Source organism: Panthera tigris, chromosome A1, assembly GCF_018350195.1.
Source record: "Panthera tigris isolate Pti1 chromosome A1, P.tigris_Pti1_mat1.1, whole genome shotgun sequence".
In the NCBI taxonomy this organism is placed as follows: domain Eukaryota; kingdom Metazoa; phylum Chordata; class Mammalia; order Carnivora; family Felidae; genus Panthera; species Panthera tigris.
This window is the reverse complement of record NC_056660.1, coordinates 135,801,045-135,873,133: the sequence shown is the minus strand read 5'-3', so window position 1 is coordinate 135,873,133 and position 72,089 is coordinate 135,801,045. Positions and strand designations below refer to the sequence as shown.

The 72,089-nt window shown below is 40.3% G+C and overlaps 1 protein-coding gene, 1 long non-coding RNA gene and 3 pseudogenes across 2 annotated transcripts; 2 read left to right on the top strand and 3 right to left on the bottom strand.

Annotated features, from left to right (window-relative positions):
• Positions 1 to 10,700: 10,700 nt before the first annotated feature.
• LOC102970315 lies at positions 10,701 to 10,921 on the bottom strand (annotated as a pseudogene).
• A 10,759-nt stretch (positions 10,922 to 21,680) lies between these two features.
• On the bottom strand, positions 21,681 to 33,482 carry LOC122239370. The gene is made up of 3 exons (XR_006218372.1): positions 33,309 to 33,482; positions 22,945 to 23,040; positions 21,681 to 21,807 (listed from the first exon to the last, which is right to left on the bottom strand). It is a non-coding gene; the product is annotated as an uncharacterized LOC122239370 (long non-coding RNA).
• LOC102970597 lies at positions 26,900 to 27,625 on the top strand (annotated as a pseudogene).
• Positions 33,483 to 52,082: 18,600 nt separating the features above from the next.
• Positions 52,083 to 53,883, top strand: LOC102970887 (annotated as a pseudogene).
• Positions 53,884 to 68,750: 14,867 nt separating this feature from the next.
• CARTPT (CART prepropeptide) lies at positions 68,751 to 70,638 on the bottom strand. Its single transcript, XM_007079861.3, has 3 exons — positions 70,480 to 70,638; positions 69,949 to 70,032; positions 68,751 to 68,858 (listed from the first exon to the last, which is right to left on the bottom strand). The coding sequence occupies exons 1-3, from the start codon at positions 70,636 to 70,638 to the stop codon at positions 68,751 to 68,753; spliced, it is 351 nt and encodes a 116-aa protein (XP_007079923.1).
• Positions 70,639 to 72,089: the final 1,451 nt, after the last annotated feature.

The window sequence follows — 72,089 nt, the reverse complement described above, 5'->3', positions numbered from 1 at the left end:
TATTATTCAACCTACTGATGAGGAAACTGAGGCAGAAAAGAGCGAGATAATTTAGCCAAGGTCACACAGCCAGTGGGTATCAGAGTCAGGATGTAAACCCAGGCAGCTAAGCCCCAGGTCTATGTTTTTTAACCACTATTTTAAATATGGCTTCCCTGACTGTTGCCAGGGATTGAGCATCAAATGTTTCATGCCAGCCTGGACTTTCCAATGGTACTGGGAGCTTGCTGCTGGGTGACACCACGACTCCCATGACCTATCCCATCACTATCACATCCTCCCACCATATTCAATTAATAAATATTTATTAGTCACCTCCTCTGTGTTGGGAGTGTTCTAGGTTCTAGGAATACAGCAGTGAACCAGACTGTCAGGATCCCTATCTCATAGAGCTTACATTCTAATGAGAGAGAAAACATAATATCCAGGTAAACAAACCAGCTAATGAATTGAGAACACAGAGATCATCACAAGGGCAAGGAAGAGGATGAAAGAGAGTGATAGGATAAGAAAGACCTGAGGAGCCTTATCAGATCATGTGGCAAGAAAGCGCTGTCTAAGGAGGTCATATCTACACTGGACCCTGAGAAAAAACAGCCAGCCCTGTGAGGATTTGAGGGAAGAGAACTCCAGGCAGAAGATCAGCAGGTGCAAAGGCCCTGAGGTAGAAATGGGCTTAGCAAATTATGGAAAAAGAAAAGTACCTGAAGAGTGGCAATCAAGCAGGAGAGGGGAGGGAAGCAGAGCTCAGATTGTGCAGGTCTCAGAAGCTTGAATCCTGTGTCCCCGGATGCGAGAAACCATGTGATGTGACTCAGTGCTGACTCCCACACCTCTATACCTGTGTGCTGTCAGCCCACTGAGCTCCCTGGAACCACTGAGCACTCCCTCCAGGGTGCCCAGTTATCCCCCACAGTCTCTGCCTCAGTGGGCACAGTGGTCCAACATGAGGACGTGGAATCATATTTCTGGATTTCAACCTCTGCTCTGCTGCTCACTAGTTGAGTGACTTTGGGCAGATTATAGAACCTAAGCTCCAATTTTCTGGCCTGAAGAATGTGATGATAAAGTATGTATTCCAGAAGATTATCACAAGGATTAAATGATACGATGAGTGCTTCGTGCTCAGCACCAGCAGTGGCATGCAGGAAGCAAGCCCATAAAGCAGTTTTTATGTTGTGGTGGTTATTTTTATTAATCTTGGTAGGAAATCAGCCCTGAAGTATAAACACTGCCTGGTAGAAAGTGCTGGAATCTCTTGCATCAGCTATATTGGCTTCTGAGCTAACTGCAGCAGATTTAGTGAAAAGGATCTAAAAAGGAAAAAAAAAAAAAAAGGTATACTCCAAAACACCTACTCTTTTCCAAATAACACGATCTCTAGTATTTTTTTCATGCAACCTACTGGAAAGTTCTAATCTTATTCATTTAAAATCCCCAAGCTTGATTCTGTTTTTCGTTAGCAAATATTCCGAGACAACACCAGAAGCAGCAAGATCCAATGATGGAGATTCTCTAACTGAAAATGTAGGGCACCATGACAAGAAACTCAATTCTTTGCCAAATGAAAAGAGATGAGCATTTAACCCGAGGAATGCCAAGGCCAGGGTTTCTGTTCAGATTTCCTGAGAAAGAAAGGTTTTGTCAAAAGACAGACTACACCAAGCATTTTCTTTTCTTTGGTACGCCAAGGATTCATTAAGAACCAAGCCCTAGCGCCATCTCCTGGCACTCTCCAAAACTGAAAAACAGACGCCTACCACAAGGGACCCTTCCCCCTCCTCGACAGAAATTAAGTTCAGGAGATAAACTGGTAATTTCATAGTAACTTCTGTGTTTTCAACCTCCTGTTAAATATTTGAATTGAGATGAGCAGATGGTAACAGTCTCAGCTACTTACGGTCCCCACAAGGGACAGTCCCTGTTAGGCCACCACTTCCTTTGTTTCTGTAAGAGCTTGTCAACCAACAAGGAACCCAGAGATCAGAGGCAGCGTATTTATTGTCAGTGGGCCAGTGCTTAGCCCTACAACCAATGCGCCCAATCTTAAAAGAGGATGGTCCTCTGCCCAAATTTACATTCTCCAATACTTCCGCTCGCTGTGGATACTTTATGCAAAGAAATCATGCGTGAAATTGACCCAAAGAGCTGGGCTCCCAGCTCACTTCAGAACTGCAAATCTAAGTTTGCCTCAGTACCCAGAATCTCACGGTAAGCCTCAGTTTGGCGTCTTGCTCTCCCTGGAGAAGGAACGGATGGCCACCCTTGACATCAGGGCCACTTTCACTCCCCAAAGATTTGGTGAGGACAGGTGGCTTCCTGGCCTGGGTCGCTTCAACAGTTTTCACCTAGCTCTGTACTCACCTCCAATCCAGGTAACTTGGTATCCGCAAGCACAGAGCCTGAAATGGCTAGGAAAAATAATTCTGCTGGGTTGCTGACTGAGGAGTGAACCAGTATCCCAAAGAATTGTGACTCGTTTCTTAGGGAAGTTGGGGGGCAGGTGGAGCTGGGGTAGAAATAAGCAGGATAGTTTGGGAGGACAGGAAAACTACTGGCTGGACTGGTTCCTCCCTTCTTTACTCAAGCACATGTATTTACTTATTTAAAATGCTTTGAGGGACCTGAGTGGCTCAGTCAGTTAAGGAACCCACTTCAGCTCAGGTCATGATCTCATGGTTCATGAGTTCAAGCACTGCATCGGGCTCAGAGCCTGGAGCCTGCTTGGGATTCTGCCTCTCTCTCTCTTTCTCTCTCTCCCTGCCCCACCCCCACTTGCACTCTGTCTCTCTCTGTCTCTCAAAAATAAGTAAATGTTACAAATTTTAATTAAACAAATCAAATGCTTTTAGGGGCGCCTGGGTGGCCCAGTTGGTTGAGTATCTAACTCATGATTTTGGCTCAGGTAATGATTTCACAGTCTGTGAGATCAAGCCCCACGTTGGGCTCTGTGGTGACAGCGTGGGGCCTCCTTGGGATGCTCTCTCCCTCTCTGCCTCTCCCCCACTTGCACAGGTGCTCTCTCTCTTTCTCTCTCTCTCTGTCTCTAAAAATAAACATTTAAAAAAATAAAAATAAAAAAATAAAGGGGCACCTGGGTGGCTCAGTCCGTTAAGCATCCGACTTCAGCTCAGGTCATGATCTCACAGTTCATGGGTTTGAGTCCCATGTCGGGCTCTGTGCTGACAGCTCAGAGCCTGGAGCCTGCTTCAGATTCTGTGTCTCCCACTCTCTCTGCCCCTACCCCACTCGCACTCTGTCTCTCTCTCAAAAATAAATAATAAAAGCATTTTAAAAAATAAACATAAAAAAGTAAAATGCTTTGACCCCTTCCTGTTCGTCAGATAATGTGATAAGCACTTCACCTATAGCTCCTCACTTACACAACAACCCACGCGTTTGGTACCATTTTTTTATTTCCATTTAACAGAGAAGAAAACATGCTTAGAGAGAGCTTAAATAACTTGCCCAAGATCTTAGAGCAAGTAACTGGTAGAGGCAGGGTTCAAACACACATATCCTCTTAACCACTATAATGAAGTATCTTTCAGACCCAGGACTCAGGATTTTCTCAAGCACTGCTGAAAACACTCCTTATATTTGCAGGATGAATGAAATGGGATAATTCTGCCAGATAAAGAAGGTGCTGCTCAGAGCCCTCCTGAGTGACTGTGTACGTGGTGAGAAGAGGTGCATTAGCATCAGGCACCACCAAATCTTCCTCCTTCTTGAACAGCACGCACCCAGGGTAAACCCTTTGCCTTAGTCTTCACGCACTTGACGCAGTTACTGACCCGTAGTCCTCATTCCCAGCAAGTTTTCAAGCAACTGACAGTAATTTTCTCACACCATCCATGCCTGACAATTGATTTCTCATGGTTATTTGCCAAAGCACCACTACAAATGCCATTAACTGGTAATAAAACTAGCCAGCCATTTCTAAAACCCAGTGCTGGCGACAGCTCTGTGGTCCCTGGGGATCTTTGTTTTACCGCATCTTGCTAAAGCAAACATTTCTTTTTGATGTTAAATGCCAAAAGAGGAAACGTATCTTTTGCTCTTCCCAAAATTTATAGAACTATGAGAGTCAGGAGTAAAGAGACAGCCTTTTAAAAAATCACAGAAAGCATTCAGGATTCCTAACTCTAAAAAACGACCCATTAGCCTCAATATATAAATTGCATACATTTTCCAGATAACACTTCTTTTTAAAAAAAAAAAAGTAAGAATTTAATAATCATTCATTAACCATCTTTTGGGTTCCTGACATGGTGCTACACACCGTAAATACAAGAAAAGGTCACTGTGCCTGCCTTCAAGGTGCTTATAATCTAGTTATGGAGACACGACCCACATATGAAGCAACTTAAGAATAAGACAAGGCAAGACACAGTCAGTTGTGAGATGGAGAGGTACAGAGAGTGGGCACTATCATGCTCAGAAATGGAAATGGTCAGCCTCATAGGAGCCATCGGAGAAGAAGCCCGCCAGTTCTCCCACTCACTAGCCCCTGGCCTTATATACATCCCTGGACTCGGTGCTCAGATCTGTAAAATGGCAGAGCTGAGCCACCCGTACAACAAATTTGTTTTGAGCACTCACTGTAAGCCAGGCACTATTTGCGGTTCTGGGATACAGCGTTGAACAAGATAATGGCCCGACCCTAATGGATTTTATGGTCTGGCGGAGGGAAAGGGGAAGGCAGATAGATGAATGTATAAATACATGACATGGCAGGTAGTGATCAGGACTCTGAAGAAAATCAAGAAATCAAGAAAATCAAGATAAAGTGATAACGAGTGACAGGGGGCCACGTCAAGAAGGTAATTTGGGAAGGGGTCTCGCCCGTCAAGTCACATTGGTGGGTGGACGTGGAAGATGTGAGGCGGCAACCCAAACTGGTATTAGGAGAGCGTTCCTGGAAGAACAAACAGCAAGACAAGGCCCTGAGAAAGGAATGACTCGAAACGTTTGAGGAACGGTGCGAACACCAGTGTGGCTGAATCACGACGGGGGCCTGGAGAATGGGAAATGAAGAGAAGCCAAGAGCCAGACCATGACGAGCCATAAAAGCCAAGGTAAGGAGTTCAGGTGAGAAGCCCGGGAAGGCTTAAGAATGTGTACCAGAGGATCCAAACCATCTCTGATCTGAAAGGGTGGGACCTAAGCAAGATGGTTCTGAATGAGTAGGATCTAGAATGAAGGAGTCCAAATGCCAAGTATTCACATTTCAGATGGTGTGGACCCCTGTGCAGATCAGGAGAGATTTAATTAAGGAAGTAACCAGGCTAAGGAGAAAAAATATCAGGGGAAGAAGTCTGGAGACCAAGAAGGGTCCCAGGTATTTCATGGGAAAACTGTAAAATATATGGTGCCTCTGACCATCATGAGGCAGTCAGTGCCCTGGTGCCATCCCTCTTCTGTCCAAAAACTCCCAATTTGGTGCCCTGTTAGGGCCTCACAGGGCCTCATTGCTCTAAACACCAACCGGCCATTCAAAATGCACTAGTCCTACGGTTCATGGCCAGTGTTAGCTCTACTATAGGTAACAGGTGGGTGCTAATGTTAACTAAATCCATGCTAATTGGTTAGTGCTTCTCAAATTTCTTCCTTTCCATCTACTATTTATTCCGAAGGCAGGAGAGAGAAAACACGTGGCTCCAGAATGTCTGCAAGATATAAAGTGAAGCAGTCCATCACAAGCAAAACACTTCACTGAAGACTTGTACTTTATCTTCAAATTAGTGTGAATGTTCCTTCGATTCCAGATTTACTTATAAGAACCCAATAACAATGTGTTATATTGTCCAAGGAGCAGATATGACCCTGGAAGAATATATGCCACATCTGTCCTGTGCTTTGCCAAATGCCTCGCACATCATCCCATATCCCCAGGGCTGGGGAAACTCACCTTGAAAAACGTGAATCACTAAACCCAATTAAAACACTCTCCTCTCTTAGAAGGACCCCGCGTAGTTGCCAATATCTGGGGTTTCAAAGATCATCACTCATTATTAGAGGCAACATACGAGGTAGAGGGCTCCTAAAAGCAGATTTGGATGTCTTCCTAAATGAAATCGCTAATGCCACCCTTATTCTACAGTTGTCCATCTTATAAGAGCACATTACTAACGCAAGCTGGAAATACTCTGCATCCCAACTATCTCTGAATCTCAGCGGACATTAATGGGAATAGCATGTGCCATATAGCCATTCCATAGCCATTACAAAGACTGAGTAGTGCCACATGCTCTTAGGAAGTGACGCTCTCACAATGAGTAAGAAAGCATTCCCAAAGATACTGGCACCTCTCCTGTCACTTAAACGGTAGTTTACAGCATCTCGGTGGGGGAGGCGATGTTTCTCATATTGTGTTTGTTTAATATTTGACAATATCTTGGCTCATACTGTGGTGGGTTTGAGATAAAATGATTATTTGTATATACACAGTTGCCCACACAGATGGGAGAAAATGTTTATTTGGAGGGGGAGAAAAAGAAATTAGAAGGAAAAAAAAAAAAAACCCTCCATGATACATGCATCAATACTACTATGATTACACAATGCTATATTAACAATATTTTGAGGGAGTCCCTGTAAATAACCATCCTGCCTTCCAACTCAGAATCCACATAATTACAGCTTTCTGGCTACCAGAACAGGAAAGGATGCCATGTTGGATGCTGCCAGTGCTGGGGGGTTGAGCAGGCTGCTGCTGCCACCCAGTGGGGACTGCCGAAATGGCAACCGCAGGAAGCTTCAGCTACTTGCAACTAAACAGAAAATTTATTTACTTTCTCAGTAATTCCTATTTTCAATTCTCACATTCGCAGAAATTACAATAAATAACAAACACGGGATGATTTATGTAACTCTAGCTTCATTGCGTAGTACAAAATGTACTGAAGATAAAATACATATAGAAACACTTCGTTTTGTCATTTTACCCACTCCTTAAATATCTAGTTTATGTTGTATTTACAGTATAGTTACTTTCTTTTTTTATTTTTTAATGTTTATTTATTTTTGAGGGGGGGGGAGGGGCAGAGAGAGGGACACACAGAATCTGAAGTAGCCTCCAGGCTCTGAGCTGTCAGCACAAAGCCAGATGGGAGGCTCAAACTGACGAACTGCAAGATCATGACCTGAGCCGAAGTCAAATGCTTAACCGACCAAGCTACTTTCTTTTATTTTTTTATTTTTTTTTTAATTTTTTTTAACATTTATTTATTTTTGAGACAGAGAGAGACAGAGCATGAACAGGGGAGGGGCAGAGAGAGAGGGAGACACAGAATCTGAAACGGGCTCCAGGCTCTGAGCTGTCAGCACAGAGCCCGAAGCCGGGCTCGAACTCACGGACCATGAGATCATGACCTGAGACGAAGTCGGACGCCTAACCTACTGAGCCACCCAGGTGCCCCAAGCTACTTTCTTTTAAATTGGGGTCTGATAAATGGTTTTTATTCTTAATAAAAATGAATATCCCAAATCCAAAGACATTAGTGTTTTTGCTTTACGGTGCAAAAACACATCAATCTGTGATGACAGTTTTTGTTCTTTTTTTTTTAACTTTATTTATTTTGAGAGAGAGAGAACACAAGTGGGAGAGGGGCAGCGAGCGAGAGGGAGAGAAAGAGAATCCCAAGAAGGCTCTGCACTGCCAGCGCAGAACCTGACATGGGTCTCGAACCCATGAACCATGAAATCATGACCTGAGCCAAAGTCAGAGGCCCAACTGCCTGAGCCACCCAGGTGCCCCTATTTTTTATTAAGCTAAGCGTTGATTTTAGGTAGAATTCTCCAACTTAAATATTTTAAGAATCCTTATAAGTTAGAGAAATCTTTGTTTAACATATAAATAAGTTTTTAAACTGGATATTATAAGAGTATCCTAATGACGGACTTCACAAATTAACAGAGGCAAATTCAAGGGTGGATTAGTTGGGCAAGTTTCCGGGAAACCAATCAGGATAGTGCTTAAAAATACAACATTTAATGGGGAAAAAACCTGTTTTGGAACATTGCATGAAGGATACTACCATTCATATAAATGTCAAAAATGCACAGCATCATTCCATATTGTTTACAGATTCATAGAAGTATATACATATGGGCTCAATTCACAGCCAAATTCATGATAGCATTTCCTCTGGGGAGAGTGAGGGGAAATGGGCCTTCACCTTTATGTGTAATATTTTATCCTATTTAAAAGATACAGAGATGGAGCCCCTGGGTGGTACAGTCAGTTAAGCTTCTGACTCTTTATTTTGGCTCAGGTCATGATCTCATGGTTCGTGGGATCGAGCCCCACGTCAGGCTCTGCACTGATGGCACAGAGTCTACTTGGGTTTCTCTCTCTCCCTCTCTCTCTCTTTCTGCCTCGCCTTCTCTCTCTCTCTCTCTCTCTCTCTCTGTCTCTCAAAATAAATAAATGAACTTTTTAAAACAAAGAAATAAAAAGAGAGAGAAGAAGATATGAAGCAAATATGACCAAATATTCAATTTTTTTTGTTTCATATGATGGTTCCACAAGTGTTTTTCATTATCTTTTCCTTATTCCATTAAAAAGCAAAAAGTAGTGCTCAAATTCATTGCAAGATCTTTGTTACACGGAGTATGGTATGGAAGTCTGGGATCAGAGCTAAAAAAACTAAACTAAACTAAAAACAGGGGTCTGAAGTGTCCTCCTTAGTCCACAGAGTGCTCAGCTTTTCCCCTAAATAAATTCAGGTCAAACACTTCAAGAATACTTGGTTTGAAGGTGCATCAGTTTCTACCCAAGGCACCGTCATGCCTCCTCCAACCCTTATATTAAAACATTCCTCTCAAAACTTAAGGGAGACATAATCATCAGCTTTTTTGGTCCAGAGTAGCCTGCTGGTATCCTGAAACTCCTAAGTTAGCAACTTAAATATTCCAATGATAAATTTTCAGAGGCCAAATGAAGAATAAAACAGAAGGGCAAGTGTTTTCCTCTAATACTTGTACTCCTGTCACTCCTAAACATAGCAGATTTATTAGGAACGGGAACTTGGCACACACTGATGGAGGAGATTTTTATTTAATTCACTACCATAAATTGCAAAAAAAAATATGTGTTCATGCATTTAGAAACCCCCTAGAGGGAGTATTTCTTCAGAAATAGAAAGAAAATAGGATTTAAGAGAAATGTGTTTTAGGTTATTATTTCTCTGTGTAAGAACCTAAGCCTTGCCCCAAAATAAATGTAGTCTAGACTGCAATCTAGTGAGAATCAAGACCGCAATCTACTTATTCCTTCTGCTTTCACAATAGAACCACTCACAGTTGTGATGAGAATCATCCCAAATTATAAGGCATAAAAACTGGCACTGCCTCACATATTATTAATCTATTTGCAGATGGCACCACATTTTACAACATGATCCTATTGCAAGAAATGCTGATTCTGCAAATGCTCTGCTTGCAAGCGAGAATGGGGCAGTTAGAAGTCACAGCAATGCTGTATTTTAAGCTTTCCAAAATGTACATTAAAGCAAAATTCCTTGAAGGTTGTAGAAAATAACTCCATCGTCTTCAAACCATTGCAAAACTTTTCAGATCAAACATGGACATAAACCAATAAATCTCTTTGTTGGTGCTCTAATCAGAAACAAGTACACATAATTATTTCATAGAGTAGGAACTTAAAATTTGCTAATATGTTGAACAATTAGCAAAACATAGCCTGCAAAACTTTAATTGAGATTCCTCGGGCATAAAATAAAAAAATACTGGCTATGGAGTTGCCAAATCCAAAAACAGGCAATCTTACTGACAACAGCAAGGCTGTTGGCAGATAATAGGAGATTCATCCTCAAAAAAGGAAAGATTCAAGAGTCCAGTCCTTAGAGGTTTCTTTTCTCACACCTTACACATATGAGCTGCACTAAGTCTACAAGTTTAACATGAAAGCCAAAGTGACCAGTCAATTCCTAATATTTATATTTAATGTTTGGACAGATGGAAAGCTATCATATTCGATTCAACATACAGCTACTGAGGACCTGCTGTTCGTACAATGTTTTTTGGTGAGAAATATATCTGGATTAATCTTACCAGAATTTCATTACCTCCTTCAGTAAGTCTCTCCAACTGTATGCTTCCATTTTGTCTGATTTTTTTAATTTAAGTTTATTTTATCAGTATTACATAGTACATGCTCATCACAACAAACATGGAAAATATAGGAAAAGAGAATAATGGGGAAAGCCACTCACAGTCCCACCAGGTAGAGATAATTATCAAAATTCATGGATTCCCTCAGAATTTTTTTTTTTCTCATTCTGTAAAGATTTCTCATTTCCAAATCACAATGAAAGGAACTTGAGTACTTTATCAATTTTGTTTTCCATTATATGCCTTAGAGACATAAGATATAAATATAACCTCACTACAAACTGGTATCTGACACGACAGAATAACATTTGCAAAATGCAATGTTGTAGTGACAATAATGAGGCTGATTGCTACAGACATGTTAAACTCTGAGTGTTAAATGGTTACATCTTATTTATTCAGAACATTGATCCAACAACAAAAATAGAGAACAGCAGCTGAAAACTTATCTCATTCAATGTTCTAAGATAAAAGAGCTAACCATTCATTCCATTATTTTCTGCAGATAAATCCTTTTTTCTTACTGAAATCTGATGGCAATTAAATTATGATATTTTCCCAGGCTACTGTATGAAGAAGAAGCTGAAGGCCATCACTATACAGCATACTGCAACATAAAGACTCTTCTGTTCACCAATTCTGGAGCATTTCCAAAATATACCCAACAATCCAGTTTTATTTCTGTCCAGGAGGCTGTGTGCCAAGGATGGGATATAAGCACAGGAATATATAAGCAACAAGATTACAGTCAACCGACTCTCTGAAAATTAAAAATGGCAGACATAGTGAGGCCGGCAAAGCCCCAGTCACATCCCCTTCAGAATATTTTGTTGAGAATTTCTTCATAATTTCCGTTATGTAATATATCCAAGATTGTACAAGCCAACTTTATAATGTATGACATCATAAAGCAACTAGACCTATCAGATCACTTTAAGAACACATTGCCCAAAAGTAGCAAACACACAATCTTCTCAAGTACACATGGAACATTCTCCAGAATACACCATACGTTAAGCTGTAAAATGAGCCTCAATAAATCAACAAGATTGAAAATAGATTATGTTCTCCAACCATAGTGGAATGAAATAGAAATTGATGACACAAGGAAATTTGAAGAATTCGTAAGTGCAGAAATTAAATAACACACTCTTAAATAACCAATGGGTCAAAAAAGAAATCACCACAAAGGAAATTAGAAAATAACTTAAGATGAGTGAAAATAAAAACACAGCATATAAAAATTTGTGGAATGGAGATAAAGCAGTGCTCAGAGGGAAATTTATAGCAGTAAATACCAATATTTTTTTTAAATTTAATTTCAGATAAATAACCTAATCTTCAATTGTAAGGAACTGAAAAAAGAAGAGCAAACTAAACCTAAAGCAAGAAGAAAGAGGAAATAATATTAGAGCAGAAGTTAGTGAAAGAGAATAGAAAAACAACAGAGAAAATCAATGAAACCAAAAGCTGCTTCTTTGAAAATATCAACAAATTGACAAACATGTAGCTAGACTGACCAAGAAAAAAGAGAGAACTCAAATTTCTAAAATCAGGAATGAAACATGAACTATAAATTACCCAATTTAAAAAAATGAAACGAGTATAAAGAAATACAATGAATGATTGTATGAAACAAATTGTATAAAAGAAATGAAATGGACAAATTCCCAGAAACACTCTCACTACTGAAACTGACTCAAGAAAAAAAATACACAATCTGAGTACACCCATAACAAGTAAAGAGATTGAATTAGTATCAGAAACTACCCACAAAGCCCAAGACCAAATGGCTTCAATGTTGAATTCTATCCTATGTTTAAAGAAGAATTAGCATCAGTATTTCACAAACTCTTCCAAAAGTTTGCAGAGTAAAAAACCCTCCCCAACTAATCTTATGAGACCAGTCTTGTCCTGATACCAAAACCACAGTCATGGCACAAATACAAACAAAAACAAAGCTAAAGACCAACATCTCTTATGAATAGAAGTGCAAAAATCCAACAAAATACTAACAAACTGAATCCAGCAACATATAAAAGGGATTATGCACCATGACCAAGTAGGAGTCATTCCAAAAATGCAAGGTTGGTTTAATATCTGATAATCAACCAATGCCAAACACTCTATTAACAGTAAAAACCTAAAACCACATGATTATGTCAATAGCTGCAGAAAAACATTTGACAAGGGGTGCCTGGGTGGCTCAGTCCGTTAAGCGTCCGACTTCCGCTGAAGTCATGATCTCACAGTCCCCTGAGTTCGAGCCCCGCGTCAGGCTCTGTGCTGACAGCTCGGAGCCTGGAGCCTGTTTCAGATTCTGTGTCTCCCTCTCTCTCTGACCCTCCCCCGTTCATGTTCTGTCTCTCTCTGTCTCAAAATAAAACGTTAAAAAAAATTTGACAATGAGGGTGATGGATATATTTACGGCATAGATTGTGATGATGTTTCCATGTGTGTATACTTATCTCCAAATACATCAGGCTGTATGCATTAAATATGTACAGCTTTTTGTTAGTCAACATTACCTCAAGAAATTGAAAGCCAATTTCTCTTTCATGATAAAAAAAAAAAAAAGACACTCGAGAAATAAAGATGGAAGGGAAACTCTTCTACCTGAGAAAGAGCATCTTTAAAAAAGCTACACAAACATCACACTTAATAGTGAAAGACTGAATGCTTTCCCCTACAATTAAGGGAAAAAGAGATGTCCACTCTGACCACGTCTTTTTTTTTAACGTTTATTTATTTGTTTTGAGAGAGAGAGTGTGTGCATGCGAGTGGAGTAGGGGCAGAGAGAAAGAGAGAGAGAATCCCAAGCAGACTTCGCTCTGTCAGCACAGAGCCCTACACAGGGCTCCATAGCATGAACTGTGAGATCATGACCTAAACAGAAATAAGTAGTTGGACACTTAACCAACTGAGCCACACAGGTGCCCCTGACTCTGACCACTTCTGTTCAGTGTTGTTCTAGAGGCAAATATATCTGGGCAACAGAAATTAACAGCATCAAGACTGTAAAGGAAGAAGTAGAACTATATTCAGAGATAACATGATCTCATATACAGAAATTCCTAAGGAACGCAAAAGAAACTCCAAGGTACAACTCCAAACATAATAAAAACCACAGAATCGCAGACGTTTATAGGGCAAATTTTATGGTATGTGAATTATTAAATTGAGAACATTTAGCATATAGTAATTTTTGAGCAGACTCAACAATGACATCATCACATAGATCAATGACACACAAAGGGATTTGATATCTTATTTATCCCTGGATCATGTATTCATCTTTCTCAATTAAAAAATACTGAAGTCATTCAGGATGAATTATCTTTATTATTTACTCCACTGGATTTCTCTTTCAAACTGAAATGGCAATATATACTTGTATTGCCTTTTATTATGCGCCAAAAATTTAAAAATTCCTAGAAGTACCAAATAAAAACCCTATAGTATTCTTCTCACCCGTGACCCTCCCTCCTACCACCACTACTCCTTGAAGACAATGAATATTAATAGTTCAATGTCCACATTCTTCCCCATGTTCATCTCAATGCACACAAATGAAAATATTCACACAAATAAAAGGTTTTTTCCTCTGATTTTTCTACATACATTTCTCTCCAACTTACTTCATGGTGGCCTTTCCTAATGGTCAGTGCCTATAAACCATAACTCCTCCTTGTTAAAGCCACACAACATTCCAGAAATATGGACATACCACAGTTAATCCAAGCACTCTCTGGTGACAGGATTCAAGTTCTTTCCTTTTTTTTTTTTTTTTTTTTTTTTTTGGCATTCAATGTATTTCTTTACACATACACTTACAAATCAATTCTTTTACTTCTGTATGATAAAATTGTCCAATCCAGATTTTAAAGATGCAGAAAAACATGACTTTGCTTAGCAAGAAAGAAAAAAAAAGGTCATTATGTTTCATTAAACATCCTGCTTGGTGGAAAGGGGGAAACATTTATTTCTCAGTTCTGAGTCACAGCCCTGTGAATAGGTTAGATTTTGTTTGCAAATACATAAACAAAATACAAATTACAAGTGCTCACCAAACAAGGCGTCTTGTAATAGGGGCAAAGGGTGTGTCACAAGAAACACATTTCCTGGTGCAGGAAAATGAGCCGCAGAGGAAGGGAGCAGCCCAGGGAAACAGTGCTGGACCAAGCTTTATGCTTTGACTGAAAAACTCCCCTGACAACAACGAATCCAACAGGATTCCTGGGTTCAGGGTTCAGGTTAGGTTTGGGGTTAGGCTTAGGTTAGAACCTTGAGTCATTTCAGACCACGGTTCCCCTTATTTACTGCTCTACTTTGCACCTTCTCTTGGTTGACTGGAACAGTTTTTTCAAGAAGGAAATGTGGATGCCATGATCCCCCTGCCCTTAGCTATCTAAAAATAGTTTTCTATTGCCCTCCTCCACAAAAGACAACTTGACTTATTTTAAATGTCTGGGTCACAGCCTTTTCTTCTTCCAAATCCTGTACATACAGCAGCCTTAAAAGCCTTCCAGCTAACAGTGTTGCTGAAGACAACCTATTTTGGTTTCTTCGCTAGTGTCATTACAAGATATGAGAAATCCTCATATTTGTGTGAGCATGTACACAGAATATAAACATAGTAAACTGAAGAAGCACTCTCTGTCATTAAAATGCCAGCAGCTAAACTGTCTCATCTGATATATTCTCAGTTTACTGATGTGAGAAGACAAGGAATGAACTCCACATGAACTATGCCTACAGCAATATGACCATTACATCAGTAATTGTGAGTCTGGAAGGCACCAAACAGTAAGTCCACAGCAAATCAGCCCGAAGTGACAGCTTAGAGATTTGATTTGACTATTCTCTGGCTTTATGTCATTCAATGCCACCATCGGAAGGAGCCGTCCTACCCACAGTGTTCCAGAAGGCCTCATACCCTTTACTTTTGAGCATCAGCTACTCAGTTTGTGAGAGCACCACCTACTGGTGCATTAGAGAAGCATAATTTCTTCGTTCTCTTAAGCTGTGGATTATTGGGACCTGCCCAGTGAAAGGGGATATAAAAACCTTCTTCCTCATTCTGGCAGGTTCCCCCCATCACCCCCAAACTCCTCTTCCCTTACGGTCCCTTGAAAAGTGCAGCAAAAGTGAAATTTATGGAAGGTATATAAGAAAACTCAAAATCTAAAGGGAGGTTCACCAAAAGACGTGAAAAAACAGAAGATAGAGCCACTCCTGAAATTTCAGTTTCAGGAACTGACAGCAGACTTCAAGGTACTGCAAGTGGTGTGAATGAGCAGAAGCAATTGTCTTCTGCCTTTGTGTTACTCTGTGAAAGTTCCAGTTCCAGAGAGACACTGCTGTATTCATCTCAGGTCACATTCTCACCTCTTGGCAGGAAAGGATACTGGTTCTTGACTGACATTTTGCTGTGCTGACTCTTGTGGAGAGAAGACAATTCCTCCAAAGAGTATCAGAGTGCTTTTAGCCAAAAAATGCTCACTGTGTCTCTCCAAATTGTAGTTAAATTGCCTTTTCCAAGAGGACGTTTTTAAGATGTTTTAAACTTGTGTAATTCAAAATTTTCTCTTTGGATAGATCTACATACAGATCTCTTCTGTTTTTATCTGAAATACAGGGAGCCCCCTTCAGCCCATGTACTTACATTTTATTCCATCCTTTACTATTACTTTTAATCCTTAGTTATGCTATCCTCCCTAGGAATCCAAAGTAGTCGTATAGTAGACCTTTGCTCTCACTTTCATTTTCTGCTTCCTTTTTGCTTGTGCTTTTTTCTGCATCCTAGAAGCACTTCTCAAATCTGTTCTCCACAATGTCCTATAATTTTCTTAGGGACCCTTTAGGCTCTTCAAAGATACAAAACTTCTATGAGATTCTAGGGGACTGTCCCCTATCCCTTTGTTCTACCGTAATTTTTATTTATTTGTTTAATGATTACTTATTTTTGAGAGGTGGGGAGGGGCAAAGAGGGAGACACAGAATGTGAAGCAGGCTCCAGGTTCTGAGCTGTAAGCACAGAGCCCGATGCAGGGCTCAAATTCGCCAAGTGTGAGATCATGACCTGAGCCAAAATCGGATGGTTAACCGACTGAGCCACCCAGGCACGCCTGCAGTAATTTTTAATGGACCCATGTTTTGTTTTGTTTTATGTTCATTCATTCTCAAATGAGGCAGTATCTTTCCAGATTCATTAGTAGCTAACAGGCAACCATTTGCTCTTGACCCCACTCTGTCTACTTAGGTATCAATCAAATAACTTACCTACATTTGTAACTGAAGGATAGACCAATATGCCCAGTTCAAAGCTGATTTCCCAGTCATTTTGAGCAACAGTCTGCTAGTGAGGTAGTATATTTTTCTACTGCCACTGCCCAGTTCTCTAATAAGTTTCAATGAGATATAAAATCATATTTCCCGGAAGTACCACCTAGTATCTGGGCCCTGTGTTTTAGAAAACCCCACACTGGCCCTCTTTCGATTATATCCTTCTCTGCCAGGAAGGGAATCTGTGAGACCAAGGGCATGTGCCCTCCTAGAGCCTTTCTAGACAAGGATTAGACGTTCAGGATCCTAGAATTACCTACCTGAACAGCCTAAGCCTGTCCTACAGGCCTCATCCACAGGCCCACCCTCCTGATGGCAGACCATGCTACAAGTGTGTGCCCTTCCAGGCCCAACGAATGGCCAAGGGCAGCTATTTGCAGAGGCTCTGGACCTATTTGCAGAGGCTCTGGACCTATTTGCAGAGGCTGGGAGTCTCATGTGTTCAAGGCTGCTTGCAACGCAGGGGACAGCGGTAGGAAGAGAAGGGGGACAAGCTGGGGGCTAATGGACTTTGGGCAAACTTTCTCCAAATCACCAATATTTCAGCATGGGATCCAAGAAGTCTAAAAACTCTATATTTGAACCTGGAATTCCAGATTATTTTGAAGGTGTATTTGTCAAGGTAAATAATAGAATTTACTTTATCTTTATTTACAATTTTACAGACATATGGTACATAGACTTACATTTCTGTTCCTTTGGATCCTGCAGATATTAGGGATGGTCTAATAGCTGGCTTCCAAGCCTCTTCCTGCCTCTACTCCACCATCCCAGAAGCAGCTCTATTTAGACACAGGTTAGTTCCAGAGGCTCTTTATAAGTCTGCCAGGAATCAAAAAGTAACCAAGAAGGATACAAGCCTGCAGCCCCTAGATGGATGACCATTAGCGTATGAGGTGGCCCTATGAAACTTTAAAATTGGATATACTCTCCGTGCTTTACCTACATCCCATCAGGCATCTGTGTCTAAAATTGAGTTGTACATTATATATCTACATTGAAAATCTGTACAGGCAGATTTCATTCCCCCTCCCCCTAAATTCCTTACTCCCTTAATACTTTTTCTTTACTTCCTGTTCATTATTGTCCATTGCACAGGCATAATGCTTTAAATATTCTGTATGATGTGTTCCTCATCCATCGAAAACATTCTATTATTCAACAATCATCTCCTATTTACATGTACAGCTTGTCCTTTGCTCACCATTTTGAATTTGTGAAATTATCTTGATTTTCATTTCCATCATATTCCTATGCCTCTTCTCACCAGAAAGCTTAACGCTCTTTGCCTTTGCACTTTCAGACATGGCAGTGTTAAAAAAAACTTTTATAAAACATCTCTACAATCAGCAAACACAGCCTGTAGGATGCTATACCACAGAAGGTTGAAACCAAAACACCTGCTCACAACTTTTTTTCTTCCACTGCTGACCAGCAAAACTGACATGGCTGTGTGTGTCTGTAGAAATTTATAATATAATGGAGTAGAGGTTAATTCATAGTGCAAATTGGATTTAATGGGGAAAAAAATCTGATTTATTTTTGTCTATGATGAATCTGGTCTTCCTACCATAATCTCCCATTACTGGTTAGCAGAGGGAAATTAACTAAATGTCCAATTGCAAGTTCATTTCAATCCATTAGATAGTGTCAGCCTCTTAAATAAAACAAGCAACTACTTGGTCTCTCAGAAGGCCTCCCCTTTCCTTGGCTCTCCGGGGAAAGGATGTTTTTATGCCTTTCTTTGCTTAATTGCTTACTCAAATATCTTTTCCAAAAAATGATCCAGATTTTCATGAAGCCCCAAAAATTTTTCTTTGGGAAATGGAAAAATGTGTATTTGAACACCCAGCTGGCATTATGCCACAACTCTACAAACAGCTACAGTGGGTATTAAAAGTAACAGAAGACCTAAGCACCTTCATCTACCGATGAGGAAGTGACATCCCAGTGACATAACAGTTTTTGCCTTTAAACAATTCCTAAGTCTTTTTTACCTCTCACTATGTGGCTCTGGCACACCAAACTCAGCCAGAAACTAGCACTCCTCCCCTTCTGTGTTTTTTAAGTTTTAATGTTTATTTTTGAGAGAGAGACAGAGTGTGAGCAGGTAAGGGGCAGAGAGGGAGACACAGAATCCGAAGCAGGCTCCAGGCTCCGAGTTATCAGCACAGAGCCGGATGCGGGGCTCCAACTCACCAACTGTAAGATCATGACCCAAGCCAAAGTCGGACGCTCAACCGACTGAGCCACCCAGGTGCCCCTGGGCCTTTAAATAATAAATTTAAACCTCTAGTCCTTGTTTCATATACTGAGGATATATCTCTTGACACGTTACCAGGTAAAGTGAAGATATCAGCTGCCCTACCCTTCCCCTTCTCCTCTGTCCCTCTACCATTCCACTCCCTACCTATTGTCAACCATGTAGTTTGCTTTAAAAAAATTTTTTTTAATGTTTATTTTTTTTGAGAGAGAGACAGAGAGTGCGAGCAGGGGAGGAACAGGGAGAGAGGGAGACACCGAATCTGAAGCAGGTTCCGGGCTCTGAGCGGTCAGCACAAAGCTTGACCCGGGGCTCAGACTCACAAACCGTAAGTTCATGATCTGAGTCAAAGTCGTACACTTAACCGACTGAGCCACTCAGGTGCCCCAACCATGTGTTTTTCTTTCAGTGGTCAATTATACCCAAAATTCATATGATTTTTGATTGTGCATTTATATTTAAGGATAGACTAGGTAACCACCAAAAATTTGCCTACTGTTTTCAGTGTAGGTCTGCTCCCCTGTTGGGTCTCTCCCACCAATAGCACAATTGACAGTGTGTGTGTGTCAGTGGACCTTGACGACTGCTTGACTTCACTTTAGGGAGGAAAGCTGGGGCACTAAATATGGGCATCTCCAAATGCCATTTGGGATTTAGACTGTAAATACTTCAATTGCTGTGGTAAAAAAGCCCATGATGATATACAAGGTATCATGATGTCAGACCAGCACTGCTTGATACCCCACTTCCCAATGTCCTATAAAACAACCAGCAACAAGAAAAGTACTATATTGGTAATAATACTGGAATCATAAGAAAAAAAACATTCATGGAAGTACAGCTGCATCATCAGTAGAGATCAACTGAGTAATAAAATCAACTGTGGGTTTCAGCAGACCCACAGTCTCTAACAGAAAGCAGAAGGCTCTGCCTTACTCTACTGTTAGGCATAGAAAGATTCCACTGACCAAAAAATAATGGACATCCCACTGCTACGCACAAACTGTCCTTTGAACTGGTGGGTGCCAGGTCCTTCCATTCCCTCTTCAGCCATGTACACTATTATACTCATTCATCAGTTGCAGCCACTACCAAGACTGAAGAAGGTGGGACGACTGGGTGGCTCAGTTGATTGAGGGTCCAACTCTTGATTTCGGCTCAGGTCATGATCTCATGGTTCATGATATCAAGCCCCACCTCGGGCTCCATGCTGACAGTGTGGAACCTGCTTGGGATTCTCTCCCTCTCTCTCTGTGCCTCCCCAACTCATGCTCTCTCTCTTTGTCTCTCAAAATAAATAAATAAACTAAAAAAAAAAGTTTAAGGAAGGTAACACTTCTGCCTATGCTAAGCCAAGCCAGGTGATCAGCATCACCAAAACACATCCTACAACCCACATGCACTTGGATGGTCCCGAAACAACATCCCAAGTACACAGTCAGGGATGAAGCAGATGCGAGAGAGAGAGAGGGAGAGAAAGAGAGAGAGAGAGAGAGAGAGAGAGAGAGAGAGAGAGAGAGAGAGAGAGAGATTCAGGTGTCATGGGCATGATACTTATTCAAGAGTCCTTAATGAAGTGACCGTTTTAGTCAGTTCAGTCTGGTCCAACAAACTACCACAGACTGGGTGGCTTACGCCCAACAGAAATTCAGGGTTCTCCCAGTTTCGGAAGCAAGTCTGAGATCAGGGTGCCAGCCTTCTTCCAGGTTGCAGGCTGATGCCTTCTAGTTACATCCTCACGAGGCAGAAGGGGCAAGAGAGCTCCTGCGACCTCCTTTCTAAGGGCCCTGTTCCTGTTCATAGGGGCTCTACCCTCACACCCTACTTACCTCCCAGAGGCCCCACTTCCTAATACCATCACATGGCATTATGATTTCAACATATGAATTTTGAGGGGACGCATTCAGTCTACTGCAGTAATCAGGCATTACATACAAAAGAGTTAGCATACCAGAACTAGAAAAGCAAAGAAGTTTCAAATAACAAAAATCACCAGCTGAAACATCTATAGGAGATGTTAAAACCCACCAAAGCCCCTTGGCTTCAGTAGATCTCTCCTCGGAACAGTTGTTGCCTAGAAAAGATAAGCAAGCCCCCAGACAGCATGCAGTGTCCTCTTTCTGTTGCAAGAGGGCAGAGAAGGACCGGTCTCTTCAGTGCCAGCTACAGGACTTTAAGAGAATAAGACGACTCAAACCACACCAGTGTTTCAAGACCACTGTTCAAAGTGATGACTCTCTTCACAGCAGATTTACGGTGAGGTTAAAAACTTCTATGAACCCAAAGACTGGGCCTGTTTTCCGGCTCTTCCTATGTGAGTCAGACTTTAATGAGCAAGAATTGGTGAAATAAACATAATCAAGGCCTGCCAAGATCTGTAATTCTGGAAGTGGTGAATCTTAAGGCTCTTGGGCTTGGGGTGGGAGGGACTTGTTGGAAAAGATATGAGGGGAAGATTTCCTGCTTCCTGGCTGTGGTACAATCTTCACATCTGAGTGTGATAACTTTACTCCCTTCTTACACACATAAGATTTTAGCTATAGTCCCTTTCCTTAGAATATCTCTGAAGGGGTTCAGAGAATGCCAGTCCAAAATATGCCACTCTGGTATAAGGATTATTTTGAGCTTGAAGGCAGTGGAGAAGAAACAAACACAATAACAACTCTCTGCACACCCCATATCTACCAGGAAGGGCAGGACGATACTTACTCACCAGAGACAACTCTAGACTCATCAATCCAGAGATGGCATCAAAGGGATCTACATAATAAACCTTGCTAAAAACAACCTTATCTTCCATTATTTTCCCCTATATATTTACCTTCCCACAATTTGCCTTCTCTAGAAGCTCAAAGTCCTTTTGAGCTTGTCACTTCTCTACAAATTCATCGCTCTTTTGCTAAGAAGCCGTATTAGCCCAAGTTCTTACCATCCTTTTGAGGTATTCATCATGGAGTCCTCCCATGTGTATGCTCAGATGGACGCATTAATAAACTTCTGACTATTTTTCTCCTTTAATCTCTCTTTTGTTGGTCTCATTTGCAGAACCCCAGTCAATGAACCTAGGATGGGTAGAGAAAATTTTTTCCTTCCCTACATCTCCCTCCCAACTATCATATCCCTCATGCTAAACAGAGTTGATCATTATCATTTCCTCACTAAATCTCCAGCCCAGAACTTGCAGCCCTGTGCCCACGGCAAGAACATGGCTTCTGAACAGCCCTACATAGTGTCAGTGGCAGGGTTCTCGGGCACCCAGGTCATCTACATGAAGCTATCTGCACGTGCGGAATCCAGAGTACAGACCACAGTACTGCTAATTTCTTAATGTTGAATTTTTAAAATCCATCTCTTTAATTTTATTTCTTTTTCTTTGAAAAATTATTATTTACTTTTAATTACACAAGTGAGCACAAATACATGCCCACAGTAAATATATTAAATGTTACATGTAGTCGCCTCTTTCCCAGAACCCCCAATCCCAGTCTCTCTGCAGAGGAAACCACCATTACCAGTTAGGCCTGAATCCTTCTAGCCATATTTGCATGCACAGATACTCATAGTCATACTTATGAAAATACATAGGTTCCTTTTTGTTGTCGTTAATTATTACCCTATAGAAATGACATCAACCGATCTGTGACTTTCCTTTTGTTCACTCAACGGTAGGTTTCAGATACTGTTCATGCAACTTTATAGACCTGTAGACCTACCTCATACTCTGCACCTGTTGTATAACAGCACTGTATGTTCACATTGTTTATCACAAGCATTCCCCTACTGAAGGCTATTTAGGTTATTTCTAATTTTTTTATTATTATAAACAATGGAATAGAATATATATGTATTGACGAGTATTTTGCTACAATAAATTCTAAAAAGTAATATTTCTGGGCAAAAGATATACACATTCAAAAGTTTAATATGGTTTTAAACCTCTCTCAGACTGGCTTTGGGAATGATGAGGAAGGGGCAGTTGACATGGAGAAAGGTCTAAGAAGCCCAGCTACAACAGGTGAAAGACAACTCAGACTCCCATGATAGGCAGAGCCTGCCCCCTTGAGCATAATTGAGAGGGGCTACACCACGGATTTTTTTAAAACGCTCCGTGGACAAAGGCTACTCAAAGCTGATTTGATTGAGTTGGGCACGGCCATGGAGGTCATCAGGAATGATGCTGCTGGCAGCAACAAACTTACCTCCGCTCTGGGATCCATTCCAGCCTGCAACCGCAGCTCCTTCTCTGAGTGATAAAGGTAATCCTGGGGGGAATAGATGTGGACACCACCTAAGTCCTGAAGAAGAGGAAACAAGGGTTTTCTCTGTGTTTCACTCAAGAAGTAGCTGAGTCATGGACAACATGCAATGATCCAAGTGAAGTGAATACAGCAGCTAACCTCCTAGAGACACTAGATGAGAGTATACAGACCTCATGCACACAGCCTGATGCAGCTCATCTAATCAATGTCCAGTGCTTGACTGCACTCTTATGGGTAATGAAACATGCCATTGTAACACTAATTAAACTATCAAAATACTAAGTAAATACTAGTCAAAATACTAATTAACACCAATTAAAGTGTCAAAAGGATGCATAAGCAATCAGCTGCACACTCAATGGGATGGTATTTCGTCTCACATTATGACTCAAAAGTGGACATTTGTAGCCAGGATGGGAAGGGCTCCTTACCTGTAACTATTTTTTCCAAATGCATGCCCTCCACAGCTCTTGCTGTGTTCCAATCATGGAAGTATAACAAGCACAAACCAGTAAGGGAACAAATTGTGGACTGGTATCCTACCCACATAAAGGCTCATGATTTGGACAAAAGGCAAGTTTTCATACAAGCTCAACAGTAGCTTTTATCCAAGATCAATGAGATGATAGATGTGGAAGTTTAAGCATAACTGAAAGTCCACCATTAACATAAAGAACATTCTGGGCCATCTCTGCCTCTTGATGTTAGCTGGTCATACGATAAAGCTTACAGATTGGACTCAAGGATGTCCTCCCACTCACCAGCATGAAGAGAAGAATACACAAAAGCTTCTTGGCTCATCTACATCTACTTGGCATACAATCATATTGTTTTTGAATTCTTGCAAGTGAAGCTAGAAAGGATTCCAGCTGCACAGATTGAACACATACAAACCCAGAAAGTTAACACTCATCCCATGAAGATATTCCATTCCTTCCTGTTTAGTTGCGCCATCTGAAAGGTGGCTCAAAGTTCAGAGAGTTCTTTTTTTGTTTTGTTTCAGTTCAGATACTTCTGAAGAAGACTGTGGCTTGGAATTCCTCAGGTAGAATCCTACAGCTTAATTCCACCTGTCTTCATACTAGCTTATTAATAAAAGAGAGATAGCTTCTTTGGTATCCTGTCTGTGGTTTGCAGAGTTCCTTGGAAATGTAGATCCTTGGTATATGCATTAGAGCCTGGGGTCCACAATAACCAGAATCATCTGCTTGCATTGTTGGTTGCCATACGAAAAAAAATCTAGAAGTCTCTTCCAACTGTGTCTGGTATTTTCACCATTACCATCCATAACCATAACTACTATCTTTGCTGTAAGCATTTTTGCCACAAACATTTTCACTGCAAAACTAATTGGCCATAAGGTAATTTTGCCATAAAAGATAAGTGGTTCACAGTTTGGTTTCATTTCCCCATTGACAGAGTTCCAATTTTTATATTATATAAACCGTAGCCAGCCTTCATAATTGTCTATACCATGACAAGTGATGTGATAGTCTTAAAATAGTGATAACAACTACATATATATGGACTTGGTAGAAAACATGATGATAAGACACACTGGAAGTGTGGAATAAGAGAGTACAAACCAGATCACATACTATCTAGAAAGTAACCTACCAGCTGCAGTGGTAACAAGTTCAGTTACAAATGAATTACAACATTTAACACTTTCCCATAGAACTTTGGAATGTCTAACAACAGACAAGTAACAATAAACCAAAACGGAACAAGTATGGAAGGCTTTGACACACAATACAGAGCTCAGTTACAAATGTGCGTGCCAGTGTTTGAAAAATTGATACCTCTCTTAACGAAAGAAGTTAATAATTAAGATTTTTAACTTTTTTCATGTTTCATTGTGTCCTCTTTAACGTGCCTCTCTTATTTTTCATTCTTATATCTTCTACGGGAAAACTGCCTTAGAGCCAATTAGTTACCGCAAAGAAGCCTGTGGCTAAGATTTTTACAGCAAAACTAACCTGGAAACTATCATAACAACCAAAAACGTAACATTAATTTGGTTGGGCAAGGCAAAGTCTGCACTTGGTCAGGACAAGGAAGCTGCATAAACTATTGAAATAAAGGGAGCTCTCACTCTTTTCACTCTTCCTTCACTCTAACATACGAATGTAGTGGCAAGAAGCTAGTTTTTTTCCCAATGGGTAAGGATACACCACCTTTCAGTTCAACTGACTAGCTCTCTCTCTCTTCAGAACTTAGCCAGTGGCTTTAAATGAGGCTACTGGTGCTGGACATAACTGGCTACTTTCAGGACGATTCTGACTATGGATACCTTGGGGTATCCATATTATATAATATATCCATATTATGTTCTAATGTTGGAATATTAGATCATAACTACTATCCTGATGCTAACAAGCCAGCTATTTGGCTGCCAGATCCAGGACATGCATCAGACCATACGGATGGGCTACCCCAGGTGACCACCATCGGCTGTCTTGGTCTGATGCTGACCTCTGAAGTATCCATAGGAGTGACAATACAAAAGATTTGGGGCCTAACCGCAGGGGGGAAAAATGCACAAGAATGGATCATAGGAAGGATTATTAAAACCCTAGCCTTTAACAAAATAATAATTTTTAAATATTGACAATGGACCTGACTTTGCTTGCATTGAAGTGGTTTTTAATTTTTGTTTGGAAAACAATGGTTAGTTTTTAAGATATAGTTACTTAATATAGTTACGGCATGTTAGATAACATAAAATAGTGCTGCAGCAATTTCTAATTTCTAAGAAACAAGTGATAACGTAACACAGAGTTTGGCAAACTAAGGCCTGCAGGCCAAATCCAGCCCGTTGCCTGTTTTGTACAGTCCTTGAACAAAGAATGGCTTTTATATATTTTTTAAATTTTTTTAACGTTTATTTATTTTTGACAGAGAGAGACAGAGCACAAGCGGGGGAGGCAGAGAGAGAGGGAGACACAGAATCCGAAGCAGGCTCCAGGCTCTGTGCTGTCAGCACAGAGCCCGACACGGGGCTCGAACTCACAGACCGAGAGATCCTGACCTGAGCCGAAGTCAGACGCTCAACCTACTGAGCCACCCAGGTGCCCCGGCTTTTATATTTTTTAATGCTTGGGAGGAACAATCAAAAGAAGAATGATAATATTATGACCTGTGAAGTTTTTATGAAATTCAATTTTTAGTGTCCATAAATAAGGTTCTACCAGAGCACCACCTCACTCATTAGCTGATATATTACCTATGGCTGCTTTCTTGCTACCACTGCAAAGTTTAGTGACAAGAACTCCGTGTTCCACAAAGCCTAAAATGTTTACTGTCTGGCCTTTTACAGGAAAAGTTTGTTCATCCCTATTGTAGAACATCAATGTAGAACATTGTATAGGCCCTTTATATAAAACAGACAAGCCAAAATGTGCCAATTGGTTGCCTTTTTTAATAAGCTTAAAATAAGCAAGAGGCTCTATTTCATGGTTTTGGCCAACAATTGTCTAGAATATGTCCAAGTAAGGGTTAATAAGAGATGTCACTTAGAATCCTGCACTGGACCACTTAACAGTTGCCTGCAGTCTCAAAGTTGCTCTAGTCTGCTCTGACAAGATGTTTCAGGACAAAATGAAGTTATAAAAATAGTTCTGAATCAAAGTAAACTTTTAAATTGACAAAATTTTAACATACACTGACCAAATTTTTAGTATAAGTTGATAAAGTCGCCCTCCAGAATATAATACAATTTATAACCCCATGTGTGACATATGATAGCTGTCTCTGTATATATCCATTTCCCCACACCTTGCAGCATAGCAATGTTTACTAATATGATTGGTGAAAAACAGTATCTTTAAATCTGTAGTTCCCCCAGTCTCTCTTCTCCATGGCGGTAGCTCTTCTTCTAGTCCTTTTGCTTAACTTGCAGTACCCGAATTGACTGCCATGTCTTCTGAAGAAGGGAAGCTTTTCATGGGAGGGCTCAATTTCAACACCGATGAGCAGGCTCTGGAAGACCACTTCAGCAGCTTCGGTCCTATTTCTGAAGTGGTCGTTGTCAAAGACGGGGAGACGCAGGGATCCTGGGGTTTTGGTTTCATCACCTTCACCAACCCAGAGCATGCCTCAGATGCCATGAGAGCAATGAATGGAGAGGTGGTGGGGACCAGGGCTATGGGAGTGGTAGATACGACAGTCGTCCTGGAGGATATGGGTATGGATATGGATATGGATATGGAAGGTCCAGAGACTATGGTGGCAGCCAGGGCGGTTATGACCGCTACTCAGGAGGAAATTACAGAGATAATTATGACAACTGAGATGAAGCTTGTGCACCTAATGTAGATACACAAGGAATAAAACTTCTGATCCAGGATCATCCTTCCAAATGGCTGTATTTATAAAGATTTTTGGAGCTGCACTGAAAAATCTGTTTAGTACATCAACTTCTATTTTTGAATTGAGCTCTCAAGGTAGCTTGTTACAAAGACCTTGTAGAAAGTTCCATATGTCTTTTAAAGTTTTTTCTCCCATTTAAAGACAAGTCCTGGGACATTTGTAGAGTCTGGGTATTTTTCTTTTTACCAGTTTTTTAGTTTGGGCTCTCAGGATTACGGGCTATGGCAAAAAATGTTTGGTCACTTTTTTTTTCAAATGATGTGCATTTAGGGACATTTTAAAAACCTGTATACAATGTTTATCATGATTAGAAAGCAATTTCTAAATGCAGCTGCAAGAACATGATTAGAGGTGGTTTGGGTTTTGTTTTGTTTTGTTTTTTATTCAAGGTCACCACCCTGATACACAGAAGTTTCTTAGAACTTGCAAATGTCTTTTCTTTAATAAGGGAAGAAAAAATATTCTGTTGTGTTTCACTTAGCATTTAGGATGTCTTTCATGGAGCTGATTAAAAAGTTGAAATGTGAAAACAAAAATCAATCAATCAATCAATCAATCAATCAATAAATCTGTAGTTCCCTTGAGGGTTGCTGAAGGGAAGGTGGATGGGGGATGGGATTGATGGCTGATGGGCACCAAGGAGGTCACTTGGGATGAGCACTGGGTGTTAGACATAAGTGATGAATCCCTGGGTTCTACTCCTGAAACCAATACTACACTGCATGTTAACTAACTTGAATTTAAATAAATAAATTTTTAAAAATACACACATAGGGGCACCTCGGGTAGGTCAGTCGGTTAAGCTGCCCACTTCAGCTCAGGTCATGATCTCACAGTTCGTGGCTTCAAGCCCCATGTCGGGCTCTGTGCTGACATCTCAGAGACTGGAGCCTGCTTCGGATTCAGTCTCCCTCACTCTCTGCCCCTCCCCCACTTATGCTGTGTCTCTCTATCTCTCAAAAATAAACAAACGTTAAAAAAACTACACATGTAAAAAAATGCAGTTTCCTGGGTACTGTGACAAGGAGCATCTTCTCACATTTACTGGTCATGTTTATTTCTTCTTCTGTTAATTGTCCATTGATATCTCTGGCTTACTGAAAAATGGATATTATCTTTTAATTCGTATTGCCCTAATTAATAGAGGAGTTCAGCATTCTTTAATGCTTATTAGTCAGTTTTTATCTCAGTATTTCATACTGCCTGTTATATCTTTTGCCAGTTTTTCTAACGTGTTGGGTATCTTGTTCTTATTAATATTGAATTCTTAAGATTTACTATTGTTTAGGGGTCTCAAAGTGCAGTCAGTTTTCAGAGAGCAAACACAATCTGATGCAAAAATCTAAATTAAAGTCGTGTCCAGGCCAGTCCTGGGGTTAGCACATTGCCCCTTGTCTGTGTTGTATACCCACAATAAAGCACAGAAAACTGCCAGATGATAAATTAGGTATCTCCTCCAGCAAATGCCACATGCCTCTTCTTTCCTCTTCTAAATAAGCTGTTCAAAGAAAGAAGGAAATTGATCATTAAAAACAGCTGCTGGTTTTATCAGCAGCACTCAGTAATAGCCAAAATCAGTTTGGGGCTCAGACAGCAACAGCATGTATTAAACATCCTCTGTGTGTGCAGTAATGCTGGTGTTTCCTTAAGAATATAGCAAAGAACTTTCTAGACCCTCCTAAGGGTGGGTTGGAGGGGGTTACTGATGCTAAGCAAGACCAGATCCTAGAAGGGGTCCAAGTTGAAGCTTTTAGAGACTTTCACGGTCAATCCAGGAAATAGGATACAGGTGATGAGCCCAAAAGGCAGGAACAGGGTCAGAGGTAGGAGCTAGGCTAAGGTTTAGGACATGGATGGACCTGGAAAGAAAGGAGAAGCAAGATAAGCTCCAGAAGCTTCCTGTTCCAGAGAAGAAGGTCCCCAACCAACTGTAAGAGCCACGAGACACCTGCCACGAGTCCTCAGATGGAGTGGCTTATAGCCGTTAAGCTTTAACTCTCCCTATGCAACCCAGGGAAGCCTGGGCCCCTTGCCTGGAGACAGATTCATTGGCCCAGGGTGGAGGCCAGGCACCAGTATCTCTTAAAACCTCTCATATTAACCTAGAGCCAGGTTTGAGAATCATAGGCTTAAAGAGTTAAATCACTGGAGTCAAAGGAAGAGAAGTGGCCCCAATCTTGTATACGTTATTAACTCCTGTGCTCAGAAGCCCAGCCTGGATGGAGAGTGGTTCTGGGCCACCCATGAACAGGCCTGAGAGGGATATCAAACTCAAACACCAGGAGAGAAGAGTCTTTCACCTAGAATGATGGTACCATTAATTAATCTATGAAGTACAACACAAGTGACTGGTTTGAGCAGAAGATAATGTGTTCTGTGTGAGACCCCCATGAGTATGTAGGCTAATTACATGTCAGCTTACTTCAGTTAGAAATAGAGACGAATTGCTCAGGAGAAAACTCTGGGCTAGGAATGTGCATTAGGAAATGACCAAGAGCTGCTGTGAACTGAATTGCGTCCCCCCAGAATTCATATTTTGAAACCCACAATGTGATTGTATTTGGAGATGGGGACTTGGGAGATCATCAGGTTGAGATGGAGTAACAAGGTGAAGCACTCATGAGGGTATCATGTTCCTAGAAGGAGAGACACCAGTCAGCATGCTCTCCCACCCCTATGTGAGGACACTGTAAGAAAGCAGCTGTCGATAAGCCAGGAAGAAAGTTCTCAACAGAAACCAAGCATGCTGGCACCTCAATCCTGGACTTCTAGCCTCCAGAAGTATGAGAATATACATTTCTACCGCTTAAACCAATGTTTTGTTATAGTGTTTGTCACAGCAGCCCAAAGTGATTATCACAAGAGCCAAGGGAATGGAACCAGATTACACAGAAGGAGGTCAGAGAGTGAGAGAGAAATGCTTCTACAGTAGAACCTCAGGGAATCCTACATGTAAGAGATCCAGAGAAAGTACAAACAAGTCACCAGAGAGACAGAAAGAAAACTAGAGATGTGCCAAGAGAGAAGAGATTTGAAGAAGACAGGATGCCATGTAGAATAACTGGAGGGAAGCCCTTCCAATCTGCAGTGAAGTCACTGGTAACCTCAGAGAGACAATTTCAGGCCAGGGAGAGAAGCATACAAAAGATTTCAGAAGAAGCTTTCTTTTTTCTTCTTATAGGGCTCCCTGCCTGGACTTGATCAGCCGAGCTATGGCGCTAAGCCTTTTGGACTGGAAGGTACATTAGAAGCTCCATCTGCACAAGCTGGTCTATCATAATAGAATGGTCTGATGCTTGTGTTTGGAGTCCACAGAAGAAGCAAACAGTGCTTACCTCATTCCCAAAACTACATGGGGATGGCCTTTTGCTCATGTCCTATGTTATGAGATGTTACCCCCATTGAGGCTGGAGGCCACCTTCCTACTCCATCCTAACGAAATGGGAGCCTGGACTCCTTTGACTCTCTCCTGCTCCCTTTCTTGGGACTAGTTCTTCCTCCCTATACTAGCTTAGGTAAACCTCTGGTTTATACCTTGGACATTCCGACGCAACCAAGAGTGATAGCTATCTCTTGGAAGCCCTGATTTCATGCTATCTTAGGCTGGCAGCAAGATCAGAAATATCAATATGCCCCCTTGCACTGAGGATTTGGGGTCACCATCCCATTGGTCCTCATTGGTCCCCTTCCCTATCCCACTGTCCCAGGCCAGTTTACTCTTTCCCTGTCCTGCTTTTCTTCTACTGTGGCAGCCCCAAACATACCAGGGAGTTGAGGTCATGGCACTGTTAACACACGCACTCACACTTTGCTCCAAGGTGCTGTCCTAACTGGCCTTTCTGGGTGCTTGATGCCTATGCCAATATAAGAACACTTTCATCACTTTCTTTTTTAATAATGTGAACAGACATATCAACCCATTTTTCTCAATAACAAGTCAACAGAAAATATTCAAACACTTAACAGAGTCAATATGAGAGCTGTCTCCCGGCAGCAATAATCTTGCTGGAACAGAGACATAACAAACCTATCATCTCCCTCCCACCACATCCTCCCACAGAGCCAATCGCCTGTCACTCCTGGACCTCAATGATCCCACCAATGAATAAACAATTAGACTTGAAGTAAGTTTCCGGACCAAGCTGAGCCCACGCTGCCTGTGGCCTGATCTGTGATGAATGATCAGGGAGCTTAGCAAATGCTGTGCGTCATATATCAGGGAACAATTTGTTGGTGTCAATTTTTTTTAAAGTGATTTGCAAGAGGGCTTGAAAAAAAAAAAGCCCACAAGGAGACATCACCACACTCCTTCAGTTTTATAGAATCCTTTGATATGCTCAGATGAAAGAAACAGAGCTATGTAATTAAGCCTGTAGACAATCCCCTGAGGTCAGATGGGTATTGAACCTTCCTTAGTGGATGCAGGGGAGGAGTTTATGGTATCTCAGCCCTGTTTGCAGCCAACTCCAAGGATAGTTAGATGAGCCCTGTGTCTCTTGCCACCTGTCCCCCACAAATAGGGCAGAAATGAAATCCAAACCAGGGCCTTGCTGATAACCTGAACACCAAGAAAGGATATGATCATCTCTGGCTCTGGCAAAACTATTAACCTGCCTCAGTTTCTCCACTGGGATTAAGAATGAATGCAGCTTGGAGTAGAGGCAACATATTTCTGTACTGATGCCATTCTATGCAGATGTGCACCTGTTCCTAACACTCCATTCCAAGAGAATAGCCACGAATGGTTAACCCATTGATCGAAATGTAAGTATCTTCAAGAAATGACAATGGGCCTCCTTTCTCAAAATCTGGATGCTTCTAACTACCTCCATTAGTCAGATTATACTTTTTTCTTCAGGTCCTGGGTATTGATCTTTTATTGTCACATCTATTTTTCTTGACCTATTCCGTAATCCTTAGGTAGGTAAAAGATACAATAGTATACACAGATATAGATAACATGGCCCAGGTAGTCTGCCTTACTAAACCATACTAAACTATACGCACAAACCATCTATTCTTACCATCTCAGGAAGTTCAGCATGGGAACCAAAGACTTGCCAATTACTTTTTGAGTTGCCTGAGCCAGAGCCTCATTAGTGGAAAAAGTGATTTGAGTGATGGCAGAGAACATGCCGCTCACTGCCCACAGGTAACTGCTTCCAAGAGTCAGAAAGAGCTAGTAAAAGACAGTGAGAACACGGAGTCCCAATCCTGATTTTGTCCCAGGTTCACTCTGACACTTTGTTCTCTCTCTACCTCATCTTCCTCCTCTGTGGAATGAGAACACTGGCTGCCTCCCAGGGAGGGACAGGTTCTGGAGACCCTAATGAGGGATTTGGTAGCAGTTGGCAGCTGCCCTGTGTGGAATATGTATGTTTGTTAGCCCACATCATCCGCCTCCCCCCTGGAGACATCACTGGACAGCTCCAAGGATAGAGACACCTACAGACCCTCCAGTTCTGTAAGAGCCCCTGCATGATCTGGGGGCCACTCATTGTATTATCACTGTTCAAAACAAATAATGTGTGTGCTTCTATTTCCTTTAATGGTAATTGACTTACTTAGGATATTTAATAAAATCCAGACATCATTGCCTCATTACTGGCTCACCAAACACAGTGAAATTCATTCTATTAATACTGCTAAGGTTTTGTGTGGAGTTATATTTTGATTCAGGGTGGGGTAAAGACAGGCATAAGGCCAGTGGAAGTAAGTGGGGGTGATCGGTAGTGGGAAATGTTCAGCTCTTAGGCCAGTCTTTTAACTTGGTTGTCTACACTAGTCATATTGCTTTAGTCACTTAAAAGAAATTGTCTCACTTGGGTGAAATTCCACCTACCTTGGTTCACAAAACAATGTTCTTGGAATCACCTATGGAACCTGCATCAAGTGTCCAGTAATGGATTGCATCCTGATTATAAGAACCTCACCTCTGATAGCTCACCATGTCTCTCCTCTTTTCCTTCCCTATTCCTTCTTCAGAAGCAGCAGCAGAAGATAGTCAGTGCTGGGAATTATAACTGCATGATGAGTTCTTACTTCATAGTGATTACTAGGAGGAAGGGTGAGGTTGTTTTCACTATATTCATGGTCATGATCAGAAACCCAGGAATGACAATCCTGCCCTGCAATCACATCTTCTCTCTAACAGCAAGATTTTAAGAAGGTAAACACAACACGCAGTAGCAGAATGAAAATAAAAAACCAATTAATTAATAGTGTTCAAATGCCTGACATTCTGAAAAGAGGTCTGTTAAAAATATTGAGTTAGATGGGGCACCTGGGTGGCTCAGTCGGTTAAGCATCTGACTTCAACTCAGGTCATGATCTCTCAGCTCATGAGTTAAAGCCTCGTGTCGGGTGCTGTGCTGACAGCTCGGAGCCTGGAGCCTGCTTCAATTCTGTGTCTCCCTCTCTCTCTGCCCCTACCCTGCTCGTGCTCTCTGTCTCTCATAAATGAATAAATGTTTAAAAAAATTTAATAAAAAAGATACATTGAGTTAGAACAGGTAGATTCTGGAGGCACCTGAGTGGCTCAGTTGGTTAAGCATCCGACTCCTGATCTCGGCTCATGTCATGATCTCACAGTTAGTGAGATCAAGACCCACATTGGGCTCTGCACTGACAGCACGGTGCCTGCTTGGGATTCTCTCTCTTCCTCCTCTCTGCCCCTCCCCCACTCACACTCTCTCTCTCAAAATTAATAAATAAACTTTCTAAAAAAAGAAAGAACAGATAGATTCTGCTTGAGACCTTAACAGGACTTAATACCCCCTCTCTAAATTTGAATTTAGGGAGTAACAACCTCAGATGTGCTTACTGAGAGGGATAAAGAGATGAATAACATTCAGGACCCCCAGGGTTCAACTATCCAACTTCTTAGTTGAAAGAGAAAGAAGTGACAGTTTACCAATCTACAAATTAAGGTGAATGGCAAAGAACAAGAGAGAGGTGAGGGACCCAAAGATGGCACCTTTCAAGGCACATTGCCCCACCCACCAGTATTTGGGACTCTGTTCCATCATCAGATCAGCAAGCCTTCAGCCCTCGAGGAGGTAGACAGAGGCCAGTGCTCTTGAGTGGGGTAAAGAGGGAGCAGTGTCCCTTCCCCTTCAACTAACATCATTACTGTTGTTTTCATCAAGCCTAGACAAACATTCCCACATCTATGCAGCCATTCCAGGAAACTAGTGCTTATTTACTGGGCTTCTCCTATGTTCTAGGCATAATGCAACACCCTCTACAACCCAAATAGAGCTCTCTTCAGTGGCTATAGCTTAAGACAAGCTATTAACTTAGACAATACGTTCAGGATGGAAGTGGGATTGGAAGGGTTCACTGAAACTGGTTGGAGAAGTCCCAAAAGCCTTGGGAATAGAGCTTCATACACTGTAGAACAGACACTCAGCTTCAGGTTATGGGAGAAACTCTAGCTAAGAAACTTATTCTGGTACTTAAAGGGTGAGTAGCCTAATGTTCCAAGACAGCTGCTTGACCTCTTGCCTTGGCATCTGCATTAAGGAGAGTTACGTGATCAGATTTGCCATGTTTGACAATTGCTATACCTGCAATATGAAGAGGGATTTGGAGGAGATTATGACTGTGCCTTTCAGTCAGCCATTGAAATAAGTCAGACAAAAGATAATTGTGATCTGAGCTATGTCAAGCTGCGACCAGCATAGCTCAGGTTGTAAGTTGCTTTTGCCAGAATTACTTCAACAGAGGAAAATACCAATGACATATTAAGTGACAACATGGAATATAAAACTAAATATAGAATTAAGCTGCTACATTCACCTACTTGGTAGATTAACATTCTAAGAACATTCCAATTGAAGAACAACTAGATCCCAGATTGAATGACATTCTTATGTTGTTATGAAAAGAAATACATAAGGTCTCCAAGGATCCATACATGCACACAAAAACAAACATAAATATGAGATCTGTGTGCAAATGGTTAGCAGTGGCTACCCAGGAAGAGAAGGGTATTGCCTATAGCAGGTGGCCACAAAGATACAGAGCCTTGGGCTAAGATTAAGGTGGGGAAATGGAGCCTCAGACTCCCTTCTATTGAGCCCAGACACCTGACGAAGTGAAAAGTTATGCCAACTGTGATATTAAGCCAACTGTGAGGTCAGAGGACACACAGTGTGCACACAAGAGTGCCCTCATTTCTGATACCAGCGGTAAATACTCAGGGTTTCCCAAAACACTCTCAATTTCAATAATTCTCCAGAAGGACTCACAGAGTTTACTGAAAACTGTTATATTCACAGTTATGTTTTATTACAGGAAGAGGATACCAATTAAAATAAACCAAGGGAAGAAGCACATACAGGAAAAGTACCAAAGGAGGAGCTTCCATGATCCTCTCCCCATTGGAGTCATGGATGCATTACTTTCCTGGCATCAGCGTGTAACAATGCCTATGGAGTACTGCTGTCCAGGAAAGTCCATAGAAGCTTTTCATATCTAGAGCTTTTATTTAGGCTCAATCACATAACCCATGTGGCTACCTTTAGTCTCCATTGCCTCTCTGAGGTTTACTCTCTAATCCCTTCAAGAGGCAAAACTGATACCACATGGCCCAAAGCTCCCATTATAAATCACATTGTTAGACTATCTGCTAGCCAAGGCCCCTAGACAAATAAACACACTCCTATCAAGCAGGACATTACAAAGCTCTAGAGATCACCCTCAAGTAGCTGAAAGAAAAGGCCAGATGTCTCTTTAGGTTAATTCTTCACTACACAGGAAGGTTAAAGCAGCCCCATGTCACTGGTACCCCTTAGCCCCCAGCATCTTCAATTTAGGCCAGCAGAATTAAGGTCAAGCAATAAGCTCACAAAGTAAACCAAGCACTTGAGAAATTAAGCCACCATGCATGAGAGCCAATAGAAACAAATAATAGCTTTAGGTCAGTAAAGCCTGCAGATATTCAAACTGTCAGAATAAGAATAGATACATAGAAAATATTTAAATTAGAAAAACAAATGAATAAATCCAAAATATAAATAAGAAATGAGATACTAAATGAGCATATAAAAATATGAATGACAAGAAAAGAGCTATGCAGGATACACCAAGAAGATCTAAGTGTTCTAAAATAGGCCTGGGATTTGTTTGAATCAAGTAGGGTAAGCAATGCAGGCACAGAAATGACTGTCATGAAGGAAAAAGTTGTTATTCTCACAGATCCCTAGAAACAGGAGGCACAGCACACCGTTCAGTGCCCAGGGTTGGTCAGGAAGTAGGGGGAGCAAGGGGAAAACATGGGCAAGAGTGTTTATTGTAGTTACCATGGAAATGAATGGGCAAGGCAGGGTAGGCAGGCTTAGGACTGGCCATTTTGAATAATAGCATTGGGTTCTAGAGTGTAGGGGCTGACTCTAGTTGTCTGGTACCTGACACTGGCATGATTAGGGCAGGGGGATATTGGCCCTGAGTATGAGGTGGTAAAGGGTGTGGGCTCTGGATTGGTTAGTTTGCTCACGAAATGACTCCAAGAGAGAGTCATTTACTATCTCTAAGATTTGGCTGAGCCCTCTCTAAGTTCAGTATCAGCAAGGCGCCAAGATGTCGAAGTATCAGCAAATTAAAAAAAAATTTTTAAATGATCAATACACTAATTAGACACTAGTGTCTAATACGAGTATGAAGAAAAAGAATAAAGAAGATTGAAAAGAGATAGTATTTGAAGAAATAACGACTGAAAAATGTCCAGTACTAGTGATAATTGTGACTCCACAAATCCAGACAACACAACATACCCCCAAAAGGGCAGAGAAAAAAAAGATATCCACACCTAAATACATTGTGGTGAAAAAGAAGCAGAAAGACAAGACAAGACACTGAAAAGTAGCCAGAGAACTGACAAATTACTTTCAAAGTGATGGTGGTCTGAGAGCAAATTTTTCAATAGCAATGATGAGTAGTTAGCAGGGAGAAAAATAACTACCAACTTAGAACTGTACTCCCAACTTAAAAAAAAAATTAAAAACAAAAGGGGGGGGCACCTGGGTGGCTCAGTCGGTTAAGTGGCCGACTTCAGCTCAGGCCATAATCTCGCGGTCCATGAGTTCTAGCCCCACGTCGGGCTCTGTGCTGACAGCTCAGAGCCTGGAGCCTGCTTCAGATTCTGTGTCTCTCTCTCTCTGACCCTCCCCTGTTCATGCTCTGTCTCTCCCTGTCTCAAAAATAAATGTTAAAAAAAATTTTTTTAATAAAAAAAAAAAAAAGAACTGTACTCCCAACAAAACCATCCTTCCAGAATGAGAGTAGGGTCCTGGTTCCAGACAAGATGGAATGAACACATTTGACTCGGTGTCTCTCACCAAATGCAGCTCTCAACCATGGACAGCATGCATGCAGCAGTGCTCAGAGAAATCTGAATTATAACTGATTGCTAACAGGAAGCCTGGGTAAAGAGGTCAAAATTTTAAGAACCAAATGGTAGTGATTTTCCCACTTTTCTTCTTTCCAACAGCACCTGGCCTGGACTCAATAGCAGCCCAAAGTTGGCTAAGGAGTAGAAAAAAAGCTAAGAGAAACCCTCTCTTTCTGGTCTGAGGAGTAGGAAAAGGGAACTCAAATAGAGTAGAGGAAGCCATGATCTTTTATTCCTTTTTCCATTCTTTCTCATTCCAGCCCTCAGGGTGGTATGTACATTTATAACCAGAACCTTACCATTTCACTCCATGAGGATTTGGACCTGGGGAACCAGTACCATGAAGATATTCCAGATGCTTTTGCTGTAAATAGTAAACAGTGTTTGTGTCTAACCCAGGAATTGCATGTTTCCTATCAGAGTGTGTGTGTGTTTGTGTGTGTGTGTGTGTGTGTGTGTGTGTATCACACTCCTCACAGCTTCTTACTTAGCAATAACCTTTAGTGTTTACATTAGAAAATAAAAAAAGCTAAAAATTTATGAGCTAAGCATTCAACATAAGAAAGTTGAAAAGAATGGCAAAATGAATCCAAGTAGAATGAAGGAGATTTCACTTAATCTAAGAAGCTACTGATATATGCATTGTTGTTTTATATACCAGTTAGAAACAAAAAAATTAGGCACACCTGGGTGGCTCAGTCAGTTAAGTGTCTGACTTTTGATTTCAGGTCAGGTCATGATCTCACAGTTGGTAAGATTCAGCCCTGCATAGGGCTCTGTACTGACAGCGTGCAGCCTGCTTGAGATTCTCTCTCTTTCTCTCTGCCCCCAACCTCAAAATAAATAAATAAACTTAAAAAAAAAAGAACGAAAAAATTATCCTTAGAATTACTTAGTCACAGTTTTTCCCATATATCATTCAATTTTTTTTCAACTTCCTGTTGTTAATGTTTGTGATTTTCCCACATGGTATTGTGTTGATGCAGCATTCCTTTAAATTTTTTTAATCTTCATTCATTTTTGAAGAGAGACAGAGACAGAGTGCAAGTGGGAAGGGGCAGAGAGAGAGGGAGACACAGAATCCGAAACAGGTTCCAGGCTCTGAGCTGTCAGCACAGTGCCCGATGTGGGGCTCAAATCCACAAGCTGTGAGATCATGACCTGAGACAAGGTTGGACGCTCAACCAACTGAGCCACCCAGGTGCCCCTCAGTGCAGCATTTCTTAAGTGAAGGTACCACTATTGCCTTAGGGATACTGTTCCACTCTACAAGTCTGATGCACAGGCAGAAGAATGACAAGTATGTTATAACTGCTACCTATCCAACAACAATTAAAAGCCTCGTCCACATTTCAGTTATATGAAAATAAGAAAAACTGTATATGTCAGGATCAACAAAATATAGAAGATAAGGTCAGAAGTTAGTGAGCTAGAAAAAAACAATAGACAACATTAACAAGGCCAAAAATTACTTCTTTGAAAAGACTGCTTCGTTTCTCTGGAGAAATTAATCTGGACTAAAATTAAAGTTCTGGGACGCCTGGGTGACTTAGTTGGTTGAGCATCTGACTCTAGGTCTTAGCTTAGATCATGATGTTGCAGTTTGTGGGATCAAGCCCCACATTGGGCTCTAGACACTGACAGTGCAGAGCCTGCCTGGGATCCTCTCTCCATCTCTCTCTGTCCCTCCCCTGCGCACACTCTCTCAAAATAAATAAATTAAAAAATAATAAATTAAAGCTCTATATTGGTAATGAAAAGTGAATATAACTGCATCTATAGCAGAGATTGAAGAGATAATACTATGAATAACTTTACGACAATATAATTTAAATTTTAGATGAAGTAGACAACTCATAAAAAAAGAAAACTACTAACATTGAATCAACAAGAAATTTAAACCCTTAATATTTCCATAAATATTAAAGCATTGTTTAATGTTTATTTATTTTTGAGAAAGAGAGAGAGAGAGAGAGAGAGAGAGGAAGGGGCAGAGAGAGAGCGAGACAGAGGACTCAAGCAGGCTCTGCAATGTCAGCGCAGAACCTGATGTGGGACTCAAACTCACAAACCATGAGATCATGACCTGAGCTGAGCTGAACTGAGCCACCCAGGTGTCCCAATATTAAAGCTTTTAAATTAGTAATTTAAAAACTGCCTATCAAATTTCTAGGAAACATTGCAAACTCTTCCAGGTAATAGAAAAAGAGAGAACACTCCTCAATTTAAATTGGCAGGCATAGTTTCAATATCAGAATAAGATGTTAAGAACCAAATAAGATATAAGAACCAGATGAGAATGGTATAAGAAAGAAAACCTAGGGGCGCCTGGTTGGCTCAGTCAGTTAAGCGTCCCACTTCGGCTCAGGTTATGATCTCATGGTTAGTGAGTTCGAGCCCCGCATTGAACTCTGTGCTGGCAGCTCAGAGCCTGGAGTCTGTTTCGGATTCTGTGTCTCCCTCTCTCTCTGCTCCTCTCCACTGGCACTCTGTCTCTGTCTCTTTCAAAAATAAGTAAACATAAGGAAGGAAGGAAGGAAGGAAGGAAGGAAGGAAGGAAGGAAGGAAGGAAGGCAGGCTATAAGCCAAACACCTTCATGAACATAGGTATAAAAAATGTCAAACAAAATATTAGCAAATGAAATTTAGAATTTAAAAAGATAAAACATCAAACCTAAGTTGTACATATGCCAGGAATGCAAGGGTGTATTAATGCTAAGATCTAAAAATATGATTCATTTTTACCAGATTTTTTGATGACAGTATGATTTCAATACAGTGTTTTATTGGTTTCAAATGTACAGGAAAATCTTTCAATAATTCTATACATTAGTAAGCGCTCACCATGATAAGTGTACTTGTAATCCCCTTCACTCATTTCACCCATCCCCACACCCACCTCCCCTTTGGCAACCATCAGTTTGTTCTCTATATAGTTAAGTTTGGTTTTTTGTTTGTCTTTTTATTTGTTTTGTTTCTTAAATTCCACATATGAGTGAAATAATGTGGTATTTATCTTTCTCTGACTTATTTCACAAAGTATTATACCACCTAAATCCATCCATGTTGTTACAAATGGCAGGATTTCATTCCTTTTAATGGCTGAGTAATAGTCCAAGTCCATTCATCTCCAGATGGACACTGGGTTCCTTCCATACCTTAGTTATTCTAAATAATGCTGTGATAAACTTAGGGATGTATATATCTTTTTGAATTAATGTTTTTGTTTTCTTTGGGTAAATACCCAGTAGTACAATTACTGGATCATATGGTAATTCTATTTTTAATTTTTTGAGGAACACCCATACTATTTTCCACAGTGGCTGCACCAGTTTGCATTCCCACCAACAGTAGATCCTTTTTATTTTAGCCATTATGACAGGTGTGAGGTGATATCATATTATGGTCTTGATTGGCATTTGCCTGATGATTAGTAATGTTGGCCACCTTTTCATGTGTCTGTTGGCCAACTGCGTGTCTTCCTTGGGAAAATGTCTATTCTGTCCATTTTTTAATTGAATTATTTGGGGTTTTTGTTGTTGATTTGTATAAGTTCTTTACATATTTTGGATATTAACCCCTTATTGGACATATCATTTGCAAATATCTTCTCCAATTCAGGAGGTTGTCTTTTAGTTTTGTTGATGGTTTTCCTTTGCTCTGCAGAAGCTATTTATTGAGATGTAGTCTCAATAGCTGAATTATGCTTTTGTTTCCCTTGCCAAAGGAGCCATATCTACAAAAATGTTTAAACAGTTGATGTCAAAGAGATTACTGTCTGTTTTCTTTTGGGAATTTTATGGTTTCAGGTCTCATATTTAGGTCTTTAATCCATTTTGAGCTTATTTTTGTGTATGGTGTAGAAACTGATCTAGTTTCATTCTTTTGCATGTAGCTGTCCAAATTTCCTAATACCATATATTGAAGACTCTCTTTTTCCTACTACATATTCTTACCTTCTATGGTCATAAATTAATTGACCATATATTTGTGGGTTTATTTCTGAACTCTCTATTCTGTCCCACTGATCCATGTGCTTATTTACCAGTGCCTATGTACCAGTACCATACTGTTTTAATTACTATAGCTTTGTAGAAGATCTTGAAATCTGGGATTGTGATACCTTCAGTTTTGTTCTTCTTTTTCAATATTGCTTTGGCTATATGGGGTCTTTTGTGATTCCATACAAATTTTAGGGTTATTTGTTCAAGGTCTGTGAAAAACGCTGTTGGTATTTTGATAGGGATAGCGTTAAATCTATAGATGCTTTGGGTAGTATGCACTTTTTAACAATATTAGCCCTCCCAATCCATGAGCATGGAATATCTTTCCATTTGTTTGTATCATCTTCAATTTCTTTCATTAATGTTTTCAGCATACAAGTCTTTTATCTTCTTGGTTAAGTTTATTCCTAAGTGTTTTATTATTTTGGGTACAACTGTAAATGACATTGTTTTCTTAATTTCTCTTTCTGCTACTTCTCATTAATCTTATTAACAGATTAAATTAGAAAGAAATCATTGCAATAGGTTCAGAAAAAGCATTTGATAAAATTCGGTATGTATTTACAATCTTTTAAAAAATCTCCCAGCAAATTAGGAATAAAAGAGAACTTTTTAAATCTACTAAAAGATATCTTCCTAAATGCCACTGTATTACTTTAATGAAGCATCACCTTTATGAAAAGGAACAAGACAAGAATTTTGATTACTGTCATTTTCTTTCTTTGTAAATTTTTAAAATTTTTTTTAATGTTTATTTATTTTTGACAGAGACAGAGACTGAATGCGAGTGGGTTAGGGGCAGAGAGAGAGGGAGACACAGAAGCAGAAGCAGGCTCCAGGCTCCAAGCTGTCAGCACAGAGCCTGACGCGGGGCTCAAACTCACGAGCTGTGAGATCATGACCTGAGCCGAAGTCAGCGCTCAACCGACTGAGCCACCAAGGCGCCCCTGTAAATTTTTTAAATGTTCATTTATTTTGAGAGAGAGAGAGCAGGAACAGGAGAGAGAGAGAGAGAGAGAGAGAGAGAGAGAGAGAGAGAGAGAGAATCCCAAGTAGGCTCCTCACTGTTAGCACAGAGCCTGACACAGGGCTTGATCCCATAAACCATGAAACTATGACCTGAGCCAAAATCAAGAGTGGGTCACATAAGTGACTGAACCACCCAGACGCCCCTCATTAGTGTCATTTTCATTCAGCATTGTGCAGCACTGTCTAACCAACAGTTAGACCAAGAATAAATGAGTGAATGAATGAATGAATAAATGTAAGATATTAGAAAGAATAAATTTAAACTGTCATTATTTAGGATAAGATAATTATCTATCTAGAAACTCAAAAACTCAACAGAAAAAATATTAGACATAATAAAAGAATTTAGCAAGAAGCCTGGCCAAAAGATCACTATACAAAAATTACTCACATTTCTTTACACCAGAAACCAAAATCTAGAAAACATGACTTTTTTTAAGTTTACTTATTTATTGTGAGAGAGCACACAAGTGAGGGAAGAGCAGAGAGAGAGAGAGAGAGAATTCCAATGAGGTCCCAATCTCATAAGCTGTGGGATCGTGACCTGAGCCGAAACCAAGACTTGGACACTCAACCAAATGCACCACCCAGGCACCCCAAAACATGACTTCTAAAAAGATTCTAAATGCACGGGTTACAAAAAACAAAAGATACTTAGAAATAAATCTGAAAATATTAGGTGCAACCTATATGGAGAAAATATTTAAATTTCATTGGAAAATACTAAAGAAAGCCTGAAGAATTTGTGAGATACATCATGTTTATTAATAAGAAAATAATGTCATAAAGATGTCAGTTTACTCCAGATTAATTTATAGATTCAATATAATTGATCAAAATCCCAACAGATTTTCTTTTTTTTTTTTTTAATTAAGAGAACTCAAAAAGCCAATGCTAAAATTTACTGATGAAAACAAAGATTCAAGAATAACCAAGACACTTTGGAAGACAGTAAGATTAGGGAGAACTGATCCAGTAGATAGTAAGATTTACTATAAAGCTTTAGTTATTAAGACATGTTTGACATCAGCACAGAAACAGATAACCGATAAAATAAAACAGAGACCCCAGAAACAGATCTATGCACATGTGGAATCTTGAGTATGTTACAAAGATGGCGCTGTAAGTCATGAGAAATGGATTCCTTTTGTCTAAATGAGAGTGGAACAATTGCTTAGCCATGGGGTCGGGGAGTAGGGATGAAACAGCATTTCTGCTTCTCGAATCCATCAATTCCACACAGATAAAGGGCTGGAACCTGAAAGACCAAACCTCAAAACTATTAGGAAAAAAAAGGCAGGAATATATCTTTCTGACCTTGAGATATGAAAAACTTTCTCAAACAAGACATAAAAAGCAGTAACAAAGAAAACAGAAACAGATTTGTCTACATTAAAATTAAGAGTTTGTCTTCATCGGAAGACACACACACACACACACACACACACACACACACACAGTGAAAAGACAGGCCATAAATGAGGAGAGGATATTTTCAACACATACTATGCAGCAAAGATTAGTATTCAGAATATACGTTTTTTAATTTCTTCAAATCAATTTTTAAAAAAGACAAAAATCCAATAAAACTGGAGAAATAGCACAAATAGGAATTTCACAAAAAATACAAATGGACATATGAAAAACACTCTAATTAATAACTAAAGCAATGCAGATTAAAACCACAATGAGAGAGCATTTTACACCTAGTGGATTGGCAAAAATTATGAAGTTTAACAACTCTCAGTGTTAGAAGAGGAATATAAAATCATGAGAATTCTCCTACACTGATACTGGAAGTGTAAATTGATGCAACCACTCTGAAAAACATTTTGACATTATCTTATATGTCAGTATTTAAATTTTCTAGTAGCCATGTTTAAAAGGTAAAAATAAATGGGCACCAGGCGCTGCTCAGTCAATAGAGCAGGTAACCCTTGATCTCAAGGTTGTGAGCTCAAGCCTCGTATTGGGTGTAGAGCATACTTTTTAAAAAAGGAAGGGGTGCCTGGGTGGCTCTGTCAGTTAAGCGTCTGGCTCTTGATTTCAGCTCAGGTCATGATTTCATGGTACGTGAGTTAGGGCCCCACATTGGGCTCCACACTGACAGTGCAGAGCCTGCTTGGGATTCTGTCTCTCTCTCTCTTTCTGCCCATCCCTCACTCACTTGCTCTCTCTCTCTCAAAATAAATAAATAAACTTTTAAAAAAGGTAAAAAGAAACAAATGAAATTAATTTTAATAATATATTGTATTTTACTCCCTATATCGAAAACATTATCGTTTCAACATGGAATCAACATAAAAGAGTTATTAATGAAATATATTCTTTTTTCATAATGAAGGAGGTCTGAATATACCACTCTAGGGTCGTCTGCCTGGCTCAGTCAATAGAGCGTGCAACTCTTAATCTCAGGATTATGAGTTTGAGCCCCACGTTGGGTGTAGAGATTACTTTTTAAAAATTTTTTTAAATCCTTAAAATGTATATATACCACTCTAAAACACGCCACTTTGGCATAAGAATTATTTTGAGCTAAAGGCAAGTAAGAAACAGCAGACTAATGAAGAGCTCTCTTCCCTCCCCTTTTCTGCTTAAAAGTAGGGCACAAATATCCCTTGGTAAAGGTTACATAAATTTCTGTTTGTAAAGGAGCCTACCTCCCCATCTCCTGCACCACAAAGAGGAAAACCATTCTTATCTCAGGAGACAACTTGAGACTGAACAACAAATCTTACTAACCAACCCTTATCTAGGATATATTTTCTAGTCTTCTTCCCACAATTTACCGCTCCTTGTAGTCCAAACTCCTTTTATCTTTGTCTAGTCATTTCACCATAATTTACCATGCTTTCTTAAAAAGGTTTACAAGACCCTGGCTCTAACCATCACTTTGGGTTTTGATTCTTTCCGGTGAAATGCCCATGCATGTAAAAATATTAGCATCAAAAAATATGTATGCCTTTTGTTAATCTGTCTTCTGTGAATTTAATTTATAGGTGTTTAATCATACAACCTAAGTGGTAGAGGAAAAGTATTTTCACCCCCCTACAAAATCCTCTATGTATTGTACACTTATATAGCACATTTCAACCCAGAAGCTAAACTTGGAAATGCTTGATCTCTATTTAAATTTTATAAAATTAATAGTTGAAAAAGTTTTCCAATAACTGCATCAGTTTTCAGTGTCTAAATTAAAATTAAATTAAATATTTTAGTTCTTCTTTCATGCTAGCTGCATTTCAAGTGCTCAGTTCCTACATGTGGCCACCTTATTGAACAATCATAGTCTTTTATTTTTTTGTGTGTGATCAGAAATCATTTTTTTTATTTTTTTATTTTAAAAAATTTTTTTTCAATATATGAAATTTCTTGTCAAATTGGTTTCCATACAACACCCAGTGCTCATCCCAAAAGGTGCCCTCCTCAATACCCATCACCCACCCTCCCCTCCCTCCCACCCCCCTGAACAATATAGTCTTACAGAACATTCATATGCCCTTTGAACCAGTAAGTCCACTCCTAAACAAATTTCCTACAACAGGGGTTCTCAAACCACAAGCCTCAGAATACTTGAAGGGATGGTTAAAACACAGATTTCTGGGACCCATCCTAGAGTTTCTGATAACCGGTGAGAACTGACACCACCGTGTGTGGTATATACAGGAAAGTCTCCTGCAACTCTGTCATAGCAAAAACTAGAAATAACCTACATGTCTATCAACACAAGAATGGGTTTCTGTCAACTATGGTATAAGCTCATGATAGAATACTCATAAAACTGAAAATGATGTGTTGTTCTAAAATGAAACAATATGGATCAAACTATATCCATTTTGAAAACAGAATGTTGAGGGGTGCCTGGTGGCTCAGTTGGTTAAGCATCCAACTTAGCTCTGAGCTGTCAGCACAGAGCCGGGAGCCGGCTTCGGATTCTGTGTCTCCTTCTCTTTCCACTTGCACTCTGTGTGTGTGTCTCTCTCTCAAAAATAAATAAACATTAAAAAAGAAAATGGAATGTTGATCTTTTTAATAAAGCAATTCCAAGAAGACTATAGACATTGTAAATGCTCTTTTTATAGGACTCAAAAACAAACATTATATTATTGGGACATAATTAATGAAACAATTTTTATTTTAAAAGCAAGGAAACTTTGAGATAGTGGTTCCCTCAGGGGCTAGAGAGGAGGGATAAGAGAGGATAGTCATAGGTGTTCATATTATTATGCTTTATACATTACATACATATCCTATTATATCATTTTTACATATCACAAATATGTAAAACATTATAAAGAAAATAAAATGTAAATAATACTGTAAATCACATAATCCCAAAAATGTTTAAAAATAAATATATTTATAGATACACAGAAAAAAAGTCTGGAAGAAAAAATATCAGAATGTTAATAATGGTTATTTCTGGGTTGTGGAGTTTGGATATATTTTTTTCTTTTTGTATAATTGTATGTTCTCTACTATAAATATGCAATGCTTTATAATTAAACAAGTTTGCTTCTTTTTATCTTCAACACATAAGGAATTCAACTTGTTGTACTCAGTTAGTCTCCAAACCCTCTGTTCATTTCTATACCACCACAGTACAAACCTTAAAAAAGACCCATTTCTGGGGCACCTGGGTGGCTCAGTCGGTTGGGCGTCTGACCTCAGCTCAGGTCATGAACACGCAGTTCATGGGTTCGAGCCCCACGTTGGGCTCTGTGCTGACAGCTCAGAGCCTGGAGCCTGCTTTGGATTCTCTGTCTCCCTCTCTCCCTGTCCCTCCCTTGCTTGCACTCTGCCTCTCTCTCTCAAAAATAAATAAACATTAAAAAAAAAAAAGATCCATTTCTGAGGGGTACCTGGGTGGCTTAGTCAGGTAAGGGTCTAACTTCAGCTCAGGTCATGATCTCATGGTCAGTGAGTTCAAGTCCCACATGGAGCTCTGTGCTGACAGAGCCCAGAGCCTGCTTCAGATTCTGTGTCTCCCTCTCTCTCTCTCTTTGCCCCTCTCACACTCACACTCTATCTCTCTCTGTCTCTCAAAAATGAATAAATGTTAAAAAATATTTTTAAAGAAACACATTTCTGTTTGCTATAATACATATCTCAGATGCCTTTTCACAATCTTATTAATAATAGTAACAGTGATAGTTGACATAGATTAAGGACATGTGCTCTCATGTTCTAAGTATTAAGTAAGTAATTTTGGTTAAGCCTTACAAAAATCCAAGACCTAAGTGTAATTGGTTTTCTCATTTGACAAATATACAAAAGGAGGTGAAGTTCTTCCTTAAGTAGCTTGGATAAATTGCTTCCCCAAGTCCGCATAGCTTAGGAGGTGGTTTTCCATCAGTATCAGCAAAGAGGAAAGCAAAAGTTTGCATTTCATATCTAAGTTCTGTTTTAGGCCTCATCTTCTCAGAAATAACTTGGTGAGATTGTTCTACACATCAACAAAAAGTGGTGAGAGGACTCATGGAAAGTGTATTAGATTTCCTGATCTAATAAATTTGAAAACAGCAATTGTAATTACTGCTGATGACAGAACTTCCTGGTGAAAATCAGTATCTGTCTCAATGAGCAGAGCTTGGCTATTCTCAGTATAATCAAGACAAGCAGAAACCTGGATGACATCAGCAGTGGTCAGAGTCAAAAGAGCCCTCAGCCTCATCAGGCCTTGGGACTCCTCCTGTCTGGCTCAACTTCCAAAGAAAACAGCCTAAAATGCATTTGTCATGCTATTAAGTGCTAGAGAAAATCTCATCACTCTCCATGTCATATGTATTTCATATTTCATGCTGAGATAATCAGTTATCATAGTTGACAAATACAAAGGAAAATAGACGCTATTGATTTCTCCTGACAACATCATGCTGGGATACTGAGGCCTTAATGGTCCACAAACATTACTTTTAACCATAAGTGTCCTGAGTCATCACCAAACATCTTGCTTAATTTTATTCTAATAAAATCTCCAAATACATCACCTTCTCTACCAAACCTACTATGAAGGCCTCTTGGGAGATTCCTATTTTTGCCTTTTTTCTGTTTCTACCTTCCTCATACCACAATAATAATTTAGAGTATTTAAAAGCCCCAACTTCTACCCTAAGTAGACAAAAAATGTCTTATTTAGCTTCATTTTAAGAAAGTAAGCATCTTATTGGAAAGCCCAAGATCTTAAATCCATGATGGCAGCAAAAGGTGGGTACATCTGTAAACACAAGACTGCCTGAATTTGGATCTCACCAGGCCAGAGTGACCATGGAAGCTGACAGCTTGGGCCAGCTGCCAGGAAGGGCAATACCACACCTCAGTCCAGCAGCTTAGGAAAGAAGATAGCCTAGGCAGAGAAAACAGTACCCAATAGGTCCAACGTAATCACAAGGGTCCTTAAAAGTGGAAGACAAAATTGGAAGAGGGAACCAAAGAGATGGCAGCATCTTATTGGCCTTAAAATGAAGGAAAGTGGGCTGGGCACCCCAGTGGCTCAGTCAGTTGAGCGTCCAACCCCAATTCAGGTCATGATCTCGCAGTTTGTGGGTTTGAGCCCCATGTTGGGATCTGTGCTGACACCTCAGAGCCTGGAGCCTGATTCAAATTCTATGTTTCCCTCTCTCTCTGCCCCTCCTCCGTGCTCGCTCTCTCTCTCTCTCTCTCTCTCTCTCTCAAAAATAGACATTAAAAAAAGTTTTTTTAATGGAGGAAAGGGGCTATAACCCAAGGAAATGATTGTCTCCAGAAGCTGAAAAAAGTAACAAAATGGACTTTGTGAATTGACTGTTAGACTCTGCCTACAAACATTATCCACACTTTCTTGTGAGCCATGCACACAAACCACTTGAAACCAGCATTTCCCACCACCCCATTTCCTGTTCTTTTCTTTGTTTCTCTACTTCTCCAAATTTTGTTCTCCGAAGCAAAACAAAAAGGTCTTGCTGTAGCTGTTGGTCCATGCTAAACACATCCCTCAGGGACCTAGAGAAACAAAATATCCTTGGCCATGTGCTTAACTCCAAAACGCTACATTTCCTGAACTATCTGATTTCTCTGACTTTGAAGAACCATTTGAAAGTATTCTCTCAGACAACAAATTAAATGCATTTCTATTATGTTCTGAACACTGTGCCTATCTCTGGGGATCCAATGATGAGCAAAATAAACAATGTCCTTGTCTTTGTGAAGCTATTGAAAGAAATAGTAAACAATCACATAAAAAAAATCAAGCCAATACTTACACATTGTTTTATGTACTTAGCACACATTAACATTTTATTTTCCCAACAATCCTGGAGGTTGTTATTATGCCTTTATTTCAAAGGGTAGGAAAATGAAGTTCAGAGGGGTTAACTATCTTGGCCAAGATTATCCATCCAAGTAGAAGTGCAGCTAGGATTCAAACCCAGGCCATCAGTGTTCAGATTATGTGTTCTCAGCCTTTTCAATATATTACCTCTTTGTGATTCTAAGAATACAAACATTGCCTGTAATACCCATTTTTCTTTTGCTGCAAGATCTATTTCATATAGAGTGATAGACCAGAAATGAGATTATCAGACAGCATGACAAAGAAAAAAATAATCAGGGTCAAATGCTTGACACCAGAAACCTAACTTAATTTCAGAGGAATCTGAAGAATCAGTTATAGTACTAGAAATTAATACCAGTATTGGAAACCACTAATCAGACATCAGAACTTTGTACCATTTGCAAGGGCCTTGCCCCAGAGAAGTGTGCATCCTTTGCAGATGACAGTTCTGGATAAGCCTTCTCTGGCCCCAAAACGGATTCCTGACCTCATCAGAAAAAGATTCCACTTATCACATTCTCTCCTAGTGCAAGAGCCTTGATCTCTGCTACAGATTTAACCTACAAGGAAATACAACTGCATTTACAGCATGAGCTCTCTAAGAAACCTGCTCTTAGCCAAAGACCCATTTCCTCTCCTCTCAAAACTCAAATATGAGCAACACTATGGCAAGCGGTACCCAACAACATCAGTTGCAGGTGAAGTCTTAAGTATCACTGTGAGAGGACTATTCCAGTGTATATGCCCCACTCTGTTGGAGAACTTTTCCCCTGAGAACATACTCAGCTCAGTCTGCAGAACATGCCAATGGGTGTCTCAGAAGGAAAGAAATAGAAAAAAGTGATGAGACCCCTCAATTCTCCAGCATCTGCCTGACAAGGCCTAAGAGACCTCCAACTAGCTCCCTATAAAAGAAATGAACATAGAGGATAAAGGTAAAACAGGATTACCAAATAGAGCTTTGTCCCCAACCTTTTCTGAGAAACCCTGGATGGGCAGACTGGGCCATATTTCAGAGGGTCTTGCTTTGGCTGGTCTAGATTGACCTAAGCAGACAGAGTCAAAAATCATTTGAGTGGCTTCCTTGTTCCATTGCCTTTAGGCCCATACACTCTCTTAGTCTTAAAGATCTCATCAGGGATGAGAAGAGACAAGGAAACATAAACCTGCAGAAAACTACACCCCAAAGCAGGGAGTCTTCCCCCAAAGCTCCTCAGTATTGATCTAAGGCTACCTACCCTAAAGCCTTCCTAGAGCAGAGAGGAAGAGGAAGCCTCTTACGAGGCAGAAGGCTCCAACCTCCTGCATGAAGAAAGGGAGCATTCCACAGAAAACAGTTCCAGCTGGAACATACACAAGAGACAGCCTCATGAAGAAAGTCCAGGAAGGAAAAAAGAAAAAACCCAAAGACTTGAACAATTAACAGAAGTGGTGAATTTCTTCCCATCTCCTCCTTTACTCAATTTTCGTGAATAACAGTAATAAAATTGAAATGAAAACTGTAAAGAAAATTTCAGCACCCAGGACAGTGCTCATTCAACTACTTGGATGGACGCATGCTCCCTTCTCCCCACCCACGAAAAGCCAGGCTTCCAGAACAGATTCAGGATCCTATACCTACACTAGGTCAAAAAAGCTAGTAAAATTTTGGGTGCAGTTAGCATTAAACTCTCTCTTTGTTTTAAAATGGGGCACCCTATTTGGCAGTCTACTTCCAGACACCTGACTGCTCTTTTTTTGCTAAGGGGACAGGAATGGTCTGACAGTTGCTCTGATGCAATAATAAAGTTTCTCTGTTATGTTCCACAATGTCTGGAAACAAATTCTATAGAGACCAGTCAAAAACACACAGTGCCTAGGAAATTATGCAGACTTGCCTTTATTCTTTGGCATGGTTAACCTTTATTGAATATTTATTGTGTTCAGGTACTGTTCATATATTTTAGCTCATTTAATCCTCCCTGGGTCAACAAGTCAGACCAAATGGGGAAGAAAACTTCCTTCTTAGTTACCAAGAATCGTGATCTGAACAGGTAATCCATGGCTATATGAGACAATCTCATTTTATTTTTGTTTAATGTTTATTTGTTTTTGAGAGAGAGAGAGAGAGAGAGTGCATGCACGTGCTAGTGAGGGAGGGGCAGAGACAGAGGGAGACAAAGGATCTGAAGCAGGCTCTGTGTGGACAGCAGAGAGCCCAAGGTAGGGCTTGAACTCACGAGCCATAAGATCATGACCTGAGCTGAAGTCAGATGCTTAACTGACTGAGCCACCCAGTCGCCTGAGGCAATCTCATTTTAGAGGATTATATTCAGTTCTTGGTGCCACATTTTAAGAAAGTCTCTACCTGTACTAAGAACACATCTCAGAAAAAGTGGCTCCATCTCCTACATGAAAGAACAGACAGGCTAAATCAGAGCCACAGTGGCAGCACATTGACAATGGTATTCAAACAGAATCTTTACCTGCCTTATTATATCTGATTATGTCTACTTATACCTCCTCTATCTCTGCAAAAGAAGAATTCAAAAAGATTCAAGGCAAAACGCCTACCCCTGGTTTATTTATGAAATATGGTCTGTCTCCACTGAGCCTGCATTGGAGGAGGAATTACTTTTCTCTTTTCCTGAGGGACATCATTAGCAAAGTGATAATTAATGAAAGGCAGCAGCCAGAGTTTGGTAAATTATTAATGGCTTCAATCATCCAGAGAGCAGACAGCCCCTGTGTGCAGTTGTCCTTGGTGACAGCATGGAAGTGCTCTGGGGAAACGGATGATGGACAGAAAACCAGCGCAGAGTGTGTGTGCTTCTGCACGCACAGATTCAGACTTCTTATCCAAACAAACCTGGTTTTCATGCAGAAATACTCGTGGATTAAAACTGGGAGCATGTCCCTCTGGCATATGGTGAATGTTATCAGATCCTCCTTATAGAATGCCTAAACAGAAATTAGGCCTGGTCCTGGGGACCTGTTGAAAAGTTGAGGAGGAGGAGGCAGTGGGTCTTTTACAGCAACCACAGAGATTAGGGGTTAGAGGGTAAAATTGAGAACTCATTAGGAGATCAATGCCAAAGTGTAGTTGGAGAGTACATGCAAAATAGGTCATTGGAGCCAAAGGGGGTTGGAAACAAATGTCAGAAGCTAAGATACACATATAAAAGGAATTCTAGGCAACCTGAAAACATGAGAGTGAAGAGTATCGTATAAGAACAGGTAAAAGAAGAGATGACACAGACAAATTCCAGGGAGGAGGGATTCAAAGCCACTGTACGAATCTTTCTCCCTTCATAAGTTTATTTATATGGGCCCCACTTAAACAGAGCCTTCTTGTTACATAAAATCATAAGCTCCTTGAGGGTGGCAATTTTTACTGTTTTCTTCTCTGCTATATTCCTAGAGCCTGCATAGCACCAGACATAGAGTAGGTACTCAAAATATTTGATGAATAATGAAGAAAGAGATGAATAAATGGATACAACTATCTTACCATGTTAGATATTAGATAAAAAAGAAGTATTGAGGCCATTCCTTTCATCTTGGGTCTCTGCGCCTTTCACAAACTTCCAACATCACTATGTTGGGACTGAGCATCTGGAAGTTGACAACCCCTGAAGTCTGCAGGAGCCACTGTGAGGAGGGCCCAGGAAAGAATTTGCCATTTCCAGTGGAAAACAAGTGGCAGCAACTAACAAGATGACTGTGTACTTTGGATCTGGATTTGCTGAACCTTTTTTTTTATAGTAAGACACCAACTACTTAAGAAATAAGGATGTTTCAATTAATCCATTAAACAGATGTGAAAAGGAGCATTTTAAGAGATACAATGTCTGAAAAATGGATCAAACTCTTGAATTCAACATACTTGATACGTTTGTAAATAAATTTATGGCATGGAAAAAAGTCTTGATAAATATTTTTTAATAAAATCACATCAATTGTTACTTTGAGTAACAAAGAATTTACTGAACAATTCATTGAAGATCAGAAAGAGAGGTTTCCAATATATACCACCACCCAGAAAATAATGGAATAAATGCTCATTTGATATTTATGTTCTTTCCCTAAATTCCTTTTCCAAATGTGTTCTCCCTCAACCCTTCCCCCGCAACACAGCGCAAAGGCACTCTTGCTCGCCTGCTCTATCTGTATCTCTATCTCTGTCTCTTACTCCCTAAGTGAAAATTAAAAAAAAAAAAAAAAAGATTCTATTACTGCATGTGTAAAAACAAAATGACTGCTCTTATAATCATGGTGTGACTTGAAGAATGAGAGATACCACTCCCACAAGGCAACTCAGAATCCTTGGTGCTCTTCCACCCTTTGGGGTGTATGTTGAGTCTTTGAGATCTCCAGCCAGAGGCAGGCTTTACCAAGTGTGAGGTAGATAAAGCTATTCCTAGTGTCTCCCCTTGGGGCTCTGATATGTCGGCCTCTCTGCAGTCCTCAAAAGAGAGAAGGTGAAAAATCCACCATAACAGAAGCAGAGTGAAAGAATGGTCTCTACCTCTCAGGAGCATTTGTTTTTCATACCAGTACCATAGGACAAAGGAGTATGAAGGAAGCTCCATTTGTGGTAATTAGGTTAGTTACTGAATAGAACCAAATCTATGAATTAGATTCATAGGCTCAGGACTCAGAGGGAAAAGATCAAGATGAAAAGGAGAAGAGATATAGTTCACATAACACATATATATGAGAGATTCTATATTTATACAAAAGGAATCCCAGAAAAAGAACTAAATGTACACCAGAGAAATAATAAAGAAATGAGAGAAATATCTACACTTCACCTAAGAAAATCTTTACTCTTTCAGTCAAAAGGACTCCATGAGATTCAAGAAAGAATATGGAGAAAGACCACCTACACCAAGGCACCCTGGGTAACATTTCTGAAGTTCAAATATATAAAATAACATCTACTCATATATTAAAGAAGAAACAAACATTTATTTAAAAAATGACAATTATAGTAAAAGGTGTCCCTTTCTTAGCCCAATGCCAGAAAAGAGAAGAGCAACAGCATGAGAAGAACTTTCTATATCTGTGTCTAAAAAGTATGTTCCCTGTGAGAGCAAAATAAATACAAATTCAAGTATGCAAGGATTCAGAACCATAATACCCAAGTACCAGTCCCCAAAAATTCACCTGAAGAAAGAGTCCAATGAAGTGGAAAAAAGAACCTAACAATTAGGACCAGTTATAGAAGAATCAATGATGAGTAATAAACCAATGAAACTTACGATTAAGTCAACAAAAGCATTGGTTGCTATATGGTTGACAACTTTTATACAAATATTAACAAATTCTCCCTAAAGTAAAAATATAGAAAAATATAAATATAGAAAAGAAAAACTTGAAAAGATACAGCTAGCCTCAGAAAGGAAGATAAGGATTCCAGTGGACCATAAATTCAAGGTCAGGAACAGATTGAAGCTGGGAATTTGCTTGACCCAGGGTTCAGACGCTGGCAGTGGCAGCTAAGAGTTTGGCTTCTACAGGGTAAAAGGACTAAACCTGTTCCAAAACAGAAGCTGGAGTGGAGTTCTTCCAATCATGAAACAAGTCTACATTTGTTTTAATTGCCTTAGAAGACTGCCTGGGTCTAGAGCTTACACCAAGTCATAAACCCAGGGAAGGAGGACAGGTCTACGACCTAGGAAACAGAAACTGAACACATAACTGGCTGAATCCTGGAGTCACTGCTCGGAAAACAGCCAGCAAAAAAAAATTTTTTTTTAAAAGGGGGAGGGCGCCTGGGTGGCTCAGTCGGTTAAGCGTCTGTCTTCGACTCAGGTCATGATCTCACGCTCTGTGGGTTCGAGCCCCACATTGGGCTCTGTGCTGACAGCTCAGAGCCTGGAGCCTGCTTCCGGTCCTGTATCTCCCTCTCTCTCTGCCTCTCCCCCATTCTCACTTTGTCTCACTCTGTCTCTCAAAAATAAATAAATGTAAAAAAAAATTTTAATAAAAAAAAAAAGAAAACAGCTGGCAGGAAAGCCACGCAACCATCTGACTATCTGCGATTACCACTTACCAGGAGACTCAAACCTCCACTGTAAAGCCTGGCTCTAGACTGAAAGCCTGAGAGGCTTAGGAGAGGTAACACAAAAGATTATTCAAGTGCTACTTTGGTTTTTAAATTTAGCCTTTAATTAATCAAAATTACAAATTCAAAAACTTAGTCCTTTCTTGTCCTATTCCTAGATCTTTTTATATCCTTCCTACCTACCTAGATTTAAATTAAGCCCAACTGGAATCTCTCATGTCTCATCTTTCTCCATTCATAGTTCTGAGGTCATTTAAAAATCATTAAAGAAATGGAGTTAGTCACCAAAATTTCCCACTGACAAAAGACGACCAAACCTCCACAGATAATCCTTCTTTTTTTTTTTTTAAAGGTCTTTTTAATTTTTTTTTTAACGTTTATTTATTTTTGAGACAGAGAGAGACAGAGCATGAACGGGGGAGGGGCAGAGAGAGGGAGACACAGAATCGGAAGCAGGCTCCAGGCTCGAGCCACCAGCCCAGAGCCCGACGCGGGGCTCGAACTCATGGACTGCGAGATCGTGACCTGAGCTGAAGTCGGACGCTCAGCTCAACCGACTGAGCCACCCAGGCGCCCCCAGATAATCCTTCTTTACAAACTGCTTCAAAGGACCGGGAAAGTAGAGAGAAGACAAACTCTTTAATGTATTTTTTGAGGCAACTTAGCCTACTACCAAAATTGGACAATGATAAAGACAAGAAAATAAAATTACAAACCGATCTAAGAAACATAGACATAAAAGTTTTAGTTTATAAATTAACAAATCAAAGCCAAAATGTGTTATAAAATGCGTCATAACTAAGTAGAGTTTATCCCATAAAAGGAAAAACACCATTAGAAAATCTATCAATTGGGGCGCCTTGGTGGCTCAGTTGGCTAAGTGTCTGATTCTTGATTTCAGCTCAGATCAGGATCTCATGATTCGTGAGATCGCCCCACATCAGGCTCCTTATGGAGGCTGCTTGATATTCTCTCTCTCTCTTTCTCTCTCTGCACCTCTCCCACTCATGCTCTTTCTCTCTTTCTCTCTCTCTCTCTCTAAGTAAATAAATAAACCTAAAAAAAAAAAGTCTGTCAGTAAATATACCATGTCAAGCAGACAAGGTGAACTACCAGGCAGCACAGCAGCATGTGAGGAGAAACTCATGGTGGAAACAAGAGCCCGAGCAGGCATGTGGTTTTGCACTGCATGCCCAGGGTATAGAAGGATCAGATATTAGATCGTTGGGTTGTGGGAAGTATCAGCCGCACACCTGGCTGCTCAGGGACTATGGCTGTAGGACATGGCGGAAGCGTGGGCTCCAGCCCGGATCGTCCACCTCAGCACTCCACCAAGACTGATTGCTCCACCACTAGCATGTATCCATGGAGCTCTGCAGGAGGGTGACCACTTCTCTAGGCTGTAGATTAAGTCAGATTATTAATAGATTAAGAAAAATAGAGGTGCCTGCGTGTCTCAGTCGGTTGAGGGTCCCACTTTGGCTCAGGTCATGATCTCCGGTTCATGGGTTCCAGCCCCATGTCAGGCTCTGTGCTGACAGCTCAGAGCCTGGAGCCTGCTTCAGATTCTGTGTCTCCCTCCCTTTTGCTCCTCCCCTGCTTGCCCTCTGTCTCTGTCTCTCAAAAACAAATAAATATTTTAAAAAATTAAGAAAAGTAGAATTGTATCACTAAATGCAGAAAAAAGCTCTACAAAATTGAGTACTCATTCATGTTTGCAAAGCAAAAACTTATCAAACCAGAAATTAGAAATAAATTTCCTTAATTTAAGAAAGAGTATATATATGTATATATATGTATGTGTATATACATATATATGTATATACATATATATACATATATACTTTTTTTTTCAAGAGAGAAAGAGAGAGCATGGAGGGGAGATGGCCTGAGGGAGAGAGAGAGAAAATCTTAAGCAGGTTCCATGCTCAGCATGGGGTCCAACAGGGGGCTGGATCCCATGACCCTGAGATTATGATCCTGGCCAAAATCAAGAATTGAACACTTAACTGACTGAGCCACCCAGGCATCCCCCTCTTTTTTTCAAATTTAAGAGCATGTATTTTAAAAATGACCAAACAGGGATGCTTGGGTGGCTCAGTCAGTTGGGCATCCAACTTCAGCTTAGGTCATGATCTTACAGTTCATGAGTTCCAGCCCCACGTTGGGCTCTGTGCTGACAGCTCAGAGCCTAGAGCCTGTTTTGGAGTCTGTCTCTCTCTTTCTCTCTACCCTCCCCTACTCACACTGTTTCTCTCTCTCTCAAAAATAAATAAACATTAAAAAAAATTTTTTTAAATCAAAATTGCTATCTCCTCTTGAAAAACTAAGGGGCACGTGGGTGGCTCAGTTGGTTAAGCATCCAACTTTGCCTCAGGTCATGATCTCACAGTCCATGAGTTCAAGCCCCATGCTGGGCTCTGTGCTGACAGCTCAGAGGCTAGAGCCTGCTTTGGATTCTGTGTCTCCCTCTCTCTCTGCCCCTCCCCCACCCATGCCCTGTGTCTCTCTGTGTCTCTGTAAAATAAACATTAAAAATTTTTAATAAGAAAATAAATAATAAAAAATAAAAATAACCTAACAAAATAATTTCCTATGAAACTTTAGAAAAATTGTCATTGAAGTCAAGAATAAGAATGTCTACCATCACCCCTATACCATTGACATAGTAACAGACATAGTCAATGTAATAAAATAATAAGTATAATTATAAGAATGAGAAAGGAAGAAAAAACTCTCCTTATTTTCAGATAACATGATTGTCTACATAGAAATCCAAAAGAACATATTGAAATACTTAGAACCAAGAGGAAAACTCAGGAACATTACAGGATATCATCAATATATAAACATGGTACATAGCATTCCTTTATGTCAATAAACCAATTATAAAATATGATAGAATTAAAAAGCATACATGTCAGCAACAAAAAATTAGAATCCAAATAATAAATCTAAAACTTAAAAAAGTCTAAAACCTAGTAAATCCAAAACATATATGAAGAACATTATTAAAGTTATTGAAGGACATTTTTAAAGATCTAAATAAGTGTAGAAATCATACCATGTTAATAAATCAAAAGATGAAATAAGCTCAACATTTCAGTTCTTTCCATCATTAATTTGTAAGTTCAATGCAAATCCAAGCAAAATCCAACAGACCTTTTGTAAAACTTTATAAGCTGATACTAAAATTCATATGTAACCATAAATTAACAAGAATAAAAGTATTCTGAAGAACTGTGTATGGGTGAGAGGAGGACTGTTCTACCAGATGAACCAACCAGGAACCAGTCTGAGGCTTGCAGCTGGCCTCAGTGTTGTTGGAAGCTGGCCTGGTGCTTCGTGTAGGCCATACACCATCTTACAGAATACCACCTCAGACAAGGTCACTCATCAACCAAAATAAACTGAGTCAACACAAAGCCACTTGATAATTTTGCATAAACACAGATAAAACCCCCATACAACCCACAACATACCAAGCATTCCTGTCTCTCACTAAACAAGTGCCTGCTACTTCTTTACCAAGTATCATTTTGTCCTCCCTCTAGCCTCCTCTCCCTATAGATAATATTTATGGAGATATCCAATCATCGAATGTCCCCACTTTCTGAAGACACCCAATCCAGAGTTACTCCCCTTTCTCTCAAGCCTTCCCCAGAATCATTCAACAAAAGCCCACATCCTACAAGAAGGTGTTTGTGTGAGTGTTTTGTTTTGTTTTGTTTTGTTTTGTTTTGTTTTGTTTTGTTTTGTCTTTCCACACTGTCTTACTGAGATGCCACACGGGTCCCTAACCCAAACTGAAACTAGTAATAAACCTAATTTGTTAACTGCAGGTATGTTCCTGGAGGTACTGGCTTGAGGTTGCTGACAGAGGTACCAATGCCCAAATACTCTGTAAATAGTGTGTGGTTGTGGTGTCCAAATAAACTAATAAGTCAATGGGACAGGATAGAGTTTAGAAACAGACCCACAAATTAAAAAAAAAAAAACCTGAAAATTCACAGAGTTGGTATTATACATCAGTGGGAAAAGGTATTTATCTTCAATAAAGATGAGATGAGACTATGACTCTCCCATATAAAAAAATATGAAATCTCATATCACCATACACAAAAATTATGGGTTAATAACCTTAAAGTGCAAAATTATAAATCTTAAAGAAAATTATAGGAGAACCAGTATTATGTCTTTATGATTTGAACCAGTATTGTGTCTTACACTTAGCACAAACATGGAAGGAAAAATTTTAACTACATTAAAATTTATAACTCTGCACAGCAAATGATACTATGGTAAAAAGATAAGCCATAGATTAGGAGATATTTGCAACATTATATAGCCAATAAGGAAGTAGTTTCAAAATATATAAAGAACTTCTACAAATTGATTAGAAAAAAACAAACAGGGGCACCTGGGTGGCTCAGTCAGTTAAGGGTCCAATTCTTGATTTCAGCTCAGGTCATGATCTCATGGTTCATGAGATCAAGCCCCCAGCTGGGCTCTGCACTGATAGTGCTAAGCCTGTTTGGAATTCTCTCTCTCCCTCTCTTTCTGTCCCTCCCCTACTCACAATCTCTCTCTCTCAAACTCTTTCTTTCAAAAATAAATAAACATTTAACAAAAGAAAAATGCAAACAACCCAACTAAAAAATAGGTAAGGTACCTGAAGAAACAAATCACAGAAGAGAAAATATGAATAAATATTAAAATATGGTCTTCTTGAGTAGTCAAAAGAATGCAAGTTAAAATAACAATGAAATACCGCTGGCAAAAATGATATCAGATTCGCAAAAGAAAAATTTTTTTAAGTTTTATTTATTTTTGTAAGTAATCTCTACACCCAACGTGGGGCTCGAACTCACAGCCCCAAGATCAAGACTCACACACTCTTCTGACTGAGCCAGCCAGACACCCCAGATTGGCAAAATTTTTAAATTAACCGTTCCAAGCATAGGTGACACTGTGCAAGACTTTCTGTAGGAAACATAAATTGGTACAGCCATTAGTTCTCTAATTAATTTAGAGAGCAATCTGGCATTATCTACTAACGTTGAAAATGAGCATACTGTGCAACCTACCCAGCAATTCCACTACTAGACCCTAGATAAACCTACGCAAAGTAATATGGAGAGAGAGAGAAACATGCATGAGTAAGAAAGTAAGAGAGAGAATGAGGGAGAAAAAGAGAACAAAAGAGAAGAAATGATTCCTACTGGCTCTGGGTATCCAGTTCTTTCTTCACCTATATTTCCTACCCTCTGATCACTTTATAACAAACTCCCTCTTTAGAAATAAATTCATTAGAATTGGCTTATATGGGGGCTCCTGGGTGGCTCAGTTGGTTAAGCATCTGACTCTTGATTTTAGTCCAGGTCATAATCTCAGGATTGTGAGATCGAGCCCCATGTTGCTTTCTGGGTTAAGCATGGACCCTGCTTGGGATTCTCTCTCCCTCTCTCTCTGCTCCTCCCCCATTTGTGCTTTCTCTCTCTCTCTCTCTCTCTCTCTCTCTCTCTCTCTCTCTCTGTCTCTCAAAATAAATAAATAAACTTTTTAAAAAAGTAAATCACATTTTAAAATAGAGTAACAGGAGATAGAAAGATAAATAAAAATTAATCAAGGAAGGTTCGCTTCCACCCCTAATAGTTGTCGAAAGAGTCTCCCAAATGAGGATAACTTGTCCTAAGAGGGATTCTATTGATAAAATGTCCCACAATTTATCAAATATATATTGCTTGCCTCACAGAATTTTCATTTGGTCATCACAAGAATAGACAAGTCACTTTACCATTAAGGTCTCTGTTTCCTCATTTATAAAATGAGATTTAATTAAATGACCTCAAAGTTTCCTTTCAATTCTGAAATTCTGTGATCAATCCCAAAATGAAGACAATGTATAAACTAGGTTTGTAAACTCTACAGTAAGAATCAACAGCAAACTCCTAATAAACTCACAAAGCCCAAACTGCTCCAGAACCTTAATGTTGACACTATAAATCACTAAAGACAACAGAATGTAGAAAGCAGAAGCTCGAACACCCAAAACCTCACCTGAGATACAGGAGCTCAGTCCACCAGAAGTGTGGCTTTGAGATTTTAGAGACTTAGAAGTATTTTCTAGTATAACGTTTCCATGTTAAAAATGTTCTCCACTTATACCTTTACAGAGGTTTTCAGTCCTTATGAAGCCTGCATATGTGTTCCTCTTTGGAAAGCCCCAGCTGGGTCCTAACCACCAAAAAAAAAATTGAAAAATGAGAATACAAAAGGAAGCAAACTATACTGTGTGTGGAAGCAACTAATGTATATAATGTAATTATATTTATTTATATTTTATATTTATATATTTAAAAATTTATTGAAATGTTTCAAATATATTATATATACACATAATTTTAAAATTATATATGATATATAATCATATATCATACACTATATTTAATTATATATACTATACATTATATATGTAATATATATAGTTATATATTACATATATAATTATACATAGTTACTAAAAATATATAACTATATAATTTATATATTTAATATTAGTATTATTTACTAATAATATAGTATACATTATAATTTACAATAATGTATTATAACTCTACATAGTCATACAATTATATTATAATTATATAATTTATAATTTAAATATAACTCTCATATATAAATAAAATTTGTATGTATAATATGTATGTGTGTAATTTTAAAGCAATTATCTTCAAATTCCAAATGCTTAGGGTTCTCCACAAGATTGTTTAGTGTTTAAGAAATCGAAACTTAATTTTTTTAATGTTTATTTATTATTGAGAGACAGAGACAGAGCAAAAGCAGAGGAGGGTCAGAGAGAGACAGAGACACAGAATCCGAAGCAGCATCATGCTCCGAGCTGTCAGCACAGAGCCAAACAGGGGGCTCGAACCCATGAACTACGAGATCATGACCTGAACCAAAGTTGGACGCTTAACGGACTGATCCATGAGCCACCCAGGAGCCCCAAGAAATCCACACTTTAAAAAATTGAGGTGATTTTAGGTTTATTCTTTCTTGTTAAAGCCTGCAGTTCACGTAAAGCCAAAATCAACTTGGGCTGGAGCATTATGCTTTATTTCCCAGTTGCTCAAACACAGAATGTTAGGTATGATCAAATAATGTAGAATGAAGTCAGTTGAAATATTTCAACTGGAAAGGGCCTCTTCGATGTCTGCATGTGTGAGACCCTGCAAGATTGCACAAATTGCCCAAGGTTACACAGCTAATGAGTGGCTGAGCCTTGACAGGAAACCAGGCGTCCCGCTTCCATTGCAGTGCTGTCCTGTGCTTGCCTCCCTCTGGTGAAGCCACCTCTGGACTGGAATCTAGGAAAACCTAGAGAAGCTCCAGGTCCCTTATATATTCAAAACCTCAGCCTCCCCCCTGCAGGCCTCTGTGCCTGTTCCCTTTCTCTGGTATATACCATCCTCCCAGCGGGTCAGACACCAGTTCCATAAATTGCCCTGAGTTCAATAGTTTCCACACCTTTAGATTTTCCAGACCAGTCAAGTTTCCCCCAAAGTTCTAACATCTCAAAACAGAAATGCCTAATTTCATTTTGTTAATGGAAACATTAAGAAAACAACTGCCACCCATTTCCACTATCATTTTAGCACTGAAAATGTAGAGTATATGCTTGAAAAAAATGAATTTTATTATATATTAATTGTACTTCAATAGACACACGTAGGTAGGCTCTTAAAATGTAGGTATGCTGAACCGGGAATTAGATCAAATTGGATATATTTAGCTTTGGTTTCTCTGCCTCCAGACCATTTTACCACAGTTGAGGGGAAACACCATCATGGACAAGAAGAGTTTGGGAAAACTACTGCTTCAGACTCTTCCAGGACAATGTCTCCTGCATTCCTCCTGTCCATCCACATTACCCTTATCCATCCAGGCCTTCATCACTTCTTCTCTGGATCACTGCAGTGTATTCCTGCCTGCTCTTTCTGTACAATGTTCCCCTTTCTGGTCCCTCCTTTAGTGGAGTATCAGAATGAGCTTCCTAGGACACAGCTCTGATTATACCCTAGAGCCATCAGGAATAAAGCCTTGGCCTCTTCACCCACAATCGTACCAACCCTTGTCTCCTTGTTCACCATTTTACACTCCATGGACTCAGCACTCAGGTTATTTCTAACTGCATTCTTTTCCTTGTGCACTTTCAGTCACACTATTTCCTACACCTTAAAATTTTCCCCATCTTCCCATTTTAAAATATTACACATTCTTCAAATAACACTCAAATATCATTTTTGTCTACAGGCCTTGATAATTCACCACTGTGCCTCCTAAATTCATCTTCCTCTCTTTGTAGTCCTTAACATATCACTTCCTATGGTGAATCTGTCACATTCTAGTAGAGTTTGCCTATCATCAATTTGTACACTGTGTATATATAATTAGTAAATAGATAATTTGCTTAACATTCTTCTCAGCAGATGAATTTATATCCTACTTCCCTTGGAAAACAGAAGCCATGAAATAACTACCCCCGACATCCTGCCAAAACATGTATAAAGTCCCCTATATCTTTACATATCATGTGCTCTCTTGCCTTCTCCTTCCTTCCCAAAGCTATCTTTTTCCTGGCTCTGAATCCCACCTTCTCATCCTTGACAAGAACCTCACTTCATCCATTACCTCTTCTTTTTTCTAAAGGTTTAACCTCCTTCTTGTTGCTGATTCCTCTTCTCAGTAATTCAGGGAACACCAGTTAGAACTATTAATAAACTATTCTTAAGCCAAAATAGTTGTGCTGATAGACTCTCAAGACTAGAGCAGCTACATCTACAAAGGCAAGGGAAACAAATTATAAACACACATTAGCCAGGCAAGAGAAAATTATGTTTATCCATCCATCCATCCATCCATCCATCCATCCATCCATGAAGTAAAGAATATTGAATGCTGACACCAGAACCACCACCCTCCTTATGCTCAGTCTTGATTTCCCCTGAGATACTCCTAATCTACAAACATCTGTGAATTCCACCTGAGGGGACCCAAAAACCTATTTACAGGGAAAGCCACTTGGACCTCTTCTTATCTGCTCTTCATTTTCTAAGAACCCATGGCCTCAATCATGTCAACATAAATTCAGAGATAAAAAATTCAAAGAATTTATCATGGCTTATCATTTTTATTTGTTTCTTATTATCTAGTCTCACAAAAGGTTATAAATCACTTGATTGTAGACCCCCTAAGAACAAGGATTCTGTCTATCTTGTTTATCATTGTGTTCTAAATACCCAGCACACGGAAGGCACTCAAAAAAGTATAGAATGAATGGGACACTATATAAACAATTAGCTCAGCATTGCAGTGGTTCTAATGTTGGACTCTCAGCAGAACCACCTGAGAACCTTATTTAAACCACGCATTCCTAAATAGTCTTCCCTAACTATACTTCCCTGTCAGAGAAAAACCACAGTTGGACAGTAGTTAAAGCCATATAAATAGATTTTGTTCAGGACTACCACAATAGGGGAAATAAAGTACAGTACAGGGCTCAATTCCTAATATTAAACGGGCAAGTAAGAAGTAGGGGAGTGAGTCAGTGGATGGGAAGTTACCAATGGGAAACATCAGGGGTCAGGGAATTCCAGTTACATGACCGGACATGATCTTCACTCAAGACAGGCCAGAGTGCTCAGACATCCCCTAAAGAATGGTGGAAAATGAGAAGGATGGGGACTCTTGGTAAATTGATTTAGCAGGGTTCTTGCTAAAACTGGATTATATAAGGAAGTGCACAGATAGGCCCAGAAGAAGGTTCAGGAGCCTGACTCAAGTCTGATCAAGAAAGAATCTTTGTCAATATCCACAATCAGATGTACCATTATCAGGGTTGGAAGGGGGGTGTGGGTACCTAGGTACAACATGTGTCCCTCACAGGCCTCCAGATTCTGTCATAGGGTGAGGGGCGTAACATCAGCAATTACTGTAGGAGGGGTAGTGGTTGTGTGTAGTTGAGAAAATTCCTCTGGTTAATTTTCACTCATCACCTCCAAACCCTGTGAGAACCACTGCTCTAGAAACACCGCTCTTATGCCTGTAATATTCTCTGGATTTTTAGCTATAGATGCCTGTCAACTGTCAGACCCCTGATCCTTCAGCCAATCTTAGAATATCTCTGGGGCTCATACGTGGGTGACTGCACATGGATAACTACTTTTCTCATTAAAATTTTTTCAGTATTTAACATTCTTATCCTCTACCACAGGGACCTTCAGTCATTAAACATACTAAGGCATTCTATTTGAAGAGGTGGTCTAATACTGATTAAATGAAAAGGCAAGGTTACTTCTACCAAACCACATCAGATTAAATGTTTTCATTAGTAGAGAATGTCATTAACCATGACCTTAAAACTTGGATACCCAGACAAAACTCTTGGAAGAAGCCTTTAATACCCAGCCCACAGATTCCTCATCACCAGTTCCCCATAAGTCCATATCCTTCAGTCAAATTAAACAAGAAAGAAAAGGGTGACCTAAAAGTAGGGGTGAAGGAGTTAAAGGGGTTTGGAGCAGAGTTCTTATTCCTGTCTTTGAACAACAAAGTCCTCCAGCAGCTCTTCCTTTTGGGAAAACATTCCAGGCTGCAATCAGAAGCACTTCTCAGTATTATCCCCGGGGATATTGCCTGTGCACTAATCAATGATTAAAGCAATTTCCTGATCTTATTTAAAAATGACACAAATGGGAACAGTTGAGGGACTCAAGAAGGTGGTCAGGATTTTATCTTAAATATTTTCTGGAAAAGCAGCAGACAATTAAACCATTAAAGAACTCTAGGCAGTTTTTCAAGATTAAAATGTAACACATTTCAGTCGCAACTAAGCCTGTCATATAGGCATTCAAATTGCAATGTGACCCCCCCCCAGAATACATTGGCACCCCAGTGAGTTCATTTCTATTAAAGAAGTGCTTCTGCGGAATGTGGGAGTCTAAACAACCTGTTCAATTGCCCAGAGTGACATGGAAGGAAAAGGAGAAAAGATCTTGGGAGTCAAAGGGAGTAGAGCTGAAATCACAATTTAGGATTATGTGATCTGATCAACATGACTTCCATCATCTCTCTTAGCCTCTGCTTCCTCCTCTGAAAAATGGTAATAATATTGATCTTGCAAGATTACTAAGGGAATAAGCCATGGTAATAGTAAGAATAAGAATACTGCCAATAGCAATTGTGTATGAGAATATTTCCTATCAGCATACTCTATCTCCCCAGGAAGCAGTGGAGGGATGTTCTTTTTTAATGCTTATATTATGCAGCAGCCTCTTGAGTTTGCATTGGGAAACAGTAAGTACCTGTTTTTCTCTTGATGTTCCTTCTTAAATGTTGTTTACTCTGGTTTAAACCCTCAGAAATGTGACCTTGGGTAAGTGCTCAAAAACATTTAAAGGCTACTAACCTTTACCTTTAAGATTTTTATGTTTCTTGGATTGAATCTACCCCCTATCAGTTTTCATTTGTTCCCCTCAAAACTAGTTACTAAAATGACTAATTTTCCTTTGAACAGAGAACTTTTCCAAGTTTATATATTAAACAGTGAGAATGATTAGGTCTCACATCCTTAAAGTACCTAATACAGCTATTTCCCTTCCTTTGGATAAACAACAAGCCCTAAATAATCCATTTTTTATCAATGAATATTTACTAATAAAAGAATAACCAAAACAAAAGTCCCAATTTTTCAAACTGCATTTAATGAGGCTAAAGTCTGAAACAATTGATCTTTTATTGGTCTTATGTGAAAATTAAGGAGTCTACTAAAGGTTTTAATAAACAATGTCACATCAGCTCAATCCCAACCATCTCCAATTAACACACACACACACACACACACACACACACACACACACACACACCAACACCACCATCACCACCACCCCACCCCTCCCACACACACCACTGCAATCAAAGAAAAAGAGAGTACACCAAAGTTTGTGTGGCAAACTCCCAATTAATGATCAAAACTCCTTGGAGCCAAGGTGCTATTCTCCCAATAGACTGCTATTTCTAAAATCCATCTCTTTGAAAACAACAGCATGTTTAATTCCACCATTCTCACTTACATTACTTACAACATAGAAACTATGATGCAGTAAGAGCAATTATTAAAAACACTTTATTATGTATAATTGTACATGCTGCAATTTGTGTCATTTGGGATTATTTTCCAGGTTGTGATGTCACCTACCAAGATTAACTAAATCTAATGTTCATCCTGCCACACCACATACAAAAATACAGTTTTCAAAGTAAAGTTCCCCTTCTCTACACAAAGATGGGTAAGAGTTTGTCAGATGAATAAGAATACTTTGCACATGTATCAACACCATACAAGGCGTTATCCTTCACACAGTAACATTTAATGTATTCTTTTATTTGGGAACAGCAGGACAAGAGCCCCTTTAACTCTCAGAGGGAAACGCAAACTTTGTTGCTAAAGCCGAACTCCAGGGATGAAAGTGTGGTCCTCTCAAGGGAGGCAGAGGCAGTGGGGATTTATGGAGGAGGGTGGAAGCCTCATAAGCACTTCAAGAGGAAGGAATTGCAGGTGGTTCCTCGGGGACAGTCGCAAAGCTTCCCAATCCGTGCTCCTTTTCGCACTGCGCACCGCTCCCCAGCGTGGCACTGCAAACAACACAAGGTGCAGTCTTCCCACATATGCAAACCCAGGCTCCCAATGGCCGCATCTCCCCATCAACACAATTTCTGACTCCTGGGAGGGATAGGTGGAACCTATCACCATCCCCAGAGGTCCAAGTATAGTCAGGCCTCAAACACAGAGAGCCTTGTGCTTATAATGTCAGTGAGAGAACATAAAAGGAAATTATCGAACCCTTCCTACTTTATTTCACCTTTTTTGGGTGGGGGGCCACATTTTCTGGCTCCTTTGATAGTTTATCCAAAAGAAAGAAAATCAGACATTTTTGTAAGAAATCAACAATAGACCTATTTCTCACAATCTCTACTCCCTGCTTTCAGCCTCCTCATCCCAAGGAAGGTGTGTGTGTGTGTGTGTGTGTGTGTGTGTGTGTGTGTGTGAGAGAGAGAGAGAGAGAGAGACAGAGAGACAGAGACAGAGAGACAGAGAGAGAGAGAGAGAACGAACACATGCATGTGTGTGTTCCCTCAAGGAAAGTGACGAGCCGGGAATCAAGAATTTTGACCTTAAAACAGAGATCAAAAAATTGGCAGTGCTCCAGAAGGCAAGAAGAAAATTGGAGGAACAAGATCTGAGTAGATTTAAGGGCTCTTCCAATTCAGAGAATTCTTCATGAGTTGAAAAAAAAAAAAAAAAAAAAAACCTCATCCTCAAGAAATGCTCCTTTCCATACAGACACCCAAGAGCTGATTCCTGGCATAAGCTATTGGGTCTTCTGAAATGGCCTTAGAGGCCAAGGACCACGTTTGGAGATGTAAAACAAAGGGAAGCCTACAGACTTCTGCAAACCCATTACCTGCAAATCTAGATGGATCTAGAGAGTATAAAGCTAAGTGAAATAGGGCAGAGAAAGCCAAATACTGTATGATTTCACTCATATGTGGAATTTAAGAAACAAAACAAACAAAGAAAAAAGAGACAAACCCCAAAACAGAATGTTAACTATAGAGAACAAACTGATAGTTACCACATCCTGGGGAAAAGGTCACCTATAAGACTCAAGGTGGTATATTTCCTCCTGGAAAAACATGGGGAAGGGGAACCCCAAAGCCTTACCATGGGGACTTGACCATACTTCTTCTCATAGATCGGAATACTTTTAGTCTTGAGCTTCTTCAGGACTTCCTGTAGCGCTTCGATCTGCAACACACCGCCCCCACCCCGGAGGAGCCGAAGTTGCCGCCTTGGCTGCAAGCCCAGCTCGGGTGCTCACTTCCCCTCCAGTCCTAGTTACAAGGAGCCCCAGAACCACACACACACTCCGCCGTGGGACTCCAAGGACAGAAAGGGACGGTGCAGGGGTAGTAACTTAGCGAGCACGGTCTCTCGTACTGACCGCAAGTCCCTTAGCTGCTGAGGCTCCTGTTGCTCCAAGGGCCCGGGACAAGGGATTCGCTCCATAAACTGCCCGCAGGCAGTGGGGCTCCAGACGATTTTCAGATGGCAGCGGGAGCGCTGCCTTTGCGCTCATCTCCGCGCTCATCCCCGCGCACCCGGACTCTGGGAAGTGGGGGAGGGAGGGAGGGAGGACGGACGCGTGTACAGAGGGACTGGGGGGCAACCAAGGGAGATCCGGGAGATACCCACCAGCTCCTTCTCATGGGAGGTATCCTCCACGGCGGAGTAGATGTCCAGGGCTCGGGGCTGGAGCTCAGCATCCTCCTGGGCACGGGCACCCAACAGCGGTAGCAGAAAAAGCAGGGCGGCACCCAAGACGGTCAGCGGCCGGAGACGGGGGCTCTCCATGGTGCTGAAACTCGGCGCTGCTGTGGCACCCCACGCTCCCGCCTTTTATAGAGAGCCAGAGCCCGAGTACAGGGAAGAGGGAGGGGGCGACGAAGGAAGTGAGTGTGGAGGAGGGTCCAGGTCAACCGTCTGTAGGCAGCGCTCCGCCACCGCCTGACATCAATGCCCGTTGGACACCAGGCACCCGTGAACGAAGCTGTGCGCACAGACAACAGGGACCCCGCACCCCTAAATGCTGTCAGCCCCGCGGCAAGGGACGCTCCCCTAGGGGCCAGAGCTGAAATGGAGGGGCGGAGGGGCGAAAGCTGAGGGATGGGGAGGAGGAGGGGGCCAGGAAATGGAAAATGCCTTGGAGGCAAGGCACAGGCTGTAGACTCGCTCCCCATCCCTAGCAGCAGTGGCAAAGCAATCCACCTCACCAGCCCTGCTTCGCCTCTCACCCCAGCCTGTGGCAGTAAGCAGGAGGTGTTGCCTCCATGCAGGCATGTTTGCTGAGCATTTTACTAGACACTGATGCCAGGTAGGGGAGGCAAACATAGTACATATAACAAAGAGAAATCATGGCCTTCCCCAGGATGAGTTCACAGAATCTACGTGGTAATGAGAAAAGAAGGAAGACAGACTAACCTCAATTCAGGGGCAGTATGGAGGGTACAGAGAGAGCCCCATTCTGATTCTGGTCCTGGCTCCGCTGCTTACAAGCTGTGTGACTTTAGGCAAAATAAAGAATCTATCTGAGCCTCTCTCTCTCTCTCTCTCTCTCTCTCTCTCTCTCTCTCTTTCATACAACTGGAATTTAAAAATGCACCTTACAAAGTTATCAAAAGGAGGAATGAGAATAGGTATGTAAAATCCCTGGCCCTTAACACAATAAGCACTAAGCCTCCCTGCCTCTTCCTTTTAAACTATGAGGCTACCCAGGTAAGTGGTTGTGTGCAGTACCTCAGTTTTTCCTTTGGGCAAACTCACCATCCTCATAACCCCTCTTACCCACTACCCACTTGTGATATCCAAGAAGTCTGTCTAGAAAGAAAGCAAAGGGGATGAAAAATGCAACTCCCTGATTATGGAAATATCTCTAGAGATCAGAAGTCAGTGATGAGCCAGGTCCTTAGTGACCTGGGAAGACTGGTTTTTAAAAGGTGGGGGGTCCTTATGGCCTGAATACAAATCAAAGTTTCTGTAGGAGAGGTGATGTTTTCCCTACTTAGACCTAGAGGCTTATCCCTCAGGCAGGCTTAACCCTGCCTGACCACCTGGGTTCTTTCACCACGTCATCTTTCTTTCAACTGCTCCTAACCCCATTCACTTTTCTCCAACCCCATTACTACCACCCCAGTTCTGGACAATTGCCCCAACCTACATCTTGACTTCCTCCAACTCCACTCCATCTTCTCTTGACTTCCTCTAATCCATAACTGACAACCAGGCAGAGTGTTTTTACCCTTAAT

Excerpts from the sequence above, each read along its gene's own strand:
- CARTPT (XM_007079861.3), bottom strand. The coding sequence starts at position 70,638 with ATGGAGAGCCCCCGTCTCCGGCCGCTGACCGTCTTGGGTGCCGCCCTG. Across the intron at positions 70,033-70,479 it reads CCTCCCATGAGAAGGAGCTG|ATCGAAGCGCTACAGGAAGT; the intron begins GTGGGTATCTCC and ends GGTGTGTTGCAG. Across the intron at positions 68,859-69,948 it reads AGTATGGTCAAGTCCCCATG|TGCCACGCTGGGGAGCGGTG; the intron begins GTAAGGCTTTGG and ends TGTTGTTTGCAG.